Source organism: Salmo salar, chromosome 15 (assembly GCF_965601325.2).
Source record: "Salmo salar chromosome 15, fSalSal1, whole genome shotgun sequence".
Lineage (NCBI taxonomy): Eukaryota > Metazoa > Chordata > Actinopteri > Salmoniformes > Salmonidae > Salmo > Salmo salar.
In genome coordinates this window covers 101448083-101520171 of record NC_138305.1, presented here as the reverse complement: position 1 = coordinate 101520171, position 72089 = coordinate 101448083, and the positions used below count along the sequence as shown (strand labels likewise).

Here is a 72089-nt window from a genome sequence, read left to right as displayed (position 1 = left end):
CTTGTTTCTCTTTGCTTATTTGAGCTGTTTTTGCCATAATTAGGATTTGGTCTTTTACCAAATAGGGCTATCTTCTGTATACCACCCCTACCTTGTCACAACACAACTGATTGGCTCAAACGCATTAAGAAGAAAATAAATTCCACAAATTAACTTTTAACAAGGCACACCTGTTAATTGAAATGCATTCCTGGTGACTACCTCAAGAAGCTACTACATGACTCCATGTGTTATTTCATAGCTTTGATGTCTTCACTATTCTTCTACAATGTAGAAAATATATATTTTTTAAAACCCTGGAGTGAGTAGGTTTGTCCAAACTTTTGACTGGTACTGTATATATACAGTGCATTTGGAAAATATTCAGAACCGCTGACTTTTTCCACATTTTGTTACATTACAGCCTTATTCTAAAATGGATTAAATCGTTTTTTTCCCTCATCGATCTACACATAATCCCTCATAATGACAAAGTAAAAAGAAAAACTTCAATATCACATTTACATAAGTATTCAGACCCTTTACTCAGTACTTTGTTGAAGCACCTTTGGCAATGATTACAAGTCTTCTTGGGTATGACGCTGCAATCTTGGCACACCTGTGTTTGGGGAGTTTCTCCCATTTTTCTCTGCAGATCCTCTCAAACTCTGTCAGGTTGGATGGGGAGCGTCGCTGCACAGCTATTTTCAGGTCTCTCCAGAGATGTTCGGTCAAGTTCAATTCCAGGCTCTGTCTGGGCCACTCAAGGACATTCAGAGACTTGTCACAAAGCCATTCCTGCGTTGTCTTGGCTGTGTGCTTAGGGTTGCTGTCCTGTTGGAAGGAGAACCTTCTCCCCAGTCTGAGGTCCTGAGCGCTTTGGAGCAGGTTTTCATCAAGGATCTCTCCGTACTTTGTTCCGTTCATATTTCCCTTGATCCTGACTAGTCTCCCAGTCCCTGCCGCTGAAAAACATCCCCACAGCATGATGCTGCCACCATCATGCTTCACCGTAGGGGTGGTACCAGGTTTCCTCCAGAAGTGATGCTTGGCATTCAGGCTAAAGAGTTATATCTTGGTTTCATCAGAACAGAGAAACTTGTTTCTCATGGTCTGCGCGTCCTTTAGGTGCCTTTTGGCAAACTCCAAGCGGGCTGTCATGTGCCTTTTACTGAGGAGTGGCTTCCGTTTGGCCACTCTACCATAAAGGCCTGATTGGTGGAGTGCTGCAGAGATGGTTGTTCTTCTGGAAAGTTCTCCCATCTCCAAGACAATCCTGTCTTGGAGCTCTGCGGACAATTCCTTCAACCACATGGCTTGGTTTTTGCTCTGACATGCACTGGTGTGTGCCTTTCCAAATCATGTCCAATCAATTGAATTTACCACAGGTGGACTCCAATCAAGTGGTAGAAACATCTCAATGGAAACAGGATGCACCTGAGCTCAATTTCGAGTCTCATAGCAAAGGGTCAGAATACTTTTGTAAATAAGGTATTTCTGATTTTTCTAAATTTCTAAAAACCTGTTTTCACTTTGTCATTAGGAGTATTGTGTGTAGATTGATGAGGAAAAATATATAATTTAATCAATTTTAGAATAAGGCTGTAATGTAACAAAATGTTGAAAAGGGAAGGTCTGAACTTTCTGAATGCATTGTAAATATAAATATATAGATATATAGATATCATACATTGTGGCCATCCTATTAAATAAGTTGTATTCTCATTTCTAAATTAAATTAGCTGTATTGTCATTTCTAATTCTAGCGTTATCCTCTGACCTTCACCTTGGTCTAGCAGATGGTGTTTAAGAAATATTGGAGTAATAATGCAATAGCCTCTGCTTTAGGCCATGAGGCATTTCATATACAGTATACCTGAGTAGTCATATCTGAGAGGCCCCGTCTATGACATACAGTACTAGTCAAAAGTTTGGACACCAACTCATTCCAGGGTTTTTCTTTATTTTTACTAGTGAAGACATCAAAACTATGAAATAACACATATGGAATCATGTAGTAACCAAAAAAGTGTTTAACAAATAAAATATATATATATATTTGAGATGCTCAGCTTTGTAAACTCTTGGCATTCTCTCAACCAGGCTGTATCACATCTCGCCGTGATTGGGAGTCCCATAGGGCGGCGCAAAATTGGCCCAGCATCGTCCGGGTTTGGCCGGCGTAGGCCGTCATTGTAAATACAAATTTGTTCTTAACTGACTTGCCTATTTAAATTTAAATAATTATAATAAATTAAACCAGCTTCATAAACCACCTGCAATGAATTTCAATTAACAGGTGTGCCTTGTTAAAAGTTCATTTGTGGAATTTCTTTCCTTCTTAATGCGTTTGAGCCAATCAGTTGTGTTGTGACAAGGTAGGGGTGGTATACAGAAGATAGCCCTATTTGGTAAAAGACCAAATCCATATTATGGCAAGAACAGCTCAAATGTATTTATTTATTTATTTATTTATTTCACCTTTATTTAACCAGGTAGGCAAGTTGAGAACAAGTTCTCATTTACAATTGCGACCTGGGCAGGATAAAGCAAAGCAGTTCGACACATACAACAACACAGAGTTACACATGGAGTAAAACAAACATACAGTCAATAATACGGTAGAAAAATAAGTCTATATACAATGTGATCAAATGAGGTGAGATAAGGGAGGTAAAGGCAAAAAAGGCCATGGTGGCAAAGTAAATACAATATAGCAAGTAAAACACTGGAATGGTAGATTTGTAGTGGAAGAAAGTGCAAAGTAGAAATAGAAATAATGGGGTGCAAAGGAGCTAAATAAATAAATAAATAAATACAGTAGGGGAAGAGGTAGTTGTTTGGGCTAAATTATAGATGGGCTATGTACAGGTGCAGTGATCTCTGAGCTGCTCTGACAGCTGGTGCTTAAAGCTAGTGAGGGAGATATGTGTTTCCAGTTTCAGAGATTTTTGTAGTTCATTCCAGTCATTGGCAGCAGAGAACTGGAAGGAGAGATGGCCAAAGGAGGAATTGGCTTTGGGGGTGACCAGAGAGATATACCTACTGGAGCGCGTGCTACAGGTGGGTGCTGCTATGGTGACCAGTGAGCTGAGATAAGGGGGGACTTTACCTAGCAGGGTCTTGTAGATGACCTGGAGCCAGTGGGTTTGGCGACAAGTATGAAGCGAAGGCCAGCCAACGAGAGCGTACAGGTCGCAGTGGTGGGTAGTATATGGGGCTTTGGTGACAAAACGGATGGCACTGTGATAGACTGCATCCAGTTTATTGAGTAGGGTATTGGAGGCTATTTTGTAAATGACATCGCCGAAGTCGAGGATTGGTAGGATGGTCAGTTTTACGAGGGTATGTTTGGCAGCATGAGTGAAGGATGCTTTGTTGCGAAATAGGAAGCCAATTCTAGATTTAACTTTGGATTGGAGATGTTTGATGTGAGTCTGGAAGGAGAGCATACAGTCTAACCAGACACCTAGGTATTTGTAGTTGTCCACATATTCTAAGTAAGAACCGTCCAGAGTAGTGATGCTGGACGGGCGGGCAGGTGCGGGCAGCGATCGGTTGAAGAGCATGCATTTAGTTTTACTTGTATTTAAGAGCAGTTGGAGACCACGGAAGGAGAGTTGTATGGCATTGAAGCTCGTCTGGAGGGTTGTTAACACAGTGTCCAAAGGAGGGCCAGAAGTATACAGAATGGTGTCGTCTGCATAGAGGTGGATCAGAGACTAACCAGCAGCAAGAGCGACATCATTGATGTATACAGAGAAAAGAGTTTGCCCAAGAATTGAACCCTGTGGCACCCCCATAGAGACTACCAGAGGCCCGGACAACAGGCCATCCGATTTGACACATTGAACTCTATCAGAGAAGTAGTTGGTGAACTAGGCGAGGCAATCATTTGAGAAACCAAGGCTATTGAGTCTGCCGATGAGGATGTGGTGATTGACATAGTCGAAAGCCTTGGCCAGGTCAATGAATACGGCAGCACAGTATTGTTTCTTATCGATGGCGGTTACGATATCGTTTAGGACCTTGAGCGTGGCTGAGGTGCACCCATGACCAGCTCTGAAACCAGATTGCATAGCGGAGAAGATGCGGTGGGATTCGAAATGGTCGGTAATTTGTTTGTTGACTTGGCTTTCGAAGACCTTAGAAAGGCAGGGTAGGATAGATATAGGTCTGTAGCAGTTTGGGTCAAGAGAGTCCCCTCCTTTGAAGAGGGGGATGACAGCAGCTGCTTTCCAATCTTTTGGAATCTCAGACGGCACGAAAGAGAAGTTGAACAGGCTAGTAATAGGGGTTGTAACAATTTCGGCAGATCATTTTAGAAAGAAAGGGTCCAGATTGTCTAGCCCGGCTGATTTGTAGGGGTCCAGATTTTTCAGCTCTTTCAAAACATCAGCTGACTGGATTTGGGAGAAGGAGAAATGGGGACGGCTTGGGCGAGTAGCTGTGGGGGGTGCAGTGCTGTAGACCGCGGTAGGGATAGCCAGGTGGAAAGCATGGCCAGCCATAGAAAATGCTTATTGAAATTCTCAATTGTACTGAATTTATCGGAGGTGACAGTTTCTCCTATCCTCAGTGCAGTGGGCAGCTGGGAGGAGGTGTTCTTATTCTCCATGGACTTTACAGTGTCCCAGAACTTTTTTGAGTTTGTGTTGCAGGAAGCAAATTTCTGCTTGAAAAAGCTAGCCTTGGCTTTTCTAACTGCCTGTGTATATTGGTTTCTAACTTCCATGAAAAGTTGCATATCACGGGGGCTGTCCGATGCTAATGCAGAACGCCACAAGATGTTTTTGTGTTGGTTGAGGGCAGTCAGGTCTGGAGAGAACCAAGGGCTATATCTGTTCCTGGTTCTAAATTTCTTGAATGGGGCATGCTTATTTAAGATGGTGAGGAAGGCATTTAAAAAAAAAATAACCAGGCATCCTCTACTGACGGGATGAGGTCAATATCCTTCCAGGATAGCCAGGCCAGGTCGATTAGAAAGGCTTGCTCGCTGAAATGTTTCAGGGAGCGTTTGACAGTGATGAGTGGAGGTCGTTTGACCGCTGACCCATTACGGATGCAGGCAATGAGGCAGTGATCGCTGAGATCTTGGTTGAAAACTATAAGCAAAGAGAAACGACAGTCCATCATTACTTTGACTGACCTTCATGTCTTAATCCGGAAAATTTCAAGAACTTTGAAAGTTTCTTCAAGTGCAGTTGCAAAAACCATTGTGGTTGAATTGCTGCAAAGAAACCACTACTAAAGGACACCAATAAGAAGACGAGACTTGCTTGGGCCAAGAAACACGAACAATGGACATTAGACCGGTGGAAATCTGTCCTTTGGTCTGATATATAAAAATGGCGCCGGAAGAAATGGCAGCAGTTTTACGGGCGCCCAACCAATTGTGCTATTATGTGTTTTTTTCATGTTATTTGTAACTTATTTTGTACATAAAGTTTCTGCCACCGTATCTTTACGGCAAAAAAGAGCTTCTGGATATCAGGACAGCGATCACTCACCTTGGATTAGATTAAGATTTTTTCTTCAACAAGCAGGAAGTACAGGACATTCTACAAACACCCGACAGGGCCAACATCCCCGTTATTTGCAAGAGAAAGAAACGCAGGTACAGAGGACACAGATCGGGATGCCTCGTGAGGACCCGCAGAAGGCGAGTGGGAAAGCTGCCGTTACCGTCAATATTACTCGCCAACGTGCAATCATTGGACAATAAATTAGACGAGGTACGATCACGAATATCATACTAACAGGACATCAAAAACTGTAATATCCTATGTTTCACGGAATCGTGGCTGAATGACGACATGGATATTCAGCTAGCGGGACATGCGCTGCACCGGATAGATAGAACAGCACACTCCGGTAAGACGAGGGGGGAGGGGCGGTCTGTGCATATTTGTTAACAACAGCTGGCGCACGAAATCTAAGGAAGCCTGAGGTTGAGTATATTGTGATAAATTGCAGGCCACACTACTTGCCTAGAGAGTTTTCAGCTGTACTTTTCATGGCTGTTTATTTACCACCACAGACTGATGCTGGCACTAAGACCGCACTAAGTCAGCTGTATCAGGAAATAATCAAACAGGAAACCACTCACCCAGAGGCGGCGCTCCTAGTGGCCGGAGACTATCATGCATGGAAACTTAAATCAGTTCTACCAAATTTCTATCAACATGTTAAATGTGCAACCAGAGGGGAAAAAAATTCTACATCACCTGTACTCCGCACACAGAGACGTGTACAGAGCTCTTCCTCGCCCTCCATTTGGAAAAATCCGACCACAACTCTATCCTCCTGAATCCTGCTTACAAGCATAAATTAAAGCACGAAGCACCAGGTCTATAGAAAAGTGGTCAGATGAAGCAGATGCTAAACTACAGGACTGTTTTGCTATCACAGACTGGAACATGTTCCGGGATTCTTCCGATGGCATTGAGGAGTACACCACATCAGTCACTGGCTTTATCAATAAGTGCATCGAGGACGTCGTCCCCACAGTGACTGTACGTACATACCCCAACCAGAAGCCATGGATTACAGGCAACATTCGCATTGAGCTAAAGGGTAGAGCTGCCGCTTTCAAGGTGCGGGACTCTAACACGGAAGCTTACAAGAAATCCTGCTATGCCCTGCGACGAACCATCAAACAGGCAAAACGTCAATACAGGGCTAAGATTGAATCATACTACACCGGCTTGCAAACCATTACAGACTACAAAGGGAAGCACAGCCGTGAGCTGCCCAGTGACTCAAGCCTACCAGAGGAGCAAAATCACTTCTATGCTCGCTTCGAGGCAAGCAACACTGAGGCATGCATGAGAGCATCAGCTGTTCCGGACGACTGTGTGATCACGCTCCCCGTAGCCGATGTAAGACCTTTAAACAGGTCAACATACACAAGGCTGCGGGGCCAGACGGATTACCAGGACGTGTGCTCCGGGCGTGTGCTGACCAACTAGCAGGAGTCTTCACTGACATTTTCAACATGTCCCTGATTGAGTCTGTAATACCAACATGTTTCAAGCAGACCACCATAGTCCCTGTGCCCAAGAACACAAAGGCAAACTGCCTAAATGACTACAGACCTGTAGCACTCATGTCCGTAGCCATGAAGTGCTTTGAAAGGCTGGTAATGGCTCACATCAACACTATTATCCCAGAAACCCTAGACCCACTCCAATTTGCACACCACCCAAACAGATCCACAGATGATGCAATCTCTATTGCACTCCACACTGCCCTTTCCCACCTGGACAAAAGGAACACTTATGTGAGAATGCTATTCATTGACAACAGCTCAGCGTTCAACACCATAGTACCCTCAAAGCTCATCACTAAGCTAAGGATCCTGGGACTAAACACCTCCCTCTGCAACTGGATCCTGGACTTCCTGACAGGCCGCCCCCAGGCGGTGAGGGTAGGTAGCAACACATCTGCCACGCTGATCCTCAACACTGGAGCCCCCCAGGGGTGCGTGCTCAGTCCCCTCCTGTACTCCCTGTTCACCCACGACTGCATGGCCAGGCACAACTCCAACACCATCATTAAGTTTGCAGACGACAGAACAGTGGTAGGCTTGATCACCGACAACGACGAGACAGCCTATAGGGAGGAGGTCAGAGACCTGGCCGGGTGGTGCCAGAATAACAACCTATCCCTCAACGTAACCAAGACTAAGAAGATGATTGTGGACTACAGGAAAAGGAGGACTGAGCACGCCCCCATTCTCATCAACGGGGTTGTAGTGGAGCAGGTTGAGAGCTTCAAGTTCCTTGGTGTCCACATCAACAACAAACTAGAATGGTCCAAACACACCAAGACAGTCGTGAAGAGGGCACGACAAAGCCTATTTCCCCTCAGGAAACTAAAAAGATTTGGCATGGGTCTTGAGATCCTCAAAAGGTTCTACAGCTGCAACATCGAGAGAATCCTGACTGGTTGCATCACTGCCTGGTAGGGCAATTGCTCGGGCCTCCGACCACAAGGCACTACAGAGGGTAGTGCGTACGGCCCAGTACATCACTGGGGCAAAGATGCCTGCCATCCAGGACCTCTACACCAGGCGGTGTCAGAGGAAGGCCCTAAAAATTGTCAAAGACCTCAGCCACCCCAGTCAGACTGTTCTCTCTACTACCGCATGGCAAGCGGTACCGGAGTGCCAAGTCTAGGACAAAAAGGCTTCTCAACAGTTTTTACCCCCAAGCCATAAGACTCCTGAACAGGTAATACAATGGCTACCCGGACTATTTGCATTGTGTGCCCCCCCAACCCCTCTTTTACGCTGCTGCTACTCTCTGTTTATCATATATGCATAGTCACTTTAACTATACGTTCATGTACATATGTACATACTACCTCAATTGGCCCGACCAACCAGTGCTCCCGCACATTGGCTAACCGGGCTATCTGCATTGTGTCCCGTCACCCACCACCCCCTCTTTTATGCTACTCTCTGTCCATCATATATGCATAGTCACTTTAACCATATCTACATACTACCTCAATCAGCCTGACTAACCGGTGTCTATATGTAGCCTCGCTACTTTTATAGCCTCGCTACTGTTTTTCACTGTCTTTTTACTGTCTTTTTACTGTTTTTATTTCTTTACTTACCTATTGTTCACCTAATACCTTTTTTACACTATTGGTTAGAGTCTGTAAGTAAGCATTTCATTATAAGGTCTACACCTGTTGTATTCGGCGCACGTGATAAATAAACTCTGATTTGATGAATCCAAATTTGAGATTTTTGGTTCCAACCGCCGTGTCTTTGTGAGATGCAGAGTAGGTGAATGAATGATATCCGCATGTGTGGTTCCCACCGTGAAGCATGGAGGAGGTGGTGTGATGGTGTGGGGGGTGCTTTGCTGGTGACACTGTCAGTGATTTATTTACAATTCAAGACACATGTAACCAGCATGGCTACCACAGCATTCTGCAGCTATACACCATCCCATCTGGTTTGCGCTTAGTGGGACTGTCATTTCTTTTTCAACAGGACAATGACCCAACACACACAGCCTGGAGGTAAGGGCTATTTGACCAAGAAGGAGAATGATGGAGTGCTGCATCAGATGACCTGGCCTCCACAATCTCCAGACCTCAACCTGATTTAAGATGGTTTGGGATGAGTTGGACAGCAGAAGGAAAAGCAGCCAACAAGTGCTCAGCATATGTGGTAACTCCTTCAAGACTGTTGGCAAAGCATTCCAGGGGAAGCTGGTTGAGAGAATGCCAAGACTGTGCAAAATTGTCATCAAGGCAAAGGGTGGCTACTTTGAAGAATCTCAAATCTAAAATATATTTTGATTTGTTTAACACATTTTTGGTTACTACATGATTCCATATGTGTTATTTCATAGTTTTGATGTCTTCTCTATTATTCTACAATATAGTAATAAAAAAAATAAGAAAAACCCTTGAATGAGTAGGTGTGTCCAAACTTTTGACTGGTACTGTATGTCTGCAATATTAGACCATGTGAAGCTGATGGTACTCAGCATCGCCTCATACATAGTGACTGCATCACATTATGCCAATAATCACAATAATGCACACCTTCTCGTCTATTATTGCTTGAATTTTTCGTTGCATACCTGAATAGTCATATCTGAAAGGCCCCATCCAGCGGTGTCTCTCACTTTCAGCCAGCACGTCTCCATAGAACCCGTATCCTACCAGAGACACAGAGTAACGCACCAGAGACGAGCGGTGGTGGACAGAACACACGTCCAGAGGCTGAGAGTCTCCTGCAATGGGTTGTTGGAATGTGGAGGACAAGGTAGATCATGATTTAGATAATGATTTAGATCATTGACATTAACTTCACAATTCTGCCCTTGTGAAATAATGATGCTGCTTATGACTAAAGTTGCTGCTTATGGCTCCTGTAAAGTGATGCTTTTCACATTTTAGCAGACGCTCTTATGCAGAGCGAGTAACAGGAGCAATTAAGGTTAAGTGCCTTGCTTATGGGCACATCGATAGATTTTTCAACTAGTCTGCTCAGGGATTCGAACCTGCAACCTCCCGGTTACTGGCTCAATGCTTAACCGCTAGGCTACCTGCTTCCTCAGTGGCTAAAGATATTGGCTGAACATGATTTTAAGCTACACCAGATAACAAAGTCAAGTACAATGTAATCTAAAATGTATTATTTGTTATTAACTGTGTTTTTAATTTATGATCATATCTCACCAATGATAATGTGCAGAGCAGAGGTCACTGGGTCGTTGACTCCCACAGTGGCAAAACACACGCAGTCTGTGGAGCCTGAGAGAACACACAGTCTCATATCAGATGCAACTATATAGTCAGGTTGAATCTTTACGTCTTTTCTCGATTCCTTGTGTCCTCCCTCCTTCTCAAAATTTCAGAAGGGCACGAAGAGAACATCATGGAACATTCACTTTCTTTGCGGAAGGACTTCTGAGATCAACCAAATGCATTTAATTCTTTATCGATGATGTCTCTCACCTGCAGGAATGATGCCAATGTGGAGGTCACATGACTGTAGGGAGGGGTCATGCTCTGATAGCCCCGCCTCCTGCTGTGTTCGGCCAATCACACCGTGCAGCAGCTCACTGAACATTCCATCCCCGCCCACACATACCACACTGAGGTAGGGACAAACATAAACAAACAGTGATGTGGTGAAACCCAATCCCAGGCTAAACCTGAAATGGAGTGCACTACTCAATACTCCCTATATAGTGCACTTCTTTTGAACAGAGTCCTATGGGCCTTACTACTTTTGACCAGAGGCCTCATCAAAAGGGGTGAATAGGGTAGCATTTCGTAATTGGCTGCCATAGCGTTGCTGTTAACATAACAACATTGAAATGTCTGACGTACCCATCGAAACCAGTTAGGTCTTTCTTCAGTATGTGGTCTCTCGCCTGGTTGGCCCGCTCTGTCACTGAATGACAAAAACAAAGCAGAATTTGTTTTACTATTAGAAATACAGCAATATACCATGTTATTATACAGCAATATACCATGTTATAACACAGCAACAGACCATCTTATTATATAGCAATAGAACATCTTATTATATAGCAACAGACCATCTTATTATATAGCAATAGAACATCTTATTATATAGCAATAGAACATCTTATTATATAGCAACAGAACATCTTATTATATAGCAACAGAACATGTAATCATGAGCATAATCATGTGTCACGCCAATATCACCACACAATGCCCTTGTTAATTAGCCTGCTACTGACAAACACCAAAACAAACTTAACTACCAGTTCTATACGTCACAGGATTTTCTACATCACTATTGTTTCACACGGGTCTCACCTACAACATGAGAGCTGACCCCTGCCAGCTCAAACAGTGGGGCCACTAGAGAGTGATAGATCTGCCTCCCTTGTTTCTTTCCTCCGAACGGGTTGATGAACACCAACAACCTGTGAGGACGAGAGGGGCCTGAGAGAGGAGAGGAGGATAGACCGATCAAAATAGCATATCAAAAGAAGAGTGGAGACAGAGTGGATCCATGGAAATCAACAGATGGGGTGGGGTGTGTTAGAATTTCAATACTTTTGTGATTTAAAAAAATTCTTCTAAAAACAATACTGGAGGATGTGTTCTTGCATTGCCTTTTGACCCTAAGGGGATTAATACATTTAAATGGAATTGACATCTTATCTCAGGACAAGTGAAGTTTTTCCTTACTGTGTGTTTTGAGGGCAATCCTCAGCTGGGTCATCCACTGGTCTCTGAGGTCCCTGCTGGGACAGCTGAACTGGGTCCTGCCCAGGCGCCATAGCAACCCATAGGAACTACCGCTGCTGCTACGCTTCACATAGAACACTGCAGAACAGGACACAGGGAGGGAGGGAGGAGGACACCAGGAAATTGCTTTTGTTTGATTTTGTGTTGTGTCTAATCTCGGCTCCCAGAACTAAATCTCTCGCTGCGTCTGTTACCAGAGACTGTGTGCCTGACCTTGGGGCAGTAAGATAACTCACCTGTGAAGTCTCTGTCTGTGTCTTCAATAACTGACCTCTGGGGCAGAACCTCCACATGCCCCTCCTCCACAGCAACAACCTCCGACACTGGTACTGAAACTAGGATCCCACAGGCACAGTATGACATTGAAACTTGTATTACATAAGCCCTGCTTATACATGGTGATAACATGCGTCCTTTGTCCTGATCTTGTCCACATTCTGATTGTGCTCACATTTTTAGACAGATGTAGATGATTAAAAGACACATTGCGATCTGATTGTGATCAGATCTTCCTTACCACCTCCAGAGGTAGTCAGGCACACATTGTGTCTGGATATCAGTCAACAGATTGCATACAGGGAGGAACCATCTAATATGGTCACAATGCGGACACAGTCGACACGTAAGAGACACATTTTAATACAATGTGTAGATGCGACAAACCTTGGTCAGATAGTGATTGGGTCATATTGATCAGCTCACCAAATTCACATGTTATAGCAAGGTGTTAACGAGGCTACACACACACACACACACACACACACACACACACACACACACACACACACACACACACACACACACACACACACACAAACTGGTAAATAATTTGCTTATATTGAGCTCATGTGGCTATTAATTAAAGGGCACATCGGATAGTGTGTGTGTGTGTGTGTGTGTGTGTGTGTGTGTGTGTGTGTGTGTGTGTGTGTGTGTGTGTGTGTGTGTGTGTGTGTGTGTTTTCTAGTGTTTCATGTTAGTGCTGTATAACTTGTTATTCACCTTTACAGGAAAAGGGACATTCTTCATGAGTGAAATACAGTGTACCTATAATAATTTGTATTTTTATACCAATTTCTCTGAAACACACACTACTTACTAGCCTACTAACTTTACAGAATGGATAGAATTTCATTTAATAATTGTTAAAATAAGTCTTCACATTTTACCACTAGCATGTAGCCTATTTACATCAGTTTCCACTTACATGCTGTCTCCAAGACAGGTTTGGTGACTTTCTATTAGTGGTACATAGCACACATTCACTCTACTCAAAACAACATGCATGCTGTGTAACGCCAGTGTGATTGAATGATTACCATATGAGGCTAGTCAAGTCTTCTTTTTATTTACTTTATTCTAAGAGTGAATGAGATTGTTATGCAATTATTACTAGGCAACCTAAGATACAATCCTATGTAAATCCTATCTGAGCCTACATGAAAGTGTATTTAAAAGTAATGTATATAATGAAATATCTACAATTAGAAAGAGAGGGGGTCAACAGATGCCATGCACGACGAAAGTAATGGATAAAATTATAAAAGGGACTCACCGGTCTTATCACGGTTCTTCTTATCGAGCTCAGTCCAGTTGAGGTGCCAGTCGGTAAGGGCTGCCCGGTAACGTTTCTTACCAACCCATAGACTGGACTCCAACTGTACTAGATCTACATCCATACTATATGTATCTCTACAAACGTCTATAGTATAGATAGACAGGATTGCAGTTCTCTATCTCACTATCACAGAAGAATGTAGGCAACCGAAGAACAATTTATTCTAGAAATGATTCCAATAATTCAATATTGCCGCATATTAAAATGGTCAACTTTCCAGATACAAGCTCCACTCTGAAAACAATATCTCAAAGTGTTGTTCAAATACAATAAAGGTCTGATAAGATTAATGAGAAACTTTTTTTTGTATCTGTAAAGTCCCTGTCTTTAGATTAACGCGCATGTCAGTGACAGGTAGGCTTCATCTCTAAAAATATTTTGTTTTCCTTATATCCCTCTCGCACCTGTCTTTAACATTTGCATGCTGCTCTCTGGTTGGCTGCTACTACCCGCGTTGCAGGTAATTAGCATAAAAGCATGTCATGCCAAAATATTGGATTCCTTTGACTCTTGAACTGCTCTGTATGAAATATCCTACATTTCAAAAGCCTGGTTCATTTTTTTGTTGTTGCCAACTCTAGTCTTTATAGACTAAACTGTCTGAACTTGAATTGAACTGAGAAGTTGCCTAATCATGTTGACTTAAATTACTATTAAAAAAAGATCAACGTAATACTGTGTGGACTATAGATGCACTTGATATATGGTAGCTCATCCCGCGTGTGCCAGGTAACACAGTTTTCACTGCTTTCCCGGCGCACCAGGCAAACTAATCAAGTGTGCCTTCACTGATACTACTGTTAGTCGCTCTGGATAAGAACGTCTGCTAAATTACCAAAATGTAAAATATGTCCATCAAAATGCTTTCCTGTCCACATTGGGTGTTGGAGGTTCTATTTCATTATTTCTGCTGTAGCCAGTCCAATCCCACGCAACTAGAGGCGGGACTCACCTCTGAACCCCTTCCGGTTTATCGCATGCTTCCCCTTCAATTTAGCTAGCTAACATATCTGAAACATAATATATAGACAACGTTAGGAGTTCATAACACACTTTGGTTCCATAATTTATACATTTCATTTATACATTGTGTCGGTCGAAGAAAACATGAATATTCGCAACGCGAGGGTAAGTGAGCCGCCGAGTCGACCATGCAATACTGTATTAGCTTGCTAACAAACGTTAGCTAGCTACCTAGCCACCCATCCCTAATAATAACAATGCAAGGCTTTGTGATAGCTCCACGTTTGCTTGTCAAGTCAAACTGCTGCTAGCTTATTTAGCTACTACGTAAATTGATTGCTACTATGGTAGCTAGCTGGATACACAGTGAACAAGAGTAGCCAGTTCAACTTCAAGTGTAGTTACGTTAGCTAGCTAGTGAAGTTAGTGACATTTGGATTGAATCAGTGTCCAGACATGACATCTCTCTGGTTGTACCTTTTCTCACGTGTATTAGTGCCATTGTTTCAATCAGTGTCCAAACCATTGACATGTCTTGTTCTGTTTTCTCAGCCGGAGGACCTTATGAACATGCAGCACTGCAACCTGCTGTGTCTCCCAGAGAACTACCAGATGAAATACTACTTCTACCATGGACTGTCCTGGCCACAGGTTAATATGGCATCCTCTTCATCATCAGACATCTCCATCACCACTTCATTCATATCACTTGAGTCAAGTCATTGTTCTTGCATTCAATCAGGCAAAAAGTAATCTAACTCATCAAGAGGAATGAGAAACATTTGATTTAGGTCTAGCTAGTTGTTAATAGATGCCTGTGCATCTAACATCACCTCTTTGTTCATCTTTCAGCTCTCCTACATCGCTGAGGATGAGAATGGCAAAATAGTGGGATATGTTTTGGCCAAAATGTGAGTATACCTGAACTACAGAGCTTATCTCATGCCATTGTTTGTCAGTGTCTATCAAGCTCTCACTCTTTGTGTGGCATATAGGGAGGAGGATCCAGATGATGTCCCCCATGGTCACATCACATCCCTGGTGAGTCTTGGTTCTGTACTGTTCATTGTAGTACTTTATAGCTTCAACATGGGATAGGCAGTAGGCTATGGAGGAGCTTGGAGAAGGAGGAGGGGACCTCTCATCTGCAGCACTTGTCAGGTTGTTTAGTTGCGGTTGTTGAGTGACAGGAAGGATTGTTAACAAATGTATGGATTGTGTCTGTCTGTCTCTCAGGCTGTCAAGCGCTCTCACAGACGTCTGGGTCTGGCTCAGAAGCTGATGGACCAAGCCAGCCGAGCTATGATTGAAAACTTCAACGCCAAATATGTCTCACTTCATGTCCGGAAAAGGTAGTGCAGTGTGCTGGATGTCTGTGTTGGACTTCAATAAGATGGTTCCATTTCTAGTCATTTGTATATTGCTCTTTGATAAGAATTTCCAGATTAGTAGTTGTAATGGAATGCTAAATACATATCACTCTCCTGTTGTCTAGAGAAGTATAGACGAAAGATCATTTGAATACAGTGAGACATTGTTTTTCAGACCATTCTTAATGTGACTTGTCTGGTTTTATCCTGTTGATCTCTATCTGTAGTTTTTTGGTTCACAAAGCACTTGAATTGCATCCATTTCATGTTCTCCTACTGCAGTAACCGAGCGGCCTTGCACCTGTACTCCAACACACTGAAATTCCAGTAAGTAACATGGAGCTCCTCCTAACTTGTTTAAACAAACCCTCCTAAAGCAAGTGCTTTTGTGAAGGTAGACGTTGCATGTCAGCCTCCTAGTCAAAGTGAGGTTGTCTCGGGAACTGTGGAGTCATATTCCCTACTGATACATCCAAATGATGGTCTCTGCTGCAGAATTCAAATGTATCCAGGCGTTGTTTATTTAATTTATTTTTCCCTTCTTTAACCAAGGATTGTTTGCAGTGCTACAATCACGATCAATGTCCATGTGTAATGTGTTTATCCTATTCCCCACTCACATACTAATCATTTTCATTAATCTCCATAGGATTAGTGAAATAGAGCCCAAGTACTATGCAGATGGGGAGGATGCCTATGCCATGAAGAGAGACTTAGCTCATATGGCTGATGAGGTGAGTTTTAACTCCTATCCTTCTTTCCAGCAGCATGGCTTGATAGTGTTTTGTATACAGTGGCTCCTCTCTGCCGTGAGGGTAAGGTCAACCTTTCACCAAACCATTAAGAGAGACACCTCCACACACTGCAGTCTTTGTTTACCAATACTCTACATGGGAGCATAGATTAGTGTCTCTTTTTATCATCGGCGGGAACATATGTGGATATCCAGAACCTGGTCAAAGCTGCATTCTGACCAAGTGTGTCTGTTTCTGTCTATAGGTCCCACAGTTGAGGAAGCCAGGAGTGAAGGCACTGGGTCAGGAGACCCTTACGGCTACGACCACACTCGGTGACCAGGAGAAAGAGGGAGAGAGGGACAGTGGCGGAGAGAGCAAAGAGCTCAGTGAAGTTAGCGAAGCAACAGAGAGCACAGACGTCAAAGATTCATCCTCCGATTCACAATGACTCTGACATCTTTAGTAGCCATTTTTAAATTTCACCATGAAAGTTACTTACTACACTTTTTATCTCTTTCCAAATAGGAAAAAACAGATTTGGCTTCAGTCTTCACCCAGTGTTTGTCTTCAACTATTCACCTCAGTTACTTTGTATATTTTACCTTTACAACATACACCGTACAGTAACATATTTTACCTTTACACCATACAGTAGTATATTTTACTATTACTGTGTTCACCCTACAGTAATATATTTTACCTTTACAGTGTACACCCTACAGTAATATATTTTATCTTTACAGTGTACACTGCACAGTAATATATTTTACTTTACACCGTACAGTAATATATTTTACCTTTAGAGCATACACCGTACAGTAATAGTTTTTTTCCCATAACTTTCTCTGTTGTCATTAGTGACAAACAAAGCGAATTGAGAACTGGTTGAAAGGAATGTTTTTGGAACTGGAATGAAAGTGGATTTTGAGCTAAAATTCACGACTGGTTCCACAAGTTTTTTTTATTATATTTGATGTTGTCACTAGCACTTCACCGTCGGCCACCCCACCCATAATCTACACATTTTGAAAACATAACCAGTGTTTTTGGATGTGTCTAAATCAGGTCTGTTAAGTATTCTTCAAAATAAAAGTTTTAAGTAATACATTTTGTAGTGTATTTCTTTGTGTACTAGATGGCCAGTAAAATGTAACAAAATATTTTGAGAAATTCTCAGTGACCAATAGGTCACTTTTGCGTTTTTGCAACCAGCACTTATAAACGAGTCTTACATTTTGATTGCTGCTGGTAGAAATGTAATGAATAGAGCTGACAAAGTCCATATTTTACTTGACTGAGAAGCATGTGTTGCACAGAACAAACTTAAGCATGCAGGTCTGTTTCTTTCTTCAGTAGAACTGACCAGACAGACAGAGATGCTCTGGGTTTGTTCCTATTGTATCTATCACCTTCACACATGTGTATGTAGCCTGCCTTGTGGCGCTATCTTTCTCACACACATTTTAAGAGGTGTTGAAGTACATATAATGCTGTCTTTAGCAGGACGTCCAGATTTAAAACTGAACATTTTATTTTCTCTTAAATGATTGAAGTATATATAAATGATCAGTAAAATGCATTTACTGATTGTTAGCACATTAAGTATAAAGTGGTTTCATTTTGCAGAGCTTACGGTGTCAGAATTAAACACAAAAGAAAGCACTTCTCCAGAATGTTGAAGAAACAAACTCTGACATTTATCTAAACCATCAATTAAAAAGTCAAAAGCTAAGGACTTTCCAGAATACAAGGCAAGCCTTTAATTATCAAGTAACTTCATGAAATTAGTTTGCATTTTATTTACAGTGTCAATAGGGCTCACATGCATGCTTTCAACACCAGTTGAGTAAATCACTCAGTCTTTTATGATATAGATCAGTTAAGCCACTTAACTTATGTTTAGAGTCAGTTATTTAAGGTCCTTCAGATGAAGAGGAAGGAAACACAGGGGAAGTTAGAAGTGAGACAAGAGTTTTTGAGAGTTTGCTGGTATTGCAAAGAGGAATGGAAATATATTTTTAGAAAGTGGAAATCTCTGTTAGCCAGAAGCAGTGCTGTTTTCACAACTTCTCCAGCTTCATCACACCTTGCAAGGGCATGACAACACTATCACTTCACTCACAGTATTCTACACCAATGTTTCTGGTAAACAACATTAGCTACAAGAGCAAACAAGCTACTGCTCTCTAGTCCTGCATAGTAACAGGATTATATTATGTTATATGTGGAGAACTTGCTCTGTCAGTGAGATGATCTAACTATTTTGTCATGACTTGTTCTGATTAATGTCATGACTTGTTCCATTTTTTAAAAACATTTTACATGTATTTTTTGGGGGGGTGGATCAGCTTAATATTGCAGAAAGATTGTTGCTTCCATCAATGTAATTGTCTGCATCATTACTAATCCCCCATATCTTTTTTTGGTAAATATATATATATATCCATATACATACACGTACATACCCATACATATGCATACATAAATATTCATACATAGACACATACAGATGAAGTCAGAAGTTTACATACACTGAGCCAAATACATTTAAACTCAGTTTTTCACAATTCCTGACATTTAATTATTGTAAAAATACCTGTCTTAGGTCAGTTAGGATCACCACTTTATTTTAAGAATGTGAAATGTTAGAATAATAGTAGAGAGAATTATTTATTTCAGGTTTTATTTATTTAATCACATTCCCAGTGGGTCAGAAGTTTACATACACTCAATTGGTATTTGACACGATTGCCTTTAAATTGTTTAACTTGGGTCAAATGTTTCAGGTAGCCTTCCACAAGCTTCCCACAATAAGTTGGGTGATTTTTGCCCCATTCCTCCAGACAGAGCTGGTATAACTGAGTCAGGTTTGTAGGCCTCCTTGCTCGCACACGCTTTTCAGTTCTTCCCACAGATTTTCAATAGGATTGAGGTCAGGGCTTTGTGATGGACACTCCAATACCTTGACCTTGTTGTCCTTAAGCCATTTTGCCACAACTTTGTAAGTATGCTTGGGGTCATTGATCATTTGGAAGACCCATTTGCAACCAAGCTTTAACTTCCTGACTGATGTCTTGAGATGTTGCTTCAATATATCCACATAATGGATATATGTAAACTTCTGACCCACTGAAATTGTGATACAGTGAATTTTAAGTGAAATAATCTGTCTGTAAACAATTGTTGGAAAAATTACATGTCATGCACAAAGTAGATGTCCGAACTGACTTGCCAAAACTATAGTTTGTTAACAAGAAATTTGTGGAGTGGTTGAAAAACAAGTTTTAATGACTCCAACCTAAGTGTATGTAAACTTCCGACTTCAACTGTACATACATACACATACCTACATAGATATACATACTTTTTTAAGAATATACCTTTATTATTCCCCGCAAACCATACCACCCTTCCCCCAATTGGAGTAAACCAATAAACAATAACACTTAGGCTTCTACCTTCAGTTTATACATATTATACACATTTTACAGACACAATCTATTTTACAATTGTAATATTTTGTTTGTTTTTAGTCCTTCCTCAATTTCTGATGTCCATCCAGTTTGATTTATTTTTGTAACTGTGCAATTTCACAACTTTTCTGAATCTATATACATTTTACAGACCCCACATGTTTTACATTGGTTATCTTGTTATTAGTCCCACCCTTCAGCTCCATTCAACCACTCCCATCTATCGCTTAACCCCATCCATTTTGGATTTCTATTTGCCATATATTTTTCAACTTTGCTGTGATGCTTCACAAAAGTACTGACCCTTTCTATTCTCATAGCTTCTACAGAATGACTTGTTCTGATTAATGTCATGACTTGTTCTGATTAATGACCACCACTTTTGGGTGTGTTACACAAGTGCAATGCTCCCATAATATCTATTCGTTACTCAATAAGTGTATTACAGATGCAGACAGCCCTTACTCAGCTTTAGTGTTACTACACACATGAAGTCATAGGGGAGAGAGCGATGAGGAGGAGGGTGGATGAGGAGGGGGGGTGTGTCTTGAATTAGAAGAATGACTCTCCACCACTCTTGCACAACCCGGCACTGGGTGTTTTAGAAAGTGTGTCAGGGAGCGACAGAACGGAGAGAGGAGGGTCGTGACATTCACACAGGTTTATGTGTTTAATGTAAAAAGGAGGAAGGAATAAGTCATCTTTGGGAGATAAACGTTACTCAGTGTGGAAAGAAGACGATTAAAAACAATCTCAGTCAGGTATGAATCTGATTTTCATAACAGAATAACTAGGACATTAATTTCACAATATTTAAGAATGTTGTGTGGCATGTTATGTCTTGTTTGAAATAGACAATGTCTGCTGTGTGTTGCTGTACATGTGTAGGAGTACTGTAATTATCTGGATGTTAGACAGAGATCCTGCTTTCTCTACTTGCTGTGAATGTAGTTTATCTGCTGTTTGACAGCTATAACTACAGTATATTTTAATGTCTATCTCAGACTCACCCCACTGTGAAGTATGTGGTTGTGGCTGGACGATAAACCGAAATACACCACATTAGTACAGCTGTATAGGAAAGACATGTACAGTACCTTACACTAGTTCAAACTGACCAGTGGATATCAGTTGAGATATACTGGTAGTGCCCTGTATCCTGATGATGATGGCAAGAAACTCCAATTCCTGTTGCATGATTCAATGATGATCACGCAGTGAAGGAATGGAGAAGGGGAGATGGAAAGGATGACGAATCGTGTAAAAACAAGATGCTGTACAACAGCTACGTTCTACAACGCATATTATAAAGTTACATGAGATTTGTTACACATTTCAAAGGGAAATGCAATGGATCTAAACGTAAACTATAAGCAGATATACAGATATACCTATACGTAAACCTATCTATAGATGGATAGACGAAATCACAGGGAACGTTTATCTTTTGAAAAATAAATAAAAGGAACTGAAATTGGGAACAGTTTAAAACAGCTGTGTGAAATTGAGTTTTGATGAGTGAAGTTTGGTTTTTGAAAAGAAAAGGGGAAGTTAGTTGGAAGTGAAGAGTGAGCGAGCGATGGAGAAAGAGAGGGGCGAAGGAAGGAAAGTGAGTTCGTGACTCATGGTTAGTGAGTCCTGCTTTGCTCTTCAGTGCGTGTGTATGTGTGTGCGTGCTTAAGTGTTCGGGTGTGTGTGTGCGTGAATGCATGAGTGTGTGTGTGTGTTTGTGATGCGCGAGTTGACTCATCATAACCCGCCGAACCGCGGGGCAGGCGGGGTTAGGATCATTAAATATTGTGTGGATGAAGGGCGGGCGGGTTAAATACAGATAAAACAATACCTTAGGCTGGTTTATACTTTGTCTATCGACATGTCTGTAGACAATTAGAATGCGACAAGTGTAGCTGGTCAAAACGACATTTAATTTATATTCGGTGGAATGTAGACCTTCGCTTCAACCGTCTGTTTCCTTCTCTCAGACGGATGAAAAAAGTTCAACTTTGACCCTGTCGCTGCGTCCGTTGTCATGGTTACCTGACAGCTTGCAATGAAAGTTCTAAAATTCTCTGGTATAATGTGCTGCTTTTATTTTGTCACACTCACAACCGTAAGCTATTATCTGTAATGAGCTCACCATTAACATGTACATAATGATATTGTTGTGAGTTTATTTTCCTTTAATAATGAATAAAAAGTATCTAAAGTTAAGACAGTGTCAGCTATGATATGGTCATTATTTGAACAGCCAGGGTTACTACGTTTTGGTATACTCAAGGTGTATAGAAGGGGGTTGCGGATGGGTTACTAGCAATTGCAGCTAGCTAACATAGCATCCCTCTGTTTGAGGCGGGGCGGCAGGTAGCCAAGTGGCTTTAGAGCGTTGGACTAGTAACCGAAAGGTTGCAAGATTGAATCCCTGAGCTGACAAGGTAAAAAATCTGTCGTTCAGCCCCTGGTCAAGGCAGTTAACCCACTGTTCCTAGGCTGTCATAGAAAATAAGAATTTGTTCATAATTGACTTGCCTAGTTAAATAAAGGTAAAATAAAATAATTGAGCAGGGTGTTTGAGTAGGCTAAACTTGCTAGCTAGCTGCATTTGCTAGCTACTAAGTGAAAATGAAACAAAATGTTGCTTTTTTATTTTTGAATAAATATATTTGATCAAAACTGTTCAACTATTGTCTTTCTATCTCTCTGAGTCAACTACTCACCACATGTTATGCACTGCGGTGTTAGCTAGCTGTAGCTTATGCTTTCAGGACTAGAGTCATTCTCTGATCCTTTGACTGGGAGGACAACATATCAGTTCATGCTGCAAGAGCTCTGATAGGTTGGAGGACATCCTCCTGAAGTTGTCATAACTACTGTGTAAGTCTATGGAAGGAGGTGAGAACCATGAGCCTCCTAGGTTTTGTATTGAAGTCAATGTACCCAGAGGAAGACAGAAGCTAGCTGTCCTCCAGCTACATCATGGTGCTACCCTACAGAGTGCTGTTGAGGCTACTGTAGACCTTCAATATTAGGAAGGGGTTACTAAGGTTTGGTATACCCAGTGTATAGTCAGGTGGTTTCTGATAGGTTACTAGCAATTGCAGGCGGGTACGGTTGAACAAACAGCTGACCTGCGCACCACTAGTGTGTGCCCTCGCCTCCGACACAGGAAGCACCACACCTGTCTTCCTCTTTTTAAAGATCACTAGAGGTCTCTGTGGGAGGATTAGTGACAGCATAGAAAGAGAGAGACTCCAATAATATGAACTACTAATTTCATGAAAGGCAATTCAAATGCAGTTCAGAACCAACATCTCATGCACTAATCCTATAGTGACTGCTTGAGCTCTCAGTTAATAAATAAGGGTATGAATAAAGCTTTGTCATATTGTATTGTTAAATACCAACAGAGAAGGAGGAAAGACAGCAATTCTAACTGCGCAAGCATAAAGGAGTTAAACTGCATTTAAATGGTCAAGGGGGTTATCAACCCCTCAGGCCTTTAGCAGTCAGTATCTAGGAACATTATAAACTGGCTAGTTCAAGCCCTGAATGCTGATTGGCTGACAGCCGTGGTATATCAGACTGTATACCACAGGTCTGACAAAACGTTTATTTTTAGTGCTCTATTTACATTGGTAACCAGTCAACAGCAATGCAGCAAATCCATAAAGACATATTTTCTCTCATTTATTTGGCATGTTAACCACTCCAGATCCAACCTAGAGAGAGGAAGAAAGAGACATGATGTCCCATCACCATATTGTGCTCAACTAAACCAGGCCTAGGCTATTGAAACAAAATAAATATTTACTGGCTTGCTCAGTCATAACCAATATATTCAAACTTCTGATTTAAGTTGAGTTTAGTTTCTATTAATCAATATAATCTACAAAACATGTAAACTACAATTGAAGGATTGTGTGAGCTGACAGTACTGTTGATTCTCTCCCAACACATACATAAGTTACATATTGTCACGCAAAGTTACTCTATTAGTGAGCGTGTAACACAAACATTCGCTCTGTGACAGTGCTGTGTGCCTTGTGGCGGTGGTACAGTACTATTTATAAGGCGGCTGAAATGTTGCTGCTGCTATTTCTGCATGCTACAGGTGTGCAGCAGCACGAGCAGAGTGGTGCGTTACATACCAGCTGGCTTTCTCAGAGGCAGGCTGGGTTGAACTAGGAAATGTGTTACAGACAATACTGTTTTCAGTCTATCAATAAAATTTATTTATAAAGCCATTTTCACATCAGCCGATGTCACAAAGTGCTGTACAGAAAACCCAGCCTAAAGCCTCAAACAGCAAGCAATGCAGATGTAGAAGCACGGTGGCTAGGAAAAACTCCCTAGAAAGGCCAGAACCTAGGAAGAAACCTAGACAGGAACTAGGCTCTGAGGGGTGGCCAGTCCTCTTCTGGCTGTGCCGGGTGGAGATTATAACAGAACATGGCCAAGATGTTCAAACGTTCATAGAAGACCAGCAGGGTCAGATAATAATAATCACAGTGGTTGAAGAGGGTGCAACAGGTCAGCACCTCAGGAGTAAATGTCAGTTGGCTTTTCATAGCCGATCATTCAGAGTTAGAGACAGCAGGTGTGGATCACAGACTCTAACTGATACTATGGATAGGAGTTCAGTAGTGAATGCAGGGAGAGTGTCACAGAGAGAGGGAAGTAGTGAGTCTCATAGAGCATTGTTGACAAAGTCATTGAAGGGACCAGCAAGTGTAGCATACAGTACATGACAAATTGGTTTTCAAATGTTAGAAATCAATTGAACTTGGACCTCGATGTAGGGTCATTAACTTCACACACTTAGACTATACTCCAATAAGCATGGGTAGAGTGAGTAAGGATTCACTTAGACCAGCGGTCTCCAACGTTTTCTAGCTATTTAAATTTTTTTTTTAACATGTCGCAAGCTACTATTTTTCTTCTAGTTTTCAAATAGCACATTATTCTCTTCTCCTCTACCCTGCAACTCTTTCCCGGGTCCTTAGTGTACAAGAGAAAGTAGTGCACTATGTGTTCTGTGAATATACCTGGTAAAATAATGTTTCATAAACTAAGAGGGGCCCTATAACATCTGTGATTTTTCCCCAATTTTTTGTTGTTGATATTTTCCCAAATTATGTTTGCACTTATTTTTCACTCTTAAAATTAAAATTGTTAATGGAAAAACAATGAAATTGGATGTTCTGAGTCGATGTCAACGCTTAAATCACATCAAAATACATGTTTTTTCAGGTCTGGAAAAATTGTGATTTTCTTTGTGTATTCCCCTTTAATTGTGCATCTGGCCCTTTAATTGTGCATCTAGTGAGTGAGGAATGTACCATCTAATGTGCTGGTCTAGCGATGGTTCTGTACTGCTGCTGCTCATTTCATGGAAAAGTGTGCAAATAATAGATACAAATTATATACTTACTCATGATATACTTCTGCCAGGTAAGACTACTTTACAGTTAACATTTAATTGAGAAGGTTTTGCGGAAAGTACTTCTGTCAACCCACAAGTTGGTTATCACATCAACTGGCTACACACGGAGTGATAAACAAACGCGCGCATCACAAAGACAGACGGGTATAATATTGCTGGAAATTAATTGGCAGATATTGTGGGATAATGTCAATGTTGTTGTGTTGATTAGATAGTAGCTGGGAGTTTACGGTATCTCATAGTTGTGAGATGTGTTTATGACAGTTTGCGATCGAACAAGTGAAAATTGTACTTTCAGAATCGTTTGTCGAGCTACTCCTAGGTGGGCTGCGAGCTCGCTATCAACCTGTTGGAGACCCCTGATTTAGACTATAACGTTACACTGTAAAACAAGTTTGTTTGATTCATATTACAAAAGTCTATTACCAAGATTCCTTAACATTTTTATGTCAAATCCAATCCGGATTTCGTGTGGTTAATTTCATCTCAAATTACTTCAACCTAGTAACGTACATGGAACTCAAATCAAATTGTATTTGTCGCATACACGTGTTTAGCAGATATTATTGCGGGTGTAGCGAAATGTTTGTGCCTCTAGTTCCCGACAGTGCAGCAATATCTAACAAGTAATATCTAACAATTTCACAAATACCTAATACACACAAATCTAAGTAAAGGAATGGAATTAAGAATATATGGATGAGCAATGTCAGAGCAGCATAGCCTGAGATACAGTAGATAGTATAGAATACAGTATATACATATGAGATGAGTAATGCAAAATGTGTAAACATTATTAAAGTGACATTATTCAAGTCACTAGTGTTCCATTTATTAAAGTGGCCAATTATTTCAAGTCTGTCTATGTAGGCAGCAGCCTCTCTGTGCTAGTGATGGCTGTTTAAGGGTGGTGCTGTAGGTGTCCTGGAAGGCAGGTAGTTTGCCCCCCAGTGTTGTGTAGACCGCACCACCCTCTGGAGAGCCCTGCGGTTGTGGGCGGTGCAGTTGCCGTACCAGGCGGTGATACAGCTCGACAGGATGCTCTCGATTGTGCATCTGTAAAAGTTTGAGGGTTTTTGGTGACAATCCAATTTTCTTCAGCCTCCTGAGGTTGAAGAGGTGCTGTTGCGCCTTCTTCACCACGCTGTCTGTGTGGGTGGACCATTTCAGTTTGTCTGTGATGTGTACGCCAAGGAACTTAAAACTTTCCACCTTCTCCACTACTGTCCTGTCGATGTGGATGGGGGGGTGCTCCCCTTGCTGTTTCCTGAAGTCCACGATCATCTCCTTTGTTTTGTTGACATTGAGTGAGAGGTTATTTTCCTGACACCACACTCCCAGAGCCCTCACCTCCCCCCTGGAGGCTTACTCATCGTTGTTGGTAATCAAGCCTACTACTGTTGTGTCGTCTGCAAACTTGATGATTGAGTTGGAGGCGTGCATGGCCACGCAGTCATGGGTGAACAGGGAGACAGGAGGGGACTGAGCACGCAACCTTCTGAGGCCCCAGTGTTGAGGATCAGCGAAGGGGAGGTGTTGATTCCTACCTTCACCACCTGGGGGCGGCCCGTCAGGAAGTCCAGGACCCAAATGCACAGGGCAAGATTTAGACCCAGGTCCTCGAGCTTAATGATGAGCTTGGAGGGTACTATGGTGTTGAATGCTGACCTATAGTCAATGAACAGCAAGCATTCTTACATAGGTATTCGTTTTGTCCAGATGGGATAGGGCAGTATGCAGTGTGGGTGCGATTGCATCGTCTGTGGACCTATTGGAGCAGTAAGCAAATTGGAGTAGGTCTTGGGTGACGGGTAGGGTGGAGGTGATATGATCCTTGACTAGTCTCTCAAAAGTACTTCATGATGACATAAGTGAGTGCTACGGGGCGATTGTCATTTAGTTCAGTTACCTTTGCATTCTTGGGAACAGGGACAATGGTGGCCATCTTGAAGCATGTGGGGACAGCAGACTGGGATAGGGAGAAATTGAATATGTCCATTAACACATCAGAAAGCTGGTCTGCGCATGCTCTAAGGACGCGGCTAGGGATGCTGTCTGGGCTGGCAGCCTAGCGAGTGTTAACACATTTAAATGTCTTACTCACGTTGGCCACGGAGAAGGAGAGCCCACAGTCCTTGGTAGTTGGCCGCGTCGGTGGCACTGTGTTATCATCAAAGTGGGCAAAGAACATGTTTAGCTTGTCTGGGAGAAAGGTATCATGGCTGGTTTTCCTTTTGTAGTTCGTGATTGTCTGTAGACCCTGCCACATACACTCAGCAAAAAAAGAAACGTCCTTTTACTGTCAACTGCGTTTATTTTCAGCAAACTTAACATGTGTAAATATTTGTATGAACATAACAAGATTCAACAACTGAGACATAAACTGAACAAATTCCACAGACATGTGACTAACAGAAATGGAAAACTGTGTCCCTGAACAAAGGGGGGTCAAAATCAAAAGTAACAGTATCTGGTGTGGCCACCAGCTGCATTAAGGACTGCAGTGCATCTCCTCCTCATGGACTGCACCAGATTTGCCAGTTGTTGCTGTGAGATGTTACCGCACTCTTCCACCATGGCACCTGCAAGTTCCCGGATATTTCTGGGGGGAATGGCCCTAGCCCTCACCCTCCGATCCAACAGGTCCCAGACGTGCTCAATGAGATTGAGATCCGGGCTCTTCGCTGGCCATGGCAGAACACTGACATTCCTGTCTTGCAGGAAATCACACACAGAATGAGCAGTATGGCTAGTGGCATTGTCATGCTGGAGGGTCATGTCAGGATGAGCCTGCAGGAAGGGTACCACATGAGGGAGGAGGATGTCTTCCCTGTAACGCACAGTGTTGAGATTGCCTGCAATGACAACAAGCTCTGTCCGATGATGCTGTGACACACCGCTCCAGACCATGACGGACACTCCAAATCAATCCCGCTCCAGAGTACAGGCCTCGGTGTAATGCTCATTCCTTCGATGATAAACGCAAATCTGACCATCACCCCTGGTGAGACAAAACTGCGACTCGTCAGTGAAGAGCACTTTTTGCCAGTCCTGTCTGGTCCAGTGACGGTGGGTTTGTGCCCATAGGCAACGTTGTTGCCGGTGATGTCTGGTGAGGACCTGCCTTACAACAGGCCTACAAGCCCTCAGTCCAGCCTCTCTCAGCCTATTGCTAACAGTCTGAGAACTGAGCAGGAATTGTGCGTTCCTGGTCTAACTCGGGCAGTTGTTGTTGCCATTCTGTACCTGTCCCGCAGGTGTGATGTTCGGATGTTCCGATCCTGTGCAGGTGTTGTTACACGTGGTCTGCCACTATGAGGACGATCAGCTGTCCGTCTTGACTCCACTTTGTCTCTATACTGATGTTTCACCTGTTTGTCTTACGGAGAGAATGACAACTCTGGTTGTATTCTGCCATATTCCCAGTCACCTTGCCATGGTTAAATGTGGTGGTCCGCGCTTTCAGTTTAATGCGAATGCTGCCATCTATCCACGGTTTCTGGTTAGGGTAGGTTTTAATAGTCACAGTGGGTACAGCATCTCCTATAGACTTCTTGATGAACTCAGTAACCGTCTCGGTGTACACATCAATATTATTCTCTGAAGCTTCCCGGAACACATCCCAGTCCGCGTGATCAAAACAATGTTGAAGCGTGGATTCCAATTGGTCAGACCAGCGTTGAATATTCCTCAGCACGGGTACTTCCTGTTTGAGTTTATGCCTATAGGAAGGGAGGAGCAAAATTGAGTCATGGTCAGATTTGCCGAAAGGAGGGCGGGAGAGGGCCTTACATTCATCCCGGAAATTTGAGTTGCAATGGTCGAGAGTTTTTCCAGCGCGAGTGCTACAGTCAATATGCTGATAGAATTCAGCTAGCCTTTTCCTCAAATTTTCTTTGTTAAAATTGAAATCAATGTGCTTAAACTGATTGTTTTAGTTATGCTAACAAAGCTACTCAAGTTGTTTTGACACGTTTTTAAGTGGAGAGGACACATATTTGCTAGTCAGAAAAACTAAACTATTTGTTGTTTCAATTGAACAAAGTTATACAGTTGAAACAACTACTTTGAAAAGAACACATTTCAGAACTGACAAAGCTTTTGAAATTATATAATAGAAATTTAAGTGGGGAACATTATCCTCCCATCTGTCTCTTGCTCTTGTGTGAGCTTTTTTGCCAGTTTCAAAACCGGCAGCACACTCTGTAATTTCAACCCATTAACAGACCACTTTAGCTACAATGACATTCTCAGTCATGGTTACATTAGCTTTTTATTTGTTACTTTTTACATGTAGTTATTTATCGTCCTTCTTTAAATGCACTAGCTAAAGTCGCTCTGGATAAAAGTGTCTGACCAAAATGTAAATGTCAAAATGAACTGTTGCAAATACTGAGTATTATTCTAATGAGCTCCACCCCCCAAAAAATAAGATGAAGTCATTTTGATATTTTCAGTTAACACTACTGTTATGTTGCTTCAGTTGATTTGACTTGAGTAAACATGTCGTTCTTAGTTGATTTAATTTCATAACTTAAGAGAATTTGATACGTTGTAGTTATCTTAACTTTATATTTTTGTCAACACAACTGTTATGTTGGTTCAATTGATTTGACTTCATGGTTGTGAATTTCTAAGTTGAGTAAGCACATTGTTTTTGCTAACTCAATTTGAATTAATATCTTTTGAATTTTTGAGTGAGTTGAAGTCAACTCACGCATATAGGGAAGGACACTCAACAAGCACAGCACTTACACAAATGACTGATGATTGGCTGGGAGAAATTGATGCTAAAATGATTGTGGGGCCTGTCTTGTTAGGCTTCAATGCAGCTTTTGACATTATCGATCATAGTCTGCTGCTGGAAAAACGTATGTGTTATGGCTTTACACCCCCTGCTATAATGTGGATAAAGAGTTACTTGTCTAACAGAACACAGAGGGTGTTCTTTAATGGAAGCCTCAAACATAATCCAGGTAGAATCAGGAATTCCCCAGGGTAGCTGTTTAGGCCCATTGCTATTTTCCATCTTTACTAACGACATGCCACTGGCTTTGAGTAAGGCCAGTGTGTCTATGTATGTGGATGACTCAACGCTATACATGTCAGCTACTACAACGACTGAAATGACTGCAACACTTGCTGCAGTTCGTTTCAGAATAGGTAGCAAGGAGTAAGTTAGTCCTGAATATTTCCAGAACTAAAAGCATTCTATTTGGGACAAATCATTCACTAAACCTCAATTACATCTCGTAATGAATAATGTGGAAATTGAGCAGGTTGAGGTGACTAAACTGCTTGGAGTAACCCTGTATTGTAAACTGTCATGGTCAAAACATTTTGATACAACAGTTGCTAAGATGGGGAGAAGTCTGTCCATAATAAAGCACTGCTCTGCATTCTTAACAACACTATTAACAAGGCAGGTCCTACAAGCCCTGGTTTTGTCGGACCTAGACTACTGTTCAGTAGTCTGGTCAGGTGCCACAAAGAGGGACCTGGGAAAATTGCAGTTGGTTCAGAACAGGGCAGCACGGCTGGCCCTTAAAAGTACACGGAGAGCTAAGATTAATGACATGCATGTCAATCTCTCATGGCTCAAAGTGGAAGAGAGATTGACTTCATCATTACTTGTTTTTGTAAGAGGTGTTGACAAGCTGAATGTACCGAGCTGTCCGTTTAAAATACTAGCGCACAGCTCGGACACCCATGCATACCCCACATGACATGCCACCAGAGGTCTCTTCACAGTCCCCAAGTCCAGAACAGACTATGGGAGACGCACAGTACTACATAGACCCATGACTACATGGAACTCTATTCCACATCAGGTAACTGATGCAAGCAGTAAAAAGCAGGTAAAAATGCACCTTATGGAACAACGGGGACTGTGAAGAGACACAGACAAAGGTACAGACACATGCATACGCACACATTGGGATATTGTTGTATGGCGGGATTGAACATTTTGTGTTGTGGATATTTGGTGGTGTATGATGTACTGTTTTATCTTTAGCTCATTCAGTACAAACATAGTTCACTGCTTTATCTGTTGTTTTATATGTAATGTGGGTCCTTTGGTGTGTTTGGACCCCAACAAGAGTATCTGCTGCCTTGGCAGCAGCTAATGGGGATACCTAATAAATACAAAACATAACATTTATTTAGCACATTTAGTTGACTTGACTAGATACAACAAGTAATTTTGACTGGATCTCTAATTTTTTTTTTTTTACTGTGTACTCCAATAAGCATGGGTACAGTGAATAAGGCTTTTGTCAGGAACTAGGTGATAAGCTGTAGTAACGTTTCAGGTCAAACTATTGTAGAAAACCTTGTGGAATTATTGATATCTCTTCTTTGCAACAGAGTTTCACCCTGTCGGAGCAAGAATGACATCACATGTGAAGCTGAGAAAAGAGAGAGTTGGAGCTGTGGACTATGACATACAAATCAAAGGTAGGGGAAGTCCTTGTTGTTTTTACCCTCTTACGTTACTTTACTGCACAGCCAGCGAAGATTTTAGCATGTAAATCTTGGTGGGGCAAACTCCCCAATTTTTGGGTTGTTGATGCATGCCAGCAATGCCACTACACAACAGAACACTAAACAATACATTAATTGTACTTAAACAAATGTGGTTTCTACTGACAATTGAGGGAACGATGAGCGGATAAGAGGCATTCCGTAATTTCGATGAAGACATTAATGAGCGAGCTAATTCGGACGTAGTCAATATAACTATGTGTTCAGCAGTTTTGAAATGTACAGTGACAGAATGCAGAACATTGGCTGCTCTTACAGTATTTTCCCTGTACACCAAGTCAGAACTGTAGGATAAATAAAGGGGACAATGAAACCTCTTACAATATTAGATGATGACATTTCTCAAAAACAGGTTATAAGCTACATGATTCCAAGGTGGCGTAGCAGTCAGACATCTTGTCTCGTCCCATGTGTATATATCTTTTATCTTTTTCTTTGCATTTTTAAAAATATTTTTCCTAAACCTCAACTTCAAAATACTCTCCTGCAACTCGCCTCACCCAATGTGGTGTGGATCTGTTTTTTTTGTAAAGTATTTCTATTTACCTCCATACTGGAATACCTCAACTGAAGCTAACTAGCTACCAGCTATCAGCATCAGTCTACTAACCTTTAGCTCGGAAAGCTCTCGCCAGTTTGTACAATGCGTTTCAAACCAGAGCATACCGGACCTATTTTTCTCTCCATATCCCCGGATTCCTAACGCAATCTCCGAACCCTTTCATCTGGATCATGGCAGCTAGCTAACCGCAACCCGGGTTGACTACTCCTGGCTAACGTTTCCGTCCCGGAGCAAGCACCAACTAGCCTGGGGCTAGCCCATGCTAGACCCATCTCCCGGCTAGGGCTCCTGGGCTACTCCTGAAGCCCACTCCTCGGCTACAATATCCGGACCCCTTCTACTGCCGGTACGGGACACGGAACCCCGCCGATCCTTCACGACTGGAATACCGACATAATCTGCCCGAGGATCCCAACAGGCCCCTCAGGCATGACGTCCCCTGAAGGCCCATTCTGCTAACCGTGGCCTGCTAGCTAGCTATAGCATATTGGACTGTTAGCTGATCCACCGGCCAGTTTCTTGGACCACTATACCCATTTTGCCAATTGGACTTGGACCCCTCTGCTACTTGGAACCCTATTAATTCCACGACTGGTCTATCGACGTCACCTCACGAGGAGGCAAAAACAGACTTCCCCCCCATCGTGACGTCCCTCTAAGGCCCTTATGCTAGCTTGCTAGCCCCGGCCTGCTAACTGTCTGAATCGCTGTGTCCCCAGCCAGCCCAACCACTCACTGGATCCATAGGATCACTTGGCTACGCATGCCTCTCCCTAATATCAATATGTCTTGTCCATTACTGTCCTGGTTAGTGATTACTGTCTTATTTCACTGTAGAGCCTATAGCCCTGCTCAATATGCCTTAACCAACCATGTTGTTCCACCTCCCACATATGCGATGACATCACCTGGTTAAAATGTCTCTAGAGACAATATCTCTCTCTTCATTACTCAATGCCTAGGTTTACCTCCAATGTTCTCTCTTCCTACCATACCTTTTGTCTGTACATTATGCCTTGAAACTATGCTATCGTGCCCAGAAACCTGCTCCCTTTACTCTCTGTTCCGAACGTGCTAGACGGCCAGTTCGTATAGCCTTTAGCCGTACCCTTACTCTACTTCTTCTTGGTTCCTCTGGTGATGTAGAGGTTAATCCAGGACCTGCTGTGCCTACTCCCCAGGTGCTCTCATTTGTTGACTTCTGTAACCGTAAAAGCCTTGGTTTCATGCATGTTAACATTAGAAGCCTACTCCCTAAGTTTGCTTTATTCACTGCTTTAGCACATTCTGCCAACCCGGATGACTTAGCCGTGTCTGAATCCTGGTTTAGGAAAACCACCAAAAACCCTGAAATTTCCATCCCTAACTACAACATTTTCCGCCTAGATAGAACTGCCGAAGGGGGCGGTGTTGCAATCTACTGCAGACATAGCCTGCAGAGTTGTGTCTTACTATCCAGGTCTGTACCAAAACAATTCGAGCTTCTACTTCTAAAAATTCACCTTTCCAGAAATAAGTCTCTCACTGTTGCTGCTTGCTATAGACCACCCTCTGGACACCATATGTGAATTGATAGCCCCCCATCTATCTTCTGAGCTTGTGCTGCTAGGTGACCTAAACTGGGACATGCTTAACACCCCAGCCATCCTACAATCTAAGCTTGATGCCCTCAATCTCACACAAATTATCAATGAACCTACCAGGTACAACCCCAAATCCGTAAACACGGGCACCCTCATAGATATCATCCTAACTAACTCGCCCTCCAAATACACCTCTGCTGTTTTCAACCAAGATCTCAGCGATCACTGCCTCATTGCCTGCATCTGTAATGGGTCTGCGGTCAAACGACCCTCCCTCATCACTGTCAAACGCTCCCTAAAACACTTCTGCGAACAGGCCTTTCTAATTGACCTGGCCGGGGTATCCTGGAATGACATTGACCTCATCCCGTCAGTAGAGGATGCCTGGTTATTCTTTAAAAGTGCCTTCCTCACTATCTTAAATAAGCATGCTCCATTAAAAAAAATGGAACTAGGAATAGATATAGCTCTTGGTTCACTCCAGACCTGTCTACCCTTGACCAGCACAAAAACATCCTGTGGCGTTCTGCACTAGCATCGAATAGCCCCCGTGATATGCAACATTTTAGGGAAGTTAGGAACCAATATACACAGGCAGTTAGGATTGCTAAGGCTAGCTTTTTCAAACAGAAATTTGCATCCTGTAATACAAACTCAAAGTTCTGGGACACTGTAAATTCCATGGAGAATAAGAGCACCTCCTCCCAGCTGCCCACTGCACCGAGGCTAGGAAACACTGTCACTACCGATAAATCCACAATAATCTAGAATTTCAAGATGCATTTTTCTATGGCTGGCCATGCTTTCCACCTGGCTACCCCTACCCCGGTCAACAGCCCTGTACTCCCCACAGCAACTCGCCCAAACCTCCCCCACTTCTCCTTCACCCAAATCCAGATAGCTGATGTTCTGAAAGAGCTGCAAAATCTGGACCCCTACAAATCAGCTGAGCTAGACAATCTGGACCCTCTCTAAAATGATCTGCCGAAATTATTGCAACCGCTATTACTACCCTGTTCAACCGCTCTTTTGTATAGTCTGAAATTCCCATAGATTGGAAAGCTGCCGGGGTCATCCCCCTCTTCAAAGGGGGGAGACACTCTAGACCCAAACTGCTACAGACCTATATGTATTCTACCCTGCCTTTCTAAGGTCTTTGAAAACCAAGTTAACAAACAGATTACTGACCATTTTGAATCTCACCGTACCTTCTCCGCTATGCAATCTGGTTTCAGAGCTGGTCATGGGTGCACCTCAGCCATGCTCAAGGTCCTAAACGATATCATAACCGCCATCGATAAGAGACATTACTGTGCAGCCGTATTCATCGACCTGGCTAAGGCTTTCGACTCTGTCAATCACAACATTCTTTTTGGCAGACTCAACAGCCTTGGTTTCTCAAATGATTGCCTTGCTAGGTTCACCAACTACTTCTCCGATAGAGTTCAGTATGTCAAATCGGAGGGCCTGTTGTCTGGACCTCTGGCAGTCTCTGTGGGGGTGCCACAGGGTTCAAATCTCGGGCCTACTCTCTTTTCTGTATGCATCAATGATGTCGCTCTCGCTGCTGGTGATTCTTTGATCCACCTACGCAGACGACACCATTCTGTATACCTCTGGCCCTTCGTTGGACACTGTGTAAACTAACCTCCAGATGAGCTTCAATTCCATACAACTCTCCTTCCATGGCCTCCAACTGCTCTTAAATGCAAGTAAAACTAAATGCATGCTCTTCACGTGATAGCTGCCCGCACCTGCCCGCCCGTCCAGCATCACTACTCTGGATGGTTCTGACTTAGAATATGTGGACAACTACAAATACCTAGGTGTCTGGTTAGACTGTAAACTCCTTCCAGACTCACATTAAACATCTCCAATCCAAAATGAAATCTACAATCGGCTTCCTATTTCGCAACAAAGCATCCTTCACTCATGCTGCCAAACATACCCTCGTAAAACTGACCATCCTACCGATCCTCGACTTCGGCGACGTCATTTACAAAATAGCCTCCAACACCCTACTCAGCAAATTGGATGCAGTCTATCACAGTGCCATCCGTTTTGTCACCAAAGCCCCATGTACTACCCACCACTGTGACCTGTATGATCTCGTTGGCTGGCCCTCGCTTCATACTCGTCACCAAACCCACTGGCTCCAGGTCATCTACAAGTCTCTGCTAGGTAAAGCCCCGCCTTATCTCAGCTCACTGGTCACTATAGCAGCACCCACTCGTAGCACGCGCTCCAGCAGGTATATCTCACTGGTCACCCCCAAAGCCAATTCTTCCTTTGGCCACCTCTCCTTCCAGTTCTCTGCTGCCAATGACTGGAATGAACTGCAAAAATCTCTGAAGCTGGAGACTCTTACCTCCCTCACTAGCTTTAAGCACCAGCTGTCAGAGCAGCTCACAGATCACTGCACCTGTACATAGCTCATCTGTAAATAGCCCATCCAATCTACCTCATCTCCATACTGTATTTATTTATTTATCTTGCTCCTTTGCACCCCAGTATCTCAACTTGCACATTCATCTTCTGCACATCCTACCATTCCAGTGTTTAATTGCTATATTGTAATTACTTTTCCACCATGGCCTATTTATTGCCTTACCTCTCCTATCCTACCTCATTTGCACATGCTGTATATAGATTTTTCTACTGTATTATTGATTGTATGTTTGTTTATTCCGTGTGTAACTCTGTGTTGTATGTGTTGAACTGCTTTGCTTTATCTTGGCCAGGTCACAGTTGCAAATGATAACTTGTTCTCAACTAGCCTACCTAGTTAAATAAAGGTGAAATAAAAAAATAAAAATGTGCATCACCAAGTCAGAAAAGTAACGTGAGGTGAAAATAGACCAAACTATTAGGGTGAGGCACATGGGCTATTAACAGCTTACTACACAACATACACTTAGTATTACTTTCTTAGCTACAGTATACATATCTCCCTTGCATATTACATCATTTATGCAGCAGCATACAAGACATTTTTTGACTCACATTATGATGTGCTCACTTAAACAGGAAGGTGGCGTGGCGGTCCATTGTGGGCAAATTTTGCCATCACACTTTGTCTTCAAAGTCTGGCATTCTCTGGATTTATGGTGGGAACTCTGGAAGAAAAAAACACACACAGCCACTCCATTGAATAGCAAGCTAGTGTTTGCTTTGCAATGCTTGCAGTTAGCCACTGATTCCTTCCAAACGACTCATTGTTGAGTTTGCGATTTCCAACTTGTTGTGTAATCTTTATGGCCGATGAGTATCGATACGTTTTATCTACAATTTCTCTTCATTATTTATCTTCATATGATCAAGGATTAAAAAGGATTTGCCAGTAGATTGTCGACTTGATTCATGATGATGACTGCTAGCTAAGACTTTGAAAGTAAGATGATGACATGATCAGTCCAATCAAAGCTACTGTACATATAACGTGATTTGACGTCATTTCATCTGTGGCCAATGACCTTGAGCCTTATTAGAAGGGTACTTGTAATATAACTCTATGGCAGGACCTAAAGGGCTGAAATTTTGGACGTCTACCCTTAATAAGGACATAAACTTGGTGATGACGTAGTATCCCCATGAGTCACTAAGCCAATCATGGCGCAATGCTCCTATTTTTTTCTGGCTCGCTCCACCACAGAAAGCACTGAGCTAGGCTGAAAGACCTGCATTTTGGAGCTGCCTTACTGTATGCAGCTTTATTAACTCAATGATATATAATAATTTTTTTACATTGTTTGCAAACTGAAATGTGAGATGTATTAATGCCAAAATAACATGCAAAACAGGCAAGCCCCTCCCCCCCCATTTTTATTTATTTATAAATATATATGTTCTCTTAGGTCTCTCTTTATGTAGTGTTGTCTCTCTTGTCGTGATGTGTGTGTTTATCCTATATTTTTATTTAATTAAATTTTACCGTAAATTCCGGACTATAAGCCGCAACTTTTTTCCCAGGCTTTGAACCTCGCGGCTTAAACAATGACGCGGCTAATATATGGATTTTTCCCGCTTTCAATTTTTTTCCCTCCAAAAAAACACATTTCTGTGACGTGCTCAGTTTTTTGGCAGCATGAAGCTTTCATTAGACCAATGAAATTGCCGAACGGGTTAAGGTCAAACTACTTTTTTGTTTACTGTTTAGATTAAATCGAGCGCTCTCAAACTTCCCATCATTCTGATTACGGTAGTCATTTTGTCACCCTCATCATGGCAAAGACATGGAGAAATGCATATGATGCAGCTTTGAAGTTGAAGGCGATTGATCTGGCTGTTGGAAAAGGAAATAGAGTTGCTACACGGGAGCTTGGTCTTAATGAGTCGATGATAAGACGTTGGAAACCGCAGCGTGAGGAATTGACTCAGTGCAAAAAGACAACTAAAGCTTACTGCAAATGTTTTTAATTTTGTTACAAGCTGTGTTTCGTTAAAGCCTATTTATTTTTGTTTACAAGCCGTGTTTCGTTAAAGCATGTGTAAAGTTGATTTGTTTCAATGTACCGGTAGGCACCTGCGGCTTATAGACATGTGCTGCTTATTTATGTTCAAAATATATGATTTTTTTTAATTCAGTGGGTGTGGCTTATATTCAGGTGCGCTTAATAGTCCGGAAATTACGGTAATCCCAGCCCCGTCCCCACAGGAGGCCTTTTGGTAGGCCGCCATTGTAAATAAGAATTTGTTCTTAAACTGACTTGACTAGTTAAATAAAGGTTAAATAAAAAAAATATATATTTGCTAAAAATGTGGGGCTCAAAAGCCCTGAATGACGGGTCGCCACTGTGCACAGCTCATGTTTCATGTTCCCCTTCTCACTACCTGCTGGTTCGTACAACATAGTTCTAGATCAACGCATGTTCATTAGTCTCATCCCACTGGGCACAGACTGGTTGAATCAATGTTGTTTCAACGTATTGTGAATGTGGAATCTACATGGAAAATACATCAGATTTGAAAAAAGTAATTGTTGTTTTGAGGGTGAAATTTCAACCACAGAATTATGTCATCATGGTAACCAAAATCCACTTCAATCAGTGCAGATGAAGGAGAGAAGATGGGTTAAAGAAGGATTTTTAAACCTTACACAATCCATGTCCCAATTGTATTATGTGTGTCATTCAGAGAGTGAATGGGCAAGACAAAATATTGAAGTGCCTTTGAACGGGATATGGTAATAGGTGCCAGGCGCACTGGTTTGAGTGTGTCAAGAACTGCAACACTGCTGGGGTTTTCACGCTCAACAGTTTCTTGTGTTTATCAAGAATGGTCCACCACCCAAAGGATATCCAGCCAACTTGACACAACTGTGGGAAGCATTGGAATCAACATGGGCCAGCATCCCCGTGGAACACTTTCAACACCTTGTAGAGTCCATGCCATGTTTGCCTTCAGGCATTTTTTGTGCAACTCAATATTAGTAAGGTGTTCCTCATGTTTTTTACGCTTAGTGTAGATCCAAGAAGAAATGCTGGAGTGGCTAGCGAAGAGTCAAGATCTGAACCACATCCAAAACCTATGGCAAGATCTGAAAACAAGAAGGCCCGCGCGCGCACTGTTAAAGCGCCCAATTCACCGCTTTATTGACAACGTTTCCATCCCAAACGGATCTTCGTCAGGTCGAACAAAAAAAGATCTGAAAACAGCAGTTGGTGGAGGACACCTCTCAAACATTGAATAATTAGAGTGGTTTGCTGCTGAAGAGGTGCCAAAATTGCCAGTAGAAAGGTGCAGCAAGCTCATTGATGGCTACAAGAAGAGTTTATCTGCAGTTATCTTGGCCAAAGGCCATGCAACCAAGTACTAGCTCTGGGGTTGCAATAATTTTGTCCATGGCATTTGTCTTTTATTTTCTAAATTACTTATAAAATTGGTTCTGCAATGTTGAAAATTCAATAACAAGGTTATTTTAACTTATTTTAGAAGAAATAGTGAATGATTCACGAAAAGTGCAAGGGTGCCAATATATTTGGCTGCAACTGTATACATCTCTCTCCTTACAAATGTTTCTTTTCCTTTCTCTCCCTCCCCCTCTCTTTCCTTCTCTCTCTCTTCCTCCCCCCTCTTTCCTCTCTCTCGCTCTCTCTGTGCTCCCACCCCCAGAGGTGCGTTGTCAGTTGGTGGACCAGTTGAAGGTTTTGGATCTGCAGCTGGAGCAGAAATCTCAGCAGCTTCAGGATCTGACAGACTACCTGCGTAGACGCAGTGAGATAGAAGGAGAGTACGCACGCTCGCTGGACAAATTGGCAGAGAGGTTTACCTCCAAAATCAAAAGGTAAGTTGCTCACAGATATGTTTGTGCTATTTCTGTTACTTGTTGAGTTGGCAGGACAGCACAAACGTATATGGGACCAGGCTAGAGTTGAGATGGCTTTGTGTCTCTGAATCTACTCTCATGCATGCTACCATTTACATAGGGCTGGTTTCCCAGACACAGATTAAGCCTATTCTTGAACTAAAAAAAAGTGTTTTTACATTTCCCATTCTATTATTTTCCGTTCTAGTAACTAGAGTGGTTAATTTCTATGGTTAAAACATGTCCCTTCCCTGTGCCTCTATCTTTCAGGAAGGAGCCTGGTAGTGGTCAGTCTGTGGCCCAGTGTTGGCTGGTCCTGCTGGCTCAGACCAGACAGGAGAGCAAAGACCACAGTGGTGTGAGTGACAGCTGTAGCACCACCCTCACCCAGCCCCTCACACACTGTCTGGAGATCACACAGCGCCTGGCCAAGAGGGTACTGCTCTATCTTCATTTGATTCATTTAGCCAGGATAGTCCACTCAGTTACACTTGCAACTGTTTTCCAGGGAGTCCTGGGGAATCCTATCTCTTTCTATTCTGTCTCTGTCTCTATTATATCTCTGTCTCTATTATCTCTATTCTGTATGTATCTTCTATCTGTCTCTATTCTATCTGTCTCTATTCCCTGTCTCTATTATCTCTACCTCTATTCTATCTCTCTCTTCTATCTACAGTTGAAGTCAGAAGTTTACATACACCTTAGCCAAATACATTTAAACTCAGTTTTTCACAATTCCTGACATTTAATCCTTGTAAAAAATCCCTGTTTTAGGACAGTTAGGATCACCACTTCATTTTAAGAATGTGAAATGTCAGAATAATAGTAGAGAGAAATATTTATTTCAGCTTTTATTTCTTTCATCACATTCCCAGTGGGTCAGAAGTTTACATACACTCAATTAGTATTTGGTAGCATTGCCTTTAAATTGTTTAACTTGGGTCAAACATTTCAGGTAGCCTTCCACAAGCTTCCCACAATAAGTTGGGTGAATTTTGGCCCATTCCTCCTGACAGAGCTGGTGTAACTGAGTCAGGTTTGTTGGGCTCCTTGCTCGCACACACTTTTTTCAGTTCTGCACACAAATTTTCTATGGGATTGAGGTCAGAGCTTTGTGATGGACACTCCAATACCTTGACTTTGTTGTCCTTAAGCCATTTTGTCACAACTTTGGAAGTATGCTTGGGGTCATTGTCCATTTGGAAGACCCGTTTGCGACCAAGCTTTAACTTCCTGACTGATGTCTTGAGATGTTGCTTCAATATATCCACATAATTTCCCTTCCTCATGATGTCATCTATTTTGTGAAGTGCACCAGTCCCTCCTGCAGCAAAGCACCCACACAACATGATGCTTCACGGTTGGGATGGTGTTCTTCGGCTTGCAAGCCTCCCCCTTTTTCCTCCAAACATAACGATGGCCGTTATGGCCAAACAGTTCTATTTTTGTTTCATCAGACCAGAGGACATTTCTCTAAAAAGTAGGATCTTTGTCCCCATGTACAGTTGCAAACCGTAGTCTGGCTTTTTTATGGCGGTTTTGGAGCAGTGGCTTCTTCCTTGCTGAGCGGCCTTTCAGGTTATGCTGATATAGGACTCGTTTTACTGGGGATATAGATACTTTTGTACCTGTTTCCTCCAGCATCTTCATAAGGTCCTTTGCTGTTGTTCTGGGATTGATTTGCACTTTTCGCACCAAAGTACGTTCATCTCTAGGAGACAGAATGCATCTCCTTCCTGAGCGGTATGATGGTTGCGTGATCCCATGGTGTTTATACTTCCGTACTATTGTTTGTACATATGAACGTGGTACCTTCAGGCGTTTGGAAATTGCTCCCAAGGATGAACCAGACTTGTGGAGGTCTACAATTGTTTTTCTGCGGTCTTGGCTGATTTCTTTTGATTTTCCCATGATGTCATGCAAAGAGGCACTGAGTTTGAAGGTAGGCCTTGAAATACATCCACAGGTACACCTCCAATTGACTCAAATGATGTCAATTAGCCTATCAGAAGCTTCTAATGCCATGACATAATTTTCTGGAATTTTCCAAGCTGTTTAAAGGCACAGTCAACTTAGTGTAAACTTCTGACCCACTGGAATTGTGATACAGTGAATTATAAGTGAAATCATCTGTCTGTAAACAATTGTTGGAAAAATTACTTGTGTCATGCACAAAGTAGATGTCCTAACTGACATGCCAAAACTGTAGTTTGTTAACAAGAGATTTGTGGAGAGTTTTAAAAACGAGTTTTAATGACTCCAACCTAAGTGTATGTAAACTTCCAACTTCAACTGTATGTCTCTTCTATCTATGCCTCTATTCTTTCTCTATTTTTTCTCTCTCTTCTATTGCTGTCTCTTCTATGTCTCTATTCTTCTATGCCTCTATTCTATCTCTGTCTCTTCTCTATTCTATCTCTCTCTGTTGTCTCTATTCTATCTCTATTCTGTCTGTCTCTTCTCTCTGTTTCTCTTATCTCTATTATATCTCTGTCTCTATTCTCTCTGCCTGTCTCTATTTTGTCTCTATTCTGTCTCTCTGTTGCCTCTATTATTTTTCTCTCTATTCTATCTCTGTCTGTCTTTATTGTCTCTATTCTCTCTGTCTATATTCTCTATTCTATGTCTGTTTCTATTGTCTCTATTCTATATATATATTGCCTCTATTCTGTCTCTATTTGATATCTGTTCTCTCTTTCTCTATTCTATCTCTGTCTGTCTCTATTCTATATGTCTCTATTCTCTGTCTCTATTCTATATCTATTGTCTCAATTTTGTCTTTATTCTGTCTCTATTATATCTATTCTCTGTCTCTATATCTATTGTCTCAATTCTGTCTTTATTCTGTCTCTATTATATCTATGTCTCTGTCTATATTCTATATCTGTCTCTATTCTATTTCTCTATCTCTATTATATGTCTCTATTCTCTCGGTCTCTATTCTCTATTCTATCTCTCTGTCTCTTCTATCTCTCTCTATTCTGCCTCTCTTTATTGTCTCTATTCTTTGTCTCTATTCTTTCTGTCTTTACTGTCTCTATTATATTTCTCTATCTCTATTGTCTCTTCTGTCGCTATCGCTGTCTATATTCTACATCTCTCTATTCTTTCTCTATCTATTGCCTCTATTTTGTCTCTATTTGATCTCTGTTCTCTCTTTCTCAATTCTGTCTCTATTATATATATATCTCTATTCTCTCTGTCTGTCTCTATATATATATCTCTATTCTCTCTGTCTGTCTCTATTGTCTCTGTTCTATATCTGTCTCTGTTGTCTTTATTCTATATCTCTATTTCTATATCTCTATTGTCGCTTTTATATATATGTCTCTACTCTCTGTCTCTATTATATAGTTGTCTCTATCTGTCTCTATTATATTTCTCTCTATTATATCTGTCTCTATTCTGTCTATTCTATATCTATTGTCTCAATTCTGTCTGTATTGTCTCTATTATATGTCTCTATTGTCTATATTCTATATCTGTCTCTATTCTATAGCTCTTGTCTTTATTCTGTCTCTATTATATCTATTGTCTATATTCTATATCTGTCTCTATTCTATTTCTCTATCTCTATTATATGTCTCTATTCTCTCGGTCTCTATTCTATCTGTCTCTGTCTCTTCTATCTCTCTATTCTGTCTGTCTTTATTGTCTCTATTCTTTGTCTCTATTCTTTCTGTCGCTATATTTCTCTCTATCTCTATTGTCTTTTCTGTCGCTATCGCTGTCTATATTCTACATCTGTCTCTATTCTGTATCTATTGCCTCTATTTTGTCTCTATTTGATCTCTGTTCTCTCTTTCTCAATTCTGTCTCTATTATATATATCTCTCTATTCTATCTATGTCTGTCTCTATTGTCTCTATTCTATATCTGTCTCTATTCTATATGTCTCTATTCTATATCTGTCTCTGTTGTCTCTATTCTATATCTCTATTTCTATATCTCTATTGTCACTTTTATATATATGTCTCATCTGTCTCTATTATATTTCTGTCTCTATTATATCTCTGTCTCTATTCTGTCTATTCTATATCTATTGTCTCAATTCTGTCTGTATTGTCTCAATTCTGTCTGTATTGTCTCAATTCTGTCTGTATTGTCTCAATTCTGTCTGTATTGTCTCAATTCTGTCTGTATTGTCTCTATTCCGTATCTGTCTCTATTCCGTATCTGTCTCTATTCTATATCTGTCTCTATTATATATTGTCTTTATTCTATTCATGTCTCTATTCTCTGTCTATTATATTTCTCTCTTTTCTGTCTCTATTCTATATGTATTGTCTCAATTCTGTCTCTATTCTATTTCTGTCTGTCTCCATTCTATGTCGCTATTGTCTCTATTCTATCTCGGTCTTTATTCTATCTCTGTCTCTATTCTTTGTTTCTATTCTTTGTCTCTATTCTGTCTCTGTCTTTATTCTGTCTATATCACTCTATTGTCTCTATTCTATAGCTCTCTATTCCGTATCTGTCTCTGTTCTGTATATGTCTCTATTCTGTATCTATTCTATCCCTGTCTCTATGGTCTCTATTCTATTTCTGTCTTTATTCTATATCTATTGTCTCAACTCTGTCTCTATTTTCTCTATTCTGTATATATTGCCTCTTTTCTATCTCTCTTTTCAATATCTGTCTTGATTCGGTCGCTATTCTCTCTCTCTCTATTATATTTTTGTCTCTTGTCTCTATTCTATATCTATTGTCTCTATTCTATATGTATTGTCTCAATTCTGTCTCTATTCTATTTCTGTCTGTCTCCATTCTATGTCGCTATTGTCTCTATTCTATCTCGGTCTTTATTCTATCTCTGTCTCTATTCTTTGTTTCTATTCTTTGTCTCTATTCTGTCTCTGTCTTTATTCTGTCTATATCACTCTATTGTCTCTATTCTATAGCTCTCTATTCCGTATCTGTCTCTGTTCTGTATATGTCTCTATTCTGTATCTATTCTATCCCTGTCTCTATGGTCTCTATTCTATTTCTGTCTTTATTCTATATCTATTGTCTCAACTCTGTCTCTATTTTCTCTATTCTGTATATATTGCCTCTTTTCTATCTCTCTTTTCAATATCTGTCTTGATTCGGTCGCTATTCTCTCTCTCTCTATTATATTTTTGTCTCTTGTCTCTATTCTATATCTATTGTCTCTATTCTATATCTATTGTCTCTATTCTATCTCACTCTCTATTCTATATGTCTCTTGTTGCTCTTCTGTCTCTATTCTGTCCCTGTTTCTATTCTATATCTGTTGTCGCTGTTCTGTCTCTATTATATCTTTGTCTCTATTGTCTCTATTCTATATCTATTGTCTCTATTCTATATCTATTGTCTCTATTCTCTCTATTCTATCTCAGTCTCTATTCTATATGTCTCTTGTTGCTATTCTGTCTCTATTCTGTCCCTGTTTCTATTCTATATCTGTTGTCGCTATTCTTTGTTTCTATTCTTTGTCTCTATTCTGTCTCTGTCTTTATTCTGTCTATTATATCACTCTATTGTCTCTATTCTATAGCTGTCTCTATTCCGTATCTGTCTCTGTTCTGTATATGTCTCTATTCTGTATCTATTCTATCCCTGTCTCTATTCTATTTCTGTCTCTATTCTATATCTATTGTCTCAACTCTGTCTCTATTTTCTCTATTCTGTATATATTGCCTCTTTTCTATCTCTCTTTTCAATATCTGTCTTGATTCGGTCGCTATTCTCTCTCTCTCTATTATATTTTTGTCTCTTGTCTCTATTCTATATCTATTGTCTCTATTCTATATCTATTGTCTCTATTCTATCTCAGTCTCTATTCTATATGTCTCTTGTTGCTATTCTGTCTCTATTCTGTCCCTGTTTCTATTCTATATCTGTTGTCGCTGTTCTCTGTCTCTATTATATCTATCTAACTTATTGGTTGGTTTCTGTATTTCCAGACTAAAGATGTCTGTAGCCAGTTACAGGATGGGCTGTTGAAGGTCAACACAGAGCTACAGACAGTAAGTCCAAAATGTTTGACAAGTTCAGGAAACAGACACCATTCTAGAAAACGAAATATGGCATATTAAAAAAAAAAAAGGATATGGTGGGATGTAAAATAGTCGTCTTGGTATTTGCGTGATGTGGCGTGTTGATGGATGTTCTCTCTGTGTGTGTGTGTGTGTGTGTTTGTTTGTCTAAAGGCGTGGCGGACCTACTACCAGTACCACTCAGAGTATGAGTCTGCAGAGGGAAAGCTGAAGGAAGCAGAGAAACAGAAGCAAGGAGCTTCTAAAAAGATTGAGAAAGTAAACTCTTCTTCTCTGAAAAACACTCCTCGCATCCCTTTTTCTAGTCTAAATGAGTTCAAGTATGGAGATGTGTGTGTTTATGTGTACATGTGTTTACTGTATGTGTCCTACCTCATTCCCATGTGTTTACAGAGACAGTGTAAAGTGCAGGAGATCCAGCTGAAGTGCACTAAGGCTCGTAATGACTACCTTCTCAATCTGGCTGCAGCCAACGCTTCCATGAACAAGTACTATCTCCAAGACCTCTCCTCACTCATGGACGTAAGTGCTGCTTCACAGCCACTGACAGTCACCATTGTCTATTGTTTTAATAACCTTTTACTGCAGTGGGCTAAATCATGGTCACAGAGTGTTTCTTAAACAAAAGTATACACCTCACACACATGGTTATGGCTTTAAAAAATTAACACACCTGTACCATGTCAGATATAGAGCTGAAATGTATTACATTTAGAGTTTGCATCCCATTATTACACTTTATATACACAGTAAATTTGGAAAGTATTCAGACCCCTTGACCTTTTTCCACATTTTGTTACGTTACAGCCTTATTCTAAAATTGATTCAATTGGGTTTTTTCCTCATCAATCTACACACAATACCACATGATGACAAAGCAAACGCATGTTTTTAGACATTTTACAAAAATGTATTAAAAAACTGAAATATCACATTTACATAAGTATTCAGACCCTTTACTCAGTACTTTGTTGAAGCGCCTTTGGCAGTGATTACAGCCTTGAGTCTTCTTGGGTATGACACTACAAGCTTGGCACACCTGTATTTGGGGAGTTCCTCCCATTCTTCTCTGCAGATCCTCTCAAGCTCTGTCAGGTTGGATGGGGAGCGTTGCTGCACAGATATTTTCATGTCTCTCCAGAGATGTTCGATCGGGTTCAAGTCCGGGCTCTGGCTGGGCCACTGTCACGAGAATTTTCAATCCCAATGATGTTAACAATCCCTATAGCTTTGACCAATTCCCCCTAGGTTGTAAAGCTAGGGTTAATAAGAATTAGGCAAAGTCCCAGATATCTGCAAAAGGTTGGTTCTTTATTCAGAGAAAGTTCTCAAGTACATTTAGAGACTTGTCCTGAAGCCAATCCTGCATTGTCTTTGCTCTGTGCTTATGGTCGTTGTCCTGTTGGAAGGTGAACCTTCGCCCCAGTCTGAGGTTCTGAGCTCTCTGGAGCAGGGATCAAGGAACTCTCTGTACTTTGCTCCGTTCATCTTTACATCGATCCTGACTAGTCTCCTAGTCCCTGCCGCTGAAAAACATCCCAACTGCAAGATGCGGCCACCACCATGCTTCACCGTAGGGATGGTGCCAGGTTTCTTCAAGATGTGACGCTTGGCATTCAGGTCAAAGAGTTCAAACTTGGTTTCATCAGACCAGAGAATCTTGTTTCTCATGGTCAAGAGTCTTTAGGTGTCTTTTGGCAAACTCCAAGCGGGCTGTCATGTGCCTTTTACTGAGGAGTGGCTTCCGTCTGGCCACTCTACCATAAAGGCCTGATTGGTGGAGTGCTGCAGAGATGGTTGTCCTTCTGGAAGGTTCTCCCATCTCACAGAGGAACTTTGGAGCTCTGTTAGAGTGACCATTGGATTCTTGGTCACGTCCCTGACAAGAGTACTACCCTGTGTAAATTGTCTATTGTCATAACCGGTGTAACTGAACTTAACATTGGTAGAATAAGGAAGACACTTAAAACTAAAGCCAAACATTTAATTACAGGGAACTCACAACTATACACTGTAACGGAAAACTGTAAATTATACAGTAATTTGGAGTATTATCAACAGTAAAATACAGTAACATTTTACTGCAGCATACTGTACATTTTGGTGCATTGTGGGAAAAGGTTGTGGTCGGGGAAAGAATTGCTGTATTTAGAATGGTACTGTAATTCCACCTTATAGAATACAGTACCGTACTTACTGTATCTTTGTAGTGCCAATTCTTACTCCCTGAGTCAGAATGCTGTACCAATTTAAGTCCTAAGTGGTTATAGAGCCCCATCAATTTAAAATGTATAGGGGGCAGATTGGAATGGCAACAAGTCTTAAACCTAATGGTTGATCATTTTACCATGTTCTTTTGGTCTGTTTTGCCCTGTTGTCGCTGCCTGTGCTGAAGCCTTTGTTAAGCCCTCTAGAAGTTAAAGTGATATAAAACACCAAATATTCATTAATATGCTGTAATGTGTTAACATGTCACCTAGCAGCCAACCTGCTTGCACCAATCCCTTGTAATTACAGTAAAATACTGTGAAATACACACCCCTCCCTCCTTCATCCAAATCTAATCAAATTTTATTGGTCACATACGCGTGATTAGCAGATGTTATTGCAGGTGTAGAAAAATGCTTGTGCTTCTAGCTCCGACAGTGCAGTAAATCTAACAAGTAATATCTAACAATTACACAACATATACCCAATACACACAAATCTAAGTAGGTATTAATTAAGACTATATACATATACGGACGATCGATGTCAGAGCGGAACGGACTAAGATACAGTAGAATAGTATAGAATACAGAATATACATATAAGATGACTAATGCCAGATATGTAAACATTATTAAAGTGACTAGTGTTCCATTATTAAAGTGGCCAGTGATTTCTAGTCTATGCCTAGAGGCAGCAGCCTCTGTGCTAGTGATGGCTGTTTAACATTCTGATGGCCTTGAGATAGAAGCTGTTTTTCACTCTCTTCATTCCGGTTATGGAAGCATTTCCTTTTTTTTACAGTATAATACAGTACATTTTACAGCATTGTACTGTGTGATTATTAGCCAGTACTTGCTTTGATACTGTATATTACAGTAGGTCTACCGTAATATGAAATACAGCCTTTTACTTGCCACTGAGCTGCCTGTAAATTATTGTCAAATTCATGGCAACATTACATTTGACATAGTCATTTAGCAGATGCTCTGATCCAGAGCAACTTACAGGAGCAATAAGGGTTAAGTGCCTTGCTCAAGGGCACATTGACAAATGTTTCACCTAGACTGCTCGAGGATTCAAACCAGCAACCTTTACTGTTACTGGCCCAACGCTCTTAACCGCCAGGCTACCTGTCGCCGGCAACCCCTTTACAGTGTACACATAACATGGTTGGAACCGAACCAATACAGTACAACACCTGCAACAGTCCCATCTCTCCCTCAGTGTTCAGACATTGGCTACCACCTTTCTCTATCCCGTGTGCTACGCTCCTACCTGTCCAGCCACTTCCGGGCCCAGCAGAACCTGAGTGGAGGGCTGCAGCAGCTCCACACTGCTGTGTCTGGACTGGACCAGATTCAGGACAGAGACAACCTGCTACAGACTCACACCAACACCTTCTGTCTACCCCTCCGCTTCCACTACCAGCCACACGAGGGTGACCAGGTAGAGTGGGTGGGGTGGGGAGTGTCTGTGTGCGTGTGCTTTTATTTTCTGTAACTATGTTTAAGAATGTGTGGGTTGTGTATCTGGATGTCATGTGTCTTTGCTCCCACCTGTCTGAAATCACCTGATTCTCGCCTGTCCCTGTCCCTCTGTCTGTGCCTGTCCCTCTGTCTGTCCCTCTGTCTGTGCCTGTCCCTCTGTCTGTGCCTGTCCCTCTGTCTGTCTCTGTGCCTCTCTCTGTCCCTCTCTCTGTCCCTGTGCCTGTCCCTCTGTCTGTCTGTCCCTGTTTCTGTGCCTGTCCCTGTCTCTGTCCCTGTGCCTGTCCCTCTGTCTGTCTCTGTCCCTGTGCCTGTCTGTCTCTGTCCCTGTGCCTGTCCCTCTGTCTGTGTCTGTGCCTGTCTCTGTCCCTCTGTCTGTCTGTCTCTGTCCCTCTGTCTGTCCCTGTGCCTGTCCCTGTTAGGTGTGTGAGGTGAGTGCAGAACAGGAGATTAGGTGTGAGATGGAGACCAGGTTCCAACAGCTGCAGTCAAAGCTCACCGGGTTCACTCAGGAAACAGAGGAGGTACAGTCCAATCAATCAATCACATTTATAAAGCCTTTTTTCATCAACAGTCATTTTATATTGGAACAAAATTAATTAGATTATGTTGACACTCCATCCACCCAGGCAGGTAAGAAGCTCCAGGCGGCCCGCTCGGCCCTGCTAGAAGCTATCAGTGATGATGACCTGGATCCTCCACCCTCCAGCAACCAGACCCAGGGCTCCCAGGTCCATCTCCAGATCCCATCTCAGAGCCAAGGTCAGGGGGGAAGCAGTGAGAGCCTGGCCAGCAGCAGTAGCAGACCCAGTCTGGCCAGACGGAGAGCCAACCTGCAGGAGACTGAGGCACTCTACTGTGCTGTGAGTCATTATTACACTGATCTACGCAGGCCAACAGTAGTTCACTGTAATAGTGGTGGTTGTGGTGATGATGGCTATATTAATGATGAGAATGAAATGCAAGTAGATGATGATGATGAACATTTTCATCATCATGAAGAGTTGTGTTTTATATCTTCCCTCAGAATGTGAAGGAGTATCTCTGTAAAAGCTCTCTGGTATCTAAACTACAGGCGAAACATGATCTGCTTAAAGTGGCGGTTGAGAAAGGTACAGCACTAACTACTTCTGTAATAAACACAACTGTTCAACATGACTTCTAGCCCCATCAGGGCAGTACCCAGGCGTGGAGTTTTAGTAAGGTCTGGAAGGGGGTAGCTGTGCAGTCATTCTCCGAGTCGTTTGTTTGTTTGTTTGGGTGATGTCTGTAGACGCGGCAGGCGTCGTGGGATGTTTTAAAATTGCCTTTTGCAAACACACTGTCAGCAGCGTTTCTAGTAGACTAGTTGAGTCCGGAGCCGACTCGGAGCTGGGCTAGTCCGTGTCACGTCTCAGGCCCTGTGCACCGAGAGGGTGGAGATGGCCGTTTGAGAGGGGAGGCAGGGGAACATAACGAACAAACCACTGTTCATGATTCCACTCGTTCACACAGAGGCAGGCTCGATTACATCCCAACTGTCATTGTTGTTATTTAAAATGTAAAATCTAGCTGTTATTATCTTAATCATTGCTTTTTCTTCCCTTCCTAGCTGAACCAACCAATGGTCATCAGACCAGGTAGAGTTCCATTCCTCTGTAAGGCCTTTATAACTGCCTCATAAGAGTGACATAACAGTTTAGTGCACTCTGCTATACTCAACTGACTAGAGCTGTCTCCACCCCGTCCAGGAAGTTACTGCGTGTGAGGAGTCAACCCAGCGTCCAGTACACCCACAAACTCTTCACAGGAGACATGCTCTCCTTCATACAGGCATCAGGACAGGAGATACCTGTAGTGGTGGAAAGCTGCATTCGCTTCATCAACCTTAACGGTGAGCCATTGAAACAGCCCAGCAGAACATACCTTATCTTACCTTGGTACATATCCATCCTGATATTGTGTGGAACATGTTCCTGCCAGAACATGCATCTGGAACAAGATGCTCTGCTGTTTCACTGTACTGTACAAACAACACATTTACTGTGTATTTGTCAATGTCTTCATGTCTGTCTGTCTGTCAATCCATCCCATACTGTAGGTCTCCACCATGAGGGTATCTTCAGAGTACCAGGGTCTCAGGGGAAGGTCAACAGTCTGAGAGATGCCTTTGAGCGAGGTAGGCCTGTCTGCTGTCTCCTGTCTCCTGTCTGCAGGCCCTGTCTGCAGGCCCTGTCTGCAGGCCCTGTCTGCTGTCCCAGTCTGCTGTCCCAGTCTGCTGTCCCAGTCTGCTGTCCCAGTCTGCTGTTTCCTGTCAGTATCTCCTGTCCGCTGTCCCCATCTGCTGTCCCTGTCTCCTCTTTTTATCGCCTGTCTGCTGTCCCGTGTCTCTTGTCTTCTGTCCCGGTCTGCTGTCCCCATCCCCTCTGCTGTCCCCTGTCTGCTGTCCCCTGTCTGCTGTCCCCTGTCTGCTGTCCCTGTCTCCTCTTTATCTCCTGTCTGCTGTCCCCTGTCTCCTCTTTATCTCCTGTCTGCTGTCCCCTGTCTCCTGTCTGCTGTCCCCTGTCTGCTGTCCCTGTCTCCTCTTTATCTCCTGTCTGCTGTCCCCTGTCTGCTGTCTCCTGTCTGCTGTCCCCTGTCTGCTGTCTCCTGTCAGTATCTCCTGTCTGCTGTCCCTGTTTCCTGTCTGCTGTCTCCTGTCTGCTCTCCCTGTTTCCTGTCTGCTGTCTCCTGTCTGCTCTCCCTGTTTCCTGTCTGCTGTCTCCTGTCTCCTGTCTGCAGGCCCTGTCTGCTGTCTCCTGTCTGCTCTCCCTGTTTCCTGTCTGCTGTCTGCTGTCTCCTGTCAGTATCTCCTGTCTGCTGTCCCTGTCTGCTCTCCCTGTCTCCTCTTTTTATCCCCTGTCTGCTGTCCCCTGTCTGCTGTCCCCTGTCTGCTGTCCCGGTCTACTGTCCCTGTCTCCGGTCTGCTGTCCCGGTGTGCTGTCCAGACTGCTGTCCTGGTCTGTTGTCCCTGTCTCCTGCCTGCCTGTTGTCCCTGTCTCCTGCCTGTTGTCCCTGTCTCCTGCCTGTTGTCCCTGTCTCCTGCCTGTTGTCCCTGTCTCCTGCCTGTTGTCCCTGTCTCCTGCCTGTTGTCCCTGCTCCTGCCCGCTGTCCCTGTCTCCTGCCCGCTGTCCCTGTCTCCTGCCCGCTGTCCCTTGCCCGCTGTCCCTTGCCCGCTGTCCCTGTCTCCTGCCCGCTGTCCCTGTCTCCTGCCCGCTGTCCCTGTCTCCTGCCCGCTGTCCCTGTCTCCTGCCCGCTGTCCCTGTCTCCTGCCCGCTGTCCCTGTCTGCTTCTCCTGTCTGCTTCTGCTGTCCCTGTCTCTTGTCTGCTGTCCCGGTGTGCTGTCCCTGTCTCCTGCCTGTTGTCCCTGTCTCCTGTCTGCTGTCCCTGTCTGCTCTCCTTGTCTGCTGTCCCTGTTTCCTGTTTTTATCTCCTGTCTGCTTCTCCTGTCTGCTTCTGCTGTCCCTGTCTTCTGCCTGCTGTCCCTGCCTGCTGTTTTTATCTCCTGTCTGCTTCTCCTGTCTGCTTCTGCTGTCCCTGTCTCCTGCCTGCTGTCCCTGCCTGCTGTTTTTATCTCCTGTCTGCTTCTCCTGTCTGCTTCTGCTGTCCCTGTCTCCTGCCTGCTGTCCCTGCCTGCTGTTTTTATCTCCTGTCTGCTTCTCCTGTCTGCTTCTGCTGTCCCTGTCTCCTGCCTGTTGTCCCTGTCTCCTGCCTGCTGTCCCTGCCTGCTGTTTTTATCTCCTGTCTGCTTCTCCTGTCTGCTTCTGCTGTCCCTGTCTCCTGCCTGCTGTCCCTGCCTGCTGTCTCCTGTCTGCTGTTTCCTGTCTCCTGTCTGCTGTTTCCTGTCTCCTGTCTGCTGCTCTAGCTTCATCTAGTGCAGACCTGGGTTCAACAAGTCGCTCTTCTCTTTCAAATACTTTATTATATCATATTGTGTACATATTCTATCACAACCAGTTATTACTATGCATATATTTTTTTAACTCACTTATATTTTTGATTTGACGTTTGATTATTATTGATATTAATACTGAACTGTTGAGGAGAACTTGCAAGTAAGTGTTTCTCTGCACCATTTATACCTGCTGTATCCTGTGTATGGGATGAATAAACGTTCTTTTTATTTAGCTGGCCTGGCACAATGGAACCAATGTTATAGTCCCAAAAATGCAAACCCAGGCAGGCTCAATTGAACACACAAAGTATTTGAAAGAAAACAAATCAAGTACTATTTGAACCCTGGTCTGGTATCTCTCTAGTGAAGCCATAGTCCTGTGCTGTAGTGTTGATCATTAATAATGGTGGGCAGTGTGCCCTGGGCGTTCCCTGTAGGAGAGGACCCTGTGGCAGACAACAGGTGTGACTTGGACTCGGTAGCAGGAGTACTGAAACTCTACTTTAGAACCCTGGAGAACCCTCTCTTTCCTCAGGACAGCACCACTCAGCTCCTGGAGTACGCACGTAAGTCTGTGCATGTGTATGTGTTTATTGTGTAGGTTTTCATATGCTTTTCCTGTTCATCTCTTTCTTTGTTGTAACCTTCCAGAGATTGACAACGAGACGGAGAGAGCAGCTAAACTCAAATCAGTCATCTCCTCCTATCCACCACCTGTCAGCACCGTCATGAGATACCTCTTTGCATTCCTCCATCAGTGAGTATGCCTGCTCAAACACGTTGGTTTCGGGCACAAATATCATATCAAATCAAATGTATTTATATAGCCCTTCTTACATCAGCTGATATCTCAAAGTGCTGTACAGAAACCCAGCCTAAAACCCCAAACAGCAAGCAATGCAGGTGTAGAAGCACGGTGGCTAGGAAAAACTCCCTAGAAAGGCCAAAACCTAGGAAGAAACCTAGAGAGGAACCAGGCTACTGTACGGTATGTCCAAGTCTAGTGCTTTGTCCATGTCATTGTCAAGGGGAAGTAACTATAAACTTACCAGAAAGCTGTCTGTTCAGAGAAGAGGAAGTCAAGGAACCTCAGAGAGAACCAGATGTTTTTTTTCCTAAAACAAAGTTAGGTTGCGTCCCAAATAGCACCCTGTTCCCGATATAGTGCACTACTTTTGACCAGGCCGTGTCTGAGTTCTTCAGTATGAACTTAAACTGTCAAATTTCAGCTCTGATTAGTTTGTTTTTATTCTTCCCCCCCCCCCCCCCCCCCCCCCAGTGTGTCTCAGTACAGCGATGAGAACATGATGCAGCCCTATAACCTGGCTGTGTGCTTCGGCCCCAGTCTGCTACGAGGGGCGCAGGATGATGATGTCGTTACCTTGCAGCCTCAGATCAACTCCCTGGTGAAGAGCATCATCTTGCAGCACGAGAGCATCTTCCCCAGCCTGGCCGAGCTACAGGGACCAGTGTATGAGAAATGCATGACGCTGCAGCAAGACGACTGGTGAGAGACAACACACGGACAAATGGACAGCGACCTAGACACACACACATGATGGTGATGGTCTGTGTTTATTTTGCAGTGAGGAGGGAGAAGGGGATTCAGAACACCACAGTAAAGAAGGTAAAAGGGGGCCAGCTGCTATCTTCATGGTTGTGTGTTTTGAGAATCAATAATTTGACTCTGAGATATTGTTTGTCCCATCTATGCTTTATTAGAAACATTTCTCAACTATGGATGGAAACTATCCAGCTGGCTAAATCTGACACATTTACAGAAATGTTGATTGATGTGCATTGTCCCAGTCAAATAAATGTAATAACTCTTGATCCAGAGTCTGAGTCAAAGGGGGAGCGATCTCGAGCCAACAGCAGCTGCAGTTCAAGACAGTCCCCAGTAGGGGGCACTGGGACACCTGGAGGAAAGATTACCTCACAGTTCCCCATAACCCCACAGGGATGGCCCCTCTCCCCTGGATACATAAGCAAAGAGTAAGTACCATCAAAGATACTTCGGTAACACTTCATTTTAAATGGTCCTTATTAAATAAGTAATTACACTGTAACAAGTATTGTAATTTATCGTAATAATTCATAGTACCCTGTACTAACAACATGCAACTGGTGGTAATTGTAACAACGAATTCTTGTTACCATGCTTGTTACAAATGTTAAAGTTTCCGATAGCATCCCAACGCACCATTTTTCAGCCTGTGTTAACCATGTTATAAGTGGTAGCCAATTGAAAACAAACCACTTTGCTGTAAAGGGCTCTGGAGTCTGATGCCCAGGTCCAGCTTTTGTTTGAAATGCATGGAAGCTTATCAGCGTTATGGCAAAAACAAGGGGTTTATATCCAAAATTGGTTTAAATTGTTAAAACGTTTATCTGTGCATTTGACCTGGATAGCAACAGTAGCTAAGGACGACAGGGCTTGACAATGGGTGAATTCATTTATTAAGCGTCAATCAAACATCTTTAACACATTAATAAATAGTTAAGGCAAAAATTGTGAGATGGTCATTCAGTGCTTGCCAAATTGTGAGCGTTCTTGGTTGAGTAATGGTTTATAAATTCACTTAAAATGGTCAACCTCTTATCTCATCATGTAACCTAGCAAGGGTTTTTTATGGTTGAAGAATATTCTCACTTTTGGATGGGATGCATTGGAGCACTTTATTTATTCTAGGAATTAAGGCGTCACATCAAGATATGCACAACGTGCTCGAAATAACGACCTCAAACTCATACTGACAGTGCGCAAAGAACCCGGATCAAGTAGAAGGTTATGTGCAAAATCCAGACATAAGATGATTGCCGCAAAAGAAACAAAGTGTTGTGGAGGAGACAAAAATGTCCACAGAGGAGAGATAAGGTAGGTTTTCAATGCAATTGGTTTTGCTTTTTGGATACAGAAATTGTGTGCTGGACAGTTTAGCATAGGTAGTTAGCTAGCTAGCCTATTGTTGGCTAGCTAGCTGGCAAACATTAGCAGCCATTTTTGGTAGGCCTACCAACTCGGGCGGCAGGTAGCCTAGTGGCTTTAGAGCGTTGGACTAGTAACCGAAAGGTTGCAAGATCGAATCCCCGAGCTCACAAGGTAAAAATCTGTCGTTCTGCCCCTGACCAAGGCAGTTAACCCACTGTTCCTAGGCCGTCATTGAAAATAAGAATTTGTTCTTAACTGACTTGCCTAGTTAAATGAAGGTAAAATAAATATGCTGGCTTGCTAGTTAACATACAGAATAGACTTTCCATGCCTTGACAGATAACTTTATCTAGCTAGCTAGTTTGCTGAGCTCAATGGTCTTATCTTCCCTGAACCTTGTTCTCAGGGTATCCGTACGTTACCCAAAGAAAGGGTATTACGTGAGACACACCCAGCATATTAACATTAGTTACTTGTGTCAACACACCTATTAGTAGCTGCTTTTCAATGTAAACACTAGCTAGCTTATTAGTGTTAGCAAGCACCATTATTAGTATAATACTAGCTGGATAACACAACTAGGTAGCCATGCCTACCTATAGGCCTAAATCCTAATTGATAGAAACATGGTGCTGATGACAGCAGAGATATTGGAGGAAGGTCTGTGATGATAGCTAGCTAGCTAGCAGGCTAATTGTACAGTGTCTTTGCTAAATTGTCATACATTCTTCCTCTCTACTAGCTACAGATTGTAGGCCAGCTAATGTGCTATACAGTGCATTTGGAAAGTATTCAGACCCCTTGACTTTTTCAAAATGTTGTTACTTTGCAGCCTTATTTTAAAATTGATTAAATAATTATTTTCCCCCATCAATCTACACACACTACCCCATAATGACAAAGCAAAAACAGGTTTTTAGAAATGTTTGTTAATTTATTAAAAAATAAAAATGGATACGTTATTTACATAAGTATTCAGAGCCTTTTTTATGAGACTCAAAATTGAGCTCAGGTGCATCCTGTTTCCATTGATCCATCCTTGATGTTTCTACAACTTGATTGGAGTTCACCTGTGGTAAATTCAATTGATTGGACATGATTTGGAAAAGCACACACCTGTCTATATCAGGTCCCACAGTTGACAGTGCATGTCAGAGCTAAAACCAAGCTATGAGGTTGAAGGAATTGTCCGTAGAGCTCCGAGACAGGATTGTGTCGAGGCACAGATCTGGGGAAGGGTACCCAAGCATTTCTGCAGCATTGAAGGTCCTCAGGAACACAGTGGCCTCCATCATTCTTAAATTGAATAATTTTGGAACCACCAAGACTCTTCCTGGAGCTGGCCGCCCTGCCAAACTGAGCAATCAGGGGAGAAGGGGCTTGGTCAGGGAGGTGACCAAGAACCCGATGGTCACTCTGACAGAGCTCCAGAGTTCCTCTGTGGAGAGTGGAGAACCTTCCAGAAGGACAACCATCTCTGCAGCACTCCACCAATCAGGCCTTTATGGTAGAGTGGCCAGACGGAAGCCACTCCTCAGTAAAAGGCACATGACAGCCCGCTTGGAGTTTGCCAAAAGGCACCTAAAGGACTCTGACCTTACAATACAAGATTCTCTGGTCTGATGAAACCAGGGTTGAACTCTTTGGCTTGAATGCCAAGTGTCACGTCTGGAGGAAACCTGGCACCATCCCTACGGTGAAGCATGGTGGTGGCAGCGTCATGCTGTGGGGATGTTTTTCAGCGGCAGAGAAAAACCTGCTCCAAGCACTCAGGACCTCAGACTGGGGCAAAGGTTCACCTTCCAACAGGACAACAACCCTAAGCAACCAGCCAGGACAATGCAGGAGTGGCTTCGGGACAAGTTTCTGAATGTCCTTCAGTGGCCCAGCCAGAGCCAGGACTCGAACCCCGTTGAACATCTCTGGAGACACATGAAAATAGCTGTGTAGCGATGCTCCCCATCCAACCTGAAAAGACCTTGAGAGGATCTGCAGAGAATAATGGGAGAAACTCCCCAAATACAGGTGTGCCAAGCTTGTAGCGTCCTACCCAAGAAGACTCGAGGCTGAAATCGCTGCAAAAGTTTACATGTTTGCTTTGTCATTATGGGGTATTGTTTGTAGATTGATGAGGGGGGAAAAAACGATTTAATCAATTTTAGAATAAGGCTGTATTGTAACAAATGTTGGACAATGTCAAGATGTCTAAATACTTCCCGAATGCTCTGTAACCCAAATATATTGGTGTCCATTACTGGGCGTTACAGGGAAGCCCCATACAAACCACCACCATTGATTATTTTTCTTCAACTAACCTGTTCTTGGTGATACTGTCTTCATTCTTGATTTTGTGAACTAAGTTTTCTTAGAAATAAATATCTGTTTCCAGTTGCAGGTGGTTCTACAAAAAATATAAATTCAGAAAGATAAATCCATGTTTTGTATCGAGTGAGATATGACTCTTGCATGTGTGTAGATCTTTGTTTTGGTTGCACCGTGTGACTTCTACACGTGGCCGCGTCGCATAGAAACGACTAGTTCCTACAAAGATGCAGGGAAATCCTAGATGTGCGGCAGCTAAGATGGCGAGGAACCTCCTGGAATGGCACAAAACATGGATTTAATGTTTCTGAGTTTTCGCTGTTTTTTGTAGAACCACCTGTAACTGGAATAATACATTTCTAAGACACTCTTTTCACCAAATCGACAACGAAGAAAGTATCTCCAAATACAGGTTAGTTGAAAAATCTATTGTGACGGTTTGTATGGGGCATTCCTGCAACGCTCAGCAATGGACATCGAAAATCTTTGTTCACCTGATAATGTGATATAACCAATCTAGAGTTACTTCTCTACCACAGATTCCCACAAGATCGCAGACTCCAGGATGGGAAAATACTCACAAGAAAGAATCAAGACATACACGTTGTCGATTTCCATTGTTACTTGTAATGTTAAAAAGGAGAAAAAGACAATCCTGTTCTCTCTGAATTAGCTAGCTACTGTAGCTAGGCTACTTACCATTCAGATAAGTCACCACTATTAAAATTGTTATTTTATCTTAACTACTGCTGTACACACCTTTTTTATATTCATACACTGTCCATAATGTCTATGCACACCATCATATACAGTACATGTATATTTATACTCCTGACATTACTCTTTGTAATATTTCTTCTTATCTTTAACATTTTTGGATTTGCATGTATTGTTATGTGTTACTGCACTGTTGGAGCTAGGAGCATTTCACTACACCCGAAATAACATCTGCAAAATATGTGTACGTGACCAATAAAATTAGATTTCATTTATTGAGTAGGCCCGTATCTTTACTGTAATTAATCAAATTATTAATCCAACAATAAAAGTCCTTATTTTGTAAGAAATGTAAAGCATAAAGTGAACTAAAGTAGAAGCCCATCTTTTGTTTGTTGTCATTTGGTAATGAGTAGAAGTAAGTATATGGTAACGTATGTAGGTACACATTCATTACAAGTAAGTACCCCTCACTATATACTTCATTTGAGTACCCCTCACTATATACTTCATTTGAGTACCCCTCACTATATACTTCATTTGAGTAACCCTCACTATACACTTCATTTGAGTAACCCTCACTATACACTTCATTTGAGTAACCCTCACTATACACTTCATTCGTTTTAACACCAAGTAATTTCATTGCACTCTGGTGGTCTGGTGGGTTTATCCTCCCACTTGGATGATAAGGAGGTTCAGGTTGTCATAATAGGCAACATACACAGTCATTTTGAAGAGTGTGCATTCACAGGTAGGTAATTAGAGCCTATTGAGCCTCCAACCTTTCTAATCTCGGACACCCAGATTAGATCTGGCCAGGAGAGATTACAACCTTGTGACAGTTGTTACTGAATCGGATGAGAAGAAACGAAACACTAAATTGTTGCATTTAGTGGAAAACCTGCCCATTTCTAACAAGCATGGTTACAAGCATTTGTTTCACCTCTGTAATTACAGACTGAAATGACCACCAGTTGTGTGTTATTACAGTTTAACCATGAGTTATTACAGTAAACTACAATACTACTTAGGGTAATACACTGTAATAATGACACACTTCACCTATTACTGAAGTAACATGTACCACCGAGTCTTTAACCCGTACTGTAACTTAGATAGGAACATCTACTCTGCTATTCACAGGGTATATTGACTTGTTATGCTAGTAGTTTTTTAGCATTCATTGTCATAAGTTGTAGTGATCTAAATAAACCAAAGCGTTTTACCTGAAATCTCTGTTTTTCACAGAGCCCAGGACCAGTCGTCCAGTGAAGACATAACAGTTCAGGTTGACGAGGTCTGACATGTTTTTCATTAAGCTCATATTTAAATAATTTCTCTAATTTACCAGCAGGAGCTGTAGCAATTACTGTTCTCACTATTGAACTCACTAAGCGTACACTAATAAGATGTAAGCTGCCACGCTAGAGGGAGTCAACTCAAAAACATCTGTCTTCTCTTCCCTTCATCATTGTCCCCGCCCTCATTCCCTCTTCTCTTCCCTTCATCATTGTCCCCGCCCTCATTCCCTCTTCTCTTCCCTTCATTGTTGTCCCCTCTTCCCTCATTCCCTCTACTCTTCCATTCATCATTGTCCCCCTCCTGCCTCTATTCATTTCATAGGAGGTCTGCCGCCAGATGAACTCTGTCTTCAAGGAGCTTCTCTCTCGACAATCCCTCCCTCCCTACTCCTCCACCTCCTCGGTCACCTCATCCCCCTCTTCCCACCCTCCGCCACAGCAGAAGAAAGGAGGGATTGGATGGAGAAGGGAAAAGCCTGTTTAGATCAGGCCAATTGGACTGACAGAAAGTGAGAGGGGACCAGGATAGATGGATGGATGAATGAATATATTATTGCGGAAATGAACGGGGCAGAGACGAGACTCGGACGAGAAGACACACAGAGGGGGGGGGCGAAGAAGAGCGACTCAGAAGACACACAGAGGGGGGCGATGGAGAGTGACTCGGGCTGATTGAATGATTGTAGGTGTGGGATGACAGGTTGTGACAGCAGCCTTAGTGTGATTTACAGATGGCTGGATTAAATGAACCACAGTCAGTTCACTGTACTGTACGTGTCTGCTGAGCTGCTCAGACAGCAGCCTCCATTGTGGAGAATAGACAGTCAGACAGACAACGTTTGAATTGTACTGTGAAGCCTTTTGTTAGTGTGTTTGATACAACACAACCCTAACCCCCACTCTGATTTTTCACTCGACGGCTGTATCTCTATTCTCCACATGCCCACCCATGAATTTAAAAGCATTGGATTGTTGGACGCATTAGCTGGTGTGTGTACAAGGGCACACTAGGACACATGTTGAGAATCAGGACCCAGGACACTGTTAACTAATCAACAGCATGAGTAGATTTATCATAAGGTATTTTACCCACAATAACTTGGAATGTGCACTGCTGTATCCTCATGCATGTGGATGGATAAACCATACTACTGTTATTTTTATAGAATCAGTGATATACATCAAGTACTTGCCAAAAATGTGTGCGAGGATAAACTATATGCTCCAAGAAAGTGCTTTCCATAAATGTTGAACTTTCAAAAACCATGCGTCTGTCTATATTTATGGTCGCATGCAAACGCTAATTCTTTATTAACATATGAAAAGCCCATTCTACCTGTGCCAGTGAGATGTCTCGTCTGTTATTGAGTCTCTAAGAAACTGATAACAATCAACTGTGAATTCTAACTCGGATTAGTTTCATTCTCTCAGGGATAAACCGTTTCGAGATAGTTCTATTATACTTTATATAGTTTTAAGGATCTAACCATTGTTTTAATAGACTTGTATTTAGAATTAGTTTGAAATGTATATTATTACTGTAGGTATGTGTTTTACATGTTACAGGAAAAGGAGAAGCCTGTTGCAGTTAGACATTGTCTCACTAGATGGCAGCATCAACACACAGGATGTTGTACGCATGTCATATGTTCTTGGATAATGTATGTTCTAATGAGATAAAGGGTGGTGGCTGATGTGCAAACCGATATTTCATTTCTTAGTTGGTTAAAATGAGATTATGGAAAGGGTTTTGGTTAACGTTAGGGAAGATTGGGTTTTTAGATTTGGGCTGGTCAGGCTGGCAATGGGATTCTGGTCAGAAAAGTCAGTTTAGTCTCTTCCGTTCTTGAAATGTCTTTAGTACACTGCTCCAACAACATATGCATCCCATTATTAACTCTTTGACGAGGAAAATTACATAGTGTAATCACTGTGACTGTTACACTGTAGTTAGCTGTTTGGGCTTAGGAAACGGAACAGGCTTGAAACACTTTGAAGTGCAGAAAAAGTATGAAAAGGAAGTCTTCGTCAAGACGAGGCATGGGGTAAACCTTCAGAACATTATGTTCTAGTTCGCTAATCGTTCAGGATACACACACAAAGACAAGCACGCGCATGCACACACAAAAATACATACACGCATGTGCGCGCGCACACACACGAAGAAGCAGACAAGGCATTGATAAATGTTGCTCTGTCTCAAATCAACCCCTATCCCCTTCGCCCTATGCCCTTGTGGAGGTCTGAGAGGATAGGTATCAACATGACAATATGGATTTGTCATGTCCTCTCAGATCAAATTGTGTTCGTCACATGCTTCGTAAAAACAACAGGTGTAGACTAACAGTGAAATGTTTGCTTACGTATCCTTCCCAACAATGCTGAAAGAAAAATATAAATAATAGAAAAATGCATAGGACGTACTGTAGGGTCTAGGGGACAACCAAAGGGATAGGACGTACTGTAGGGTCTAGGGGACAACCAAAGGGATAGGACGTACTGTAGGGTCTAGGGGTCAACCAAAGGGATAGGACGTACTGTAGGGTCTAGAGGTCAACCAAAGGGATAGGACGTACTGTAGGGTCTAGGGGACAACCAAAGGGATAGGACGTACCGTAGGGTCTAGGGGACAACCAAAGGGATAGGACGTACCGTAGGGTCTAGGGGACAACCAAAGGGATAGGACGTACTGTAGGGTCTAGGGGTCAACCAAAGGGATAGGACGTACTGTAGGGTCTAGGGGTCAACCAAAGGGATAGGACGTACTGTAGGGTCTAGGGGTCAACCAAAGGGATAGGACGTACTGTAGGGTCTAGGGGTCAACCAAAGGGATAGGACGTACTGTAGGGTCTAGGGGACAACCAAAGGGATAGGACGTACTGTAGGGTCTAGGGGTCAACCAAAGGGCATAGGACGTACTGTAGGGCATAGGACGTACTGTAGGGTCTAGGGGACAACCAAAGGGATAGGACGTACTGTAGGGTCTAGGGGTCAACCAAAGGGATAGGACGTACTGTAGGGTCTAGGGGACAACCAAAGGGATAGGACGTACTGTAGGGTCTAGGGGTCAACCAAAGGGATAGGACGTACTGTAGGGTCTAGGGGTCAACCAAAGGGATAGGACGTACTGTAGGGTCTAGGGGACAACCAAAGGGATAGGATGTACTGTAGGGTCTAGGGGACAACCAAAGGGATAGGACGTACTGTAGGGTCTAGGGGACAACCAAAGGGATAGGACGTACTGTAGGGTCTAGGGGTCAACCAAAGGGCATAGGACGTACTGTAGGGCATAGGACGTACTGTAGGGTCTAGGGGACAACCAAAGGGATAGGATGTACTGTAGGGTCTAGGGGTCAACCAAAGGGATAGGACATACTGTAGGGTCTAGGGGACAACCAAAGGGATAGGACGTACTGTAGGGTCTAGGGGTCAACCAAAGGGCATAGGACGTACTATAGGGTCTAGGGGTCAACCAAAGGGATAGGACGTACTGTAGGGTCTAGGGGTCAACCAAAGGGATAGGACGTACTGTAAGGTCTAGGGGTCAACCAAAGGGATAGGACGTACTGTAGGGTCTAGGGGTCAACCAAAGGGATAGGACGTACTGTAGGGTCTAGGTGTCAACCAAAGGGATAGGACGTACTGTAAGGTCTAGGGGTCAACCAAAGGGATAGGACGTACTGTAGGGTCTAGGGGTCAACCAAAGGGATAGGACGTACTGTAGGGTCTAGGGGTCAACCAAAGGGCATAGGACGTACTGTAGGGCATAGGACGTACTGTAGGGTCTAGGGGACAACCAAAGGGATAGGATGTACTGTAGGGTCTAGGGGTCAACCAAAGGGATAGGACATACTGTAGGGTCTAGGGGACAACCAAAGGGATAGGACGTACTGTAGGGTCTAGGGGTCAACCAAAGGGATAGGACGTACTATAGGGTCTAGGGGTCAACCAAAGGGATAGGACGTACTGTAGGGTCTAGGGGTCAACCAAAGGGATAGGACGTACTGTAGGGTCTAGGGGTCAACCAAAGGGATAGGACGTACTGTAGGGTCTAGGGGACAACCAAAGGGATAGGACGTACTGTAGGGTCTAGGGGTCGACCAAAGGGCATAGGTCAACGGGAGGATAAGGCATAGGGTCTAGGGGTCGACCCAAGTTCATAGGGTCTAGGGGTCGAATTGGGATTGGGAAACAAGTAATAGACGTCACACTGCATCAGGGATTACAGGTGACAGTTTTCAGGCTTGCTACATCTTGCACATTAACAGACATATTGATCAATGTGCATTTCAAAGAAATGAAATCATAGTGACCCCTCACCCCTACACTAAGGTACTGTCTAAACCATCACGGTCACTCTGCCCCTCTGGTTCCCACATCTCCTCAATCTGAGAGGACTGATACCCCTAGCCAATATAACTCAGATTGTACAACTGATGTACAACAAATTTGAAAACGGTTGTGATTCAACTAAGTTTTTCTGCACAAAAATTATTACAGAACTGTTTGCGCAGGCAAACTCTTCGTTGTATCACAAAAACATCAGCTGTATCACAACGGTTATGTGAAATGTGCTGTAGGCTACATCAGTTGTACAACCAGAATGTGTACTAGGCCAGAGATACTGACCAAACCCTTTGGTCTTTCTATCCCCTACGGTCAGAACGGACAGAGACCACTGACCTCTGCTGTCCATTTAATAATCACAATGTCACTCACTGTTGGTTCATTCCCCAACTGTTTACATTCTGTGGGAAAGTGATGAGTTGTTCCCTGTGATTTATCATTTATATACTGAATATCAAACAATGTGTTTATAAAGAGATTTCATGTAAGAATTGAATGTACGTAGGGAGTGGAGCGACAAATAAGCTTGATGAATGATGTATGGTGTGTGAAGAGTGCTGGGAATTACCCTCCAGTGTATTTTGGCTTCGGACTATTTTGTCTTTCTGTCTCTCTGACTCCCTCTGTCTCCATCAGTTGTTTGGTCCGCAGAGACCCTGAAGTTGGCGTGTACACATCTCTTTCTCTCTTTTGTTTGTGTATTGTTTAAAATCAATGTTTCTGAGTACACCCTCTCTAGGCCAATTTGCTCAAACACTCTTACCACACTCAATTTGCTTATGTATGAGTGTGTATGTGTGCTCAATTCTCTCTCTCTCTCACCCCATCTGACTGTTCACACCAACATGTTTCTCATGTTCTCCATCAAGCTCTTAATACATGCCTTGTGCTTCCCGAGCTCTTTCCCCCGTCCCCTCTCTCCTTCATCTCTCCTCCATCTTTCTCTCCTCCATACCTCTCTCATCATCTCCCCTAATGCTGGTCCGTGCTCCCTGCTCTAAGCTCTTTCCCCCGGCCCCCTCTTTCTCCCTCCCATACCTCCACCACATCTCCCCTCCATCTCCCCCATACCTCGCTGAGCTCTTTCCCCCGGTCCATCATATCTCCTCCCGCTTTCTCCCATACCCCCTTCACCTCCCCCCACCTCTCTCCATACCTCCTCCACGTCCTTCACCTCTCCTCCATACCTCACTTGTTCTCTTCCCTAATGCTGTCCGTGCTCCCCACGCTGAGCTCTTTTCCCCGGTCCCCTCTCTCACCTCTCTCTCCCCTATACCTTTCTCTCCCTCTAACCCTCTCCCTCCCCCTAACCCGCTCTCCCCATATCTATCCCCCTAACCCTCTGTCCCCCATATCTCTCTCCCCCTAACCCTCTCTCTCCCCCTAACTCTCTCTCCCTGTGGGTCAGCTGGAGCCAGTATGAGACACATGGGGTGGGAACTCGATCACATCACATACGGGCTGATCTAGGAAGAGAAAGAGCCTCGATTTACATAATATACTGGATTATCTAGGAAGAGAAAGAGCTTTGATCACATAACATACTGGATTATCTAGGAAGAGAAAGAGCTATGATCACATAACATACTGGATTATCTAGGAAGAGAAAGTTCTATGATCACCTAACATACTGGATTATCTAGGAAGAAAAGAGGCTTGATCACATAACATACTGTAAGATCTAGGAAGAGAAAGAGCCTCGATCATATAATTATCTAGGAAGAGAAAGAGCATTGATCACATAACATACTGGATGATCTGTGGAGAGAAAGAGCCTTGATCACATAACATACTGGATTATCTGTGGAGAGAAAGAGCCTCGATCACATAACATACTGGATGATCTGTGGAGAGAAAGAGCCTCGATCACATAACATACTGGATTATCTGTGGAGAGAAAGAGCCTTGATCACATAACATACTGTAAGATCTAGGAAGAGAAAGAGCCTCGATCATATAATTATCTAGGAAGAGAAAGAGCGTTGATCACATAACATACTGGATGATCTGTGGAGAGAAAGAGCCTCGATCACATAACATACTGGATGATCTGTGGAGAGAAAGAGCCTCGATCACATAACATACTGGATGATCTGTGGAGAGAAAGAGCCTCGATCACATAACATACTGGATTATCTGTGGGGAGAAAGAGCTTTAAAAGAGAACATACACCCGATGGAAAGGTTCCGACCTCTCCATATTATTATGTGATCATCCAATAGGCCATCAGGGATTGGACCCATAACCACTGCAGCATAGCCACTGGAGTTGCCTGGAAACCAAATCAAACAGGTTAGTGTGGATTTCATTTCAGCCATTTTATTAATCACAAACAGACTCTCCGTCACTCTCTCTCTTTATCTCTCTCTGCCCTCCATCTCTCTCTCTCGTTCTCTCTCATACTCTTACTCTCTCTTCTGTTGCTCTCTCACATTACTCATCTCCTTGGTCTGACCAGATGCCCAGATGTCCTTCGTTGTCCTCTCCCACCCCTGTGGCAACTTTATATCCTCTATCTCTCTCTCCACAGGAGGTTGGTGGCACCTTAATTGGGGAGGACGGGCTCGTGGTAATGGCTGGAGCAGAATGGGTGGAATGGTATCAAATACATCAAACACATGGTTTCCACAACACAACACAATAGGTTTCCATGTGTTTGATGCCATTCCAGTCGCTCCGTTCCAGCCATTATTATGAGCCGTCCTCCCTTCAGCAGCCTCCACTGTCTCTATCTCTCTCCCTCTCGCTCTCCTCCTCACATCTCTCTCTCTCTCTCTCTCTTAGTTCTCTTTCCTCCTCATATCTCTCAATCCCGTCCTCCTGTGTTTGAAAACTGACTCCTTTCTACCATGAAAAATTGTAGGTTTTAGAGGTTGACCCTAACAGTGAGATATGGACAGGATATTCAACACGATAATGTGAGTTGCCATAACTCTTGCTTTCTTGTGGCTGCCTCTGGCTCAATTTCCTAATTTCTCTCTCCACCAATATTTATTTCTCTCTCCAAGTTCTTATAAGTCATGTCCCTTTTATTCAGGCCATAAGTTAATGTGTGTGTGTGGTTGTGTGCTTGCGTGTGTGTCTTTGTGTGTGTGCACGTGGCTGCTTGTGTGTGCATGCGTGTGCATGTGTTCCTTCCCTTCATGTGTGTATCTCCAGGTGATAGTAATCAATCAGGCTGTCTGATCAGGCCTCTGCCCACCACAGCTGGCTCCAATCACTCTGTTAGTAGACCATTTCAGAGCCACATGGCTAAGCTACATTACAATATGTCAGGGTACAGCTATTGCCTCCATCAATTAACTCAAAGTATCTTCTCTCAGTGCTACGAGATAGTTTTAGGTTTTCATTATATCCATTTCTACTCAACAGTGACAGAGTGAGAGCGAGAGAGAAAGAGAGAATGAATATCCAAGGCTTCAGGTCCTCTGCCTTTTGCCTTTGGCCTAAAGAGCAGGAAACTGGATTTCAAAGAAATCAGAAATATTGACATTGTCATCCTACAAGAAACATGGTATAGTGGAGATGGACCCACTGGTTGCCCTCTAGGTTACAGAGAGCTGGTAGTCCCATCCACCACACTACCAGGTGGGTGGTATAGAGGAGATGGACCCACTGGTTGCCCTCTAGGTTACAGAGAGCTGGTAGTCCCATCCACCACACTACCAGGTGGGTGGTATAGAGGAGATGGACCCACTAGTTGCCCTCTAGGTTACAGAGAGCTGGTAGTCCCATCCACCAAACTACCAAGTGTGAAATAGGGAAGAGAGTCAGGGGATATGCTAATTTGATAAAGAGCAGACTCACTCTATTAACTTAATGAAAACAGGAACATTTACATTTTTTATCTCAACAGAGAAAAATGTCCTCCTGTGTGCTACCTATATCCCCCCACTAGAATCCCCATACTTTAATGAAGGCAGCTTCTCCATCCTGGAGGGGGAAATTAATAATTTCCAGGCCAAGGGACATGTACTAGTCTGTGGCGACCTAAATGCCAGAACTGGACAAGAACCTGACACCCTCAGCACACAGGGGGACAAACACCTACCTGGAGGTGACAACATTCCCTCCCCCATATGCCCACCTAGGCACAACTACGACATAACAAACAAAAACGGGTCACAACTCCTGCAGCTCTGTCGCATGCTGGGTATGTACATAGTCTATGGTAGGCTTCAAGTGGACTCCTATGGTAGGTACACCTATAGCTCATCTCTTGGCAGTAGTCCTGTAGACTACTTTATCACTGATCTCAACCCAGAGTCTCTCAGAGCGTTCAGTCAGCCCACTGACACCCCTATCAGATCACAACAAAATCACAGTCTACTTGAACAGAGCAATACTCAATCATGAGGCATCAAAGCCAAAGGAACTGAATAATATTAAGAAATGCTGTAGATGGAAGGAAAGTAGGGTGGAAACCTACCAAAAAAACTATTAGGCAACAGCAAATGCAATCCCTTTTAGACAACTTCCTGGAAAAAATGTTCACCGTAATAGTGGAGGTGTAAACTTGGTAGTAGAAAACCTAAAGAGTATACAGTGGCTTGCGAAAGTATTCACCCCCCTTGGCATTTTTCCTATTTTGTTGCCTTACAACCTGGAATTAAAATAGATTTTGGGGGGGGTTTATCATTTGATTTACACAACATGCCTACCACTTTGAAGATGCCAAATATTTTTCTTGTGACACAAACAAGAAATAATAACAAAAAAATGAACTTGAGCGTGCATAACTATTCACCCCCAAAGTCAATACTTTGTAGAGCCACCGTTTGCAGCAATTACAGCCGCAAGTCTCTTGGCACATCTTGCCACTGGGATTTTTGCCCATTCTTCAAGGCAAAACTGCTCCAGCTCCTTCAAGTTGGATGGGTTCCACTGGTGTACAGCAATCTTTAAGTCATACCACAGATTCTCAATTGGATTGAGGTCTGGGCTTTGACTAGGCCATTCCAAGACATTTAAATGTTTCCCCTTAAACCACTCGAGTGTTGCTTTAGCAGTATGCTTAGGGTCATTGTCTTGCTGGAAGGTGAACCTCTGTCCCAGTCTCAAATCTCTGGAAGACTGAAACAGGTTTCCCTCAATAATTTCCCTGTATTTAGATCCATCCATCATTCCTTCAATTCTGACCAGTTTCCCAGTCCCTGCTGATGAAAAACATTCCCATGTGGTGTTCTCGGGGTGATGAGAGGTGTTGGGTTTGCGCCAGACATAGCGTTTTCCTTGATGGCCAAAAATATCAATTTTAGTCTCATCTGACCAGAGTACCTTCTTCCATATGTTTGGGGAGTCTCCCACATGCCTTTTGGCGAACACCAAACATGTTGCTTATTTTTTTCTTTAAGCAATGGCTTTTTTTCTGGCCATTCTTCTGTAAATCCCAGTTCTGTGGAGTGTAAGGCTTAAAGTGGTCCTATGGACAGATACTCCAATCTCCGCTGTGGAGTTTTGCAGCTCCTTCAGGGTTATCTTTGGTCTCTTTGTTGCCTCTCTGATTAATGCCCTCCTTGCCTAGTCCGTGAGTTTTGGTGGGCGGCCCTCTCTTGGCAGGTTAGTTGTGGTGCCATATTCTTTAAATTTTTGAATAATGGATTTAATGGTGCTCCATGGGATGTTCAAAGTTTCTGATATTTTTTTATAACCCAACTCTGATCTGTACTTCTCCACAACTTTGTCCCTGACCTGTTTGGAGAGCTCCTTGGTCTTCATAGGGCCACTTAGTGGTGTTGCAGACTCTGGGGCCTTTCAGAACAGGTGTATACATACTGACATCATGTGACAGATCATGTGACACTTAGATTGCACACATGTGGACATTATTTAAATAATTATGTGACGGTAATTGGTTGCACCAGATCTTATTTGGGGGCTTCATAGCAAAGGGGGTGAATACATATGCACGCACCACTTTTCCGTTTTAATTTTAAAAAACAAAAAACATTTCACTTCACCAATTTGAACTATTTTGTGTGTGTCCATTACATGAAATTGAAATAAGAATCCATTTAAATTACAGGTTGTAATGCAACAAAATAGGAAAAACGCCAAGGGGGTGAATACTTTTGCAAGGCACTGTATTTGACCTCTCAGCTTCCCTATCAAATCCAACAATTTCAAGTAGACAACCTAAGAAAATGAACAACAATGACAAATGGTTTGATAAAGAATGCGAAAACCTAAGAAATTGAGAATCCTATCCAACCAAAAACATAGAGAACCAGAAAACCTGAGCCTATGCCTTCACTATGGTGAATCACTAAAACAATACAGAAATACACTACGGAAAAAGAAGGAACAGCACGTTAGAAATCAGCTCAATGTAGCTGAAGAATCCATAGAATCTAACCACTTCTGGGAAAATTGGAAAACACCAAACAACAGCAACATGAAGAGTTATCTATCCAAAATGGAGATGTATGGATAAACCACCTCTCCAATCTTTTTGGCCCTGTAACAAATAACAAACAGTAAAAACATATACATGATCAAATA

The 72089-nt window shown here is 42.6% G+C and overlaps 3 protein-coding genes across 7 annotated transcripts in view; 2 read left to right on the top strand and 1 right to left on the bottom strand.

Annotated features, from left to right (window-relative positions):
• LOC106572704 (ceramide kinase) overlaps window positions 1–13915 on the bottom strand; it is a 20448-nt gene extending 6533 nt beyond the window's left edge. Inside the window, exons 1-8 of one of the 2 annotated variants that reach the window (XM_014147104.3) lie at window positions 13298–13915; window positions 11979–12077; window positions 11683–11820; window positions 11305–11433; window positions 10846–10909; window positions 10468–10607; window positions 10189–10263; window positions 9588–9740 (exon numbers count right to left, since the gene is read on the bottom strand). In XM_014147104.3, the coding sequence (XP_014002579.1) occupies window positions 9588–9740; window positions 10189–10263; window positions 10468–10607; window positions 10846–10909; window positions 11305–11433; window positions 11683–11820; window positions 11979–12077; window positions 13298–13421 (922 nt within the window). In that variant the 5' untranslated portion in view covers window positions 13422–13915. The remainder of the gene's footprint in view (window positions 1–9587; window positions 9741–10188; window positions 10264–10467; window positions 10608–10845; window positions 10910–11304; window positions 11434–11682; window positions 11821–11978; window positions 12078–13297) is intronic. The other variant, XM_014147107.3, reaches the window with a different exon arrangement.
• Window positions 13916–14264: 349 nt separating this feature from the next.
• Window positions 14265–17535, top strand: LOC106572706 (N-alpha-acetyltransferase 10). Its single transcript, XM_014147111.3, has 8 exons — window positions 14265–14488; window positions 14876–14974; window positions 15176–15234; window positions 15319–15364; window positions 15560–15675; window positions 15976–16020; window positions 16343–16427; window positions 16693–17535. The coding sequence occupies exons 1-8, from the start codon at window positions 14468–14470 to the stop codon at window positions 16876–16878; spliced, it is 657 nt and encodes a 218-aa protein (XP_014002586.1). The 5' UTR covers window positions 14265–14467; the 3' UTR covers window positions 16879–17535.
• Window positions 17536–20483: 2948 nt separating this feature from the next.
• Window positions 20484–62504, top strand: LOC106572702 (rho GTPase-activating protein 4). Of its 4 annotated transcripts, none has more exons than XM_014147099.2 (21): window positions 20484–20664; window positions 31713–31802; window positions 40146–40317; window positions 40609–40774; window positions 46266–46328; window positions 46512–46616; window positions 46752–46880; window positions 49794–50015; window positions 50476–50577; window positions 50683–50916; window positions 51081–51165; window positions 51645–51672; window positions 51784–51926; window positions 52134–52211; window positions 54404–54532; window positions 54618–54723; window positions 55246–55473; window positions 55553–55593; window positions 55805–55961; window positions 61189–61237; window positions 61564–62504. In XM_014147099.2, exons 2-21 carry the CDS (start codon window positions 31736–31738, stop codon window positions 61723–61725), a joined length of 2466 nt encoding a protein of 821 aa, XP_014002574.1. In that variant the 5' UTR covers window positions 20484–20664; window positions 31713–31735; the 3' UTR covers window positions 61726–62504. The 4 variants fall into 4 exon arrangements, with proteins under 4 accessions (XP_014002574.1, XP_014002572.1, XP_014002573.1 ...); XM_014147097.3 differs by lacking the exon at window positions 20484–20664 and adding an exon at window positions 25229–25351; XM_014147100.2 differs by lacking the exon at window positions 20484–20664 and adding an exon at window positions 25419–25487.
• The last annotated feature ends 9585 nt before the right edge of the window (window positions 62505–72089 follow it).

Bases quoted from the DNA above. Each gene is read 5' to 3' on its own strand.
- LOC106572706 (XM_014147111.3), top strand. From the start codon at position 14,468: ATGAATATTCGCAACGCGAGG. The intron at 15,676-15,975 runs GTAGTGCAGTGT...CTCCTACTGCAG, and splicing joins TCACTTCATGTCCGGAAAAG to TAACCGAGCGGCCTTGCACC. The intron at 16,428-16,692 runs GTGAGTTTTAAC...TTCTGTCTATAG, and splicing joins TAGCTCATATGGCTGATGAG to GTCCCACAGTTGAGGAAGCC.
- LOC106572702 (XM_014147097.3), top strand. From the start codon at position 25,234: ATGTACCATCTAATGTGCTGGTCTAGCGATGGTTCTGTACTGCTGCTG. The intron at 31,803-40,145 runs GTAGGGGAAGTC...TCCCACCCCCAG, and splicing joins CTATGACATACAAATCAAAG to AGGTGCGTTGTCAGTTGGTG. The intron at 40,318-40,608 runs GTAAGTTGCTCA...TCTATCTTTCAG, and splicing joins TTTACCTCCAAAATCAAAAG to GAAGGAGCCTGGTAGTGGTC.